The 72,089-nt window shown below is 43.8% G+C and overlaps 5 protein-coding genes and 1 pseudogene across 8 annotated transcripts in view; 5 read left to right on the top strand and 1 right to left on the bottom strand.

Annotated features, from left to right (window-relative positions):
* The first annotated feature begins 10,724 nt into the window (after window positions 1-10,724).
* On the top strand, window positions 10,725-11,838 carry LOC120650891 (putative glycine-rich cell wall structural protein 1). Its single transcript, XM_039928189.1, has one exon. It carries the CDS (start codon window positions 10,773-10,775, stop codon window positions 11,538-11,540), a length of 768 nt encoding a protein of 255 aa, XP_039784123.1. The 5' UTR covers window positions 10,725-10,772; the 3' UTR covers window positions 11,541-11,838.
* Window positions 11,839-17,713: 5,875 nt separating this feature from the next.
* On the top strand, window positions 17,714-18,812 carry LOC120648605 (putative glycine-rich cell wall structural protein 1). The gene has a single exon (XM_039925332.1). It carries the CDS (start codon window positions 17,744-17,746, stop codon window positions 18,572-18,574), a length of 831 nt encoding a protein of 276 aa, XP_039781266.1. The 5' UTR covers window positions 17,714-17,743; the 3' UTR covers window positions 18,575-18,812.
* Window positions 18,813-25,635: 6,823 nt separating this feature from the next.
* LOC120648606 (glycine-rich cell wall structural protein 2-like) lies at window positions 25,636-26,562 on the top strand. Its single transcript, XM_039925333.1, has one exon. The coding sequence runs from the start codon at window positions 25,675-25,677 to the stop codon at window positions 26,293-26,295; it is 621 nt and encodes a 206-aa protein (XP_039781267.1). The 5' UTR covers window positions 25,636-25,674; the 3' UTR covers window positions 26,296-26,562.
* A 2,638-nt stretch (window positions 26,563-29,200) lies between these two features.
* Window positions 29,201-36,226, top strand: LOC120647858 (annotated as a pseudogene).
* Window positions 36,227-57,615: 21,389 nt separating this feature from the next.
* On the top strand, window positions 57,616-58,614 carry LOC120650892 (glycine-rich cell wall structural protein 2-like). The gene has a single exon (XM_039928190.1). The coding sequence runs from the start codon at window positions 57,684-57,686 to the stop codon at window positions 58,359-58,361; it is 678 nt and encodes a 225-aa protein (XP_039784124.1). The 5' UTR covers window positions 57,616-57,683; the 3' UTR covers window positions 58,362-58,614.
* An 8,928-nt stretch (window positions 58,615-67,542) lies between these two features.
* Window positions 67,543-72,089, bottom strand: part of LOC120650893 (silicon efflux transporter LSI2-like) — an 8,680-nt gene continuing 4,133 nt past the window's right edge. The window contains exons 1-4 of one of the 4 annotated variants that reach the window (XM_039928192.1): window positions 70,608-70,766; window positions 68,651-69,989; window positions 68,307-68,496; window positions 67,543-68,230 (exon numbers count right to left, since the gene is read on the bottom strand). In XM_039928192.1, the coding sequence (XP_039784126.1) occupies window positions 67,962-68,230; window positions 68,307-68,496; window positions 68,651-69,883 (1,692 nt within the window). In that variant the 5' untranslated portion in view covers window positions 69,884-69,989; window positions 70,608-70,766 and the 3' untranslated portion in view covers window positions 67,543-67,961. Of the gene's footprint in view, window positions 68,231-68,306; window positions 68,497-68,650; window positions 69,990-70,087; window positions 70,288-70,494; window positions 70,767-72,089 lie in introns of those variants that run through there. The other 3 variants (XM_039928193.1, XM_039928194.1, XM_039928191.1) reach the window with 3 other exon arrangements.

Raw genomic sequence — 72,089 nt, forward strand, 5'->3', positions numbered from 1 at the left:
AACTCTTGCTTGTTCAAGGTGAACTTTTGGCTTGCCCAACAATGATTAAACTTGGCTCTAGTATCATAGCACTTTCTCAAATCATTAGTCAAGCAAGTAATCTCTTTCTTTAACAAATTATTTTCCATAATGAGAGATTCATTACAAGATGAGTTATCAATTTTGGTGCAAAAAGAACTAGTAGAGCTAGAGCCACAAGATTTATCATCAATTAAATCACAACTAACAACAATGCTCAATGTTGCTTTTCTTTCATGATTAAGCAAGGTATTGTGAGCTTCCTCAAGCTTCTCATGAGTTTCTTTGAGATTCTCATGAGAAGTCTTTAGCTCCTCATAGGAATCTTAAAGAGAAGTAAACTTCAACTTCAAGTCCTTCAACTTAGCCTTTTCCTTTGTCATGAATTCATCGGCATCATTAAGCATTTCAACAAGATCATCATATGAAAGTTCATCAAGTTCACCATCTTGTTGTACCTTTGCACCACCCTTTGCCATAAGACAATGTGGTGTAGAGAAGAGTGATGGAGCCTCCTTGATGGCGATCCCGGCAACTCCCTTGGATGGCTTCTCATCATCATCATCATCATCATCATCATCATCATCATCATCATCATCATCATCATCATCATCATCATCATCATCATCATCGGAGCTTGCATCGGAATCCCATTCAACAAAATAAGCTTGGCCATTCTTCTTCTTCTTGATGAACTTCTTCTTCTTCTTTTCATCATTTTTCTTGTCCTTTTTCTTATTTGGACAATTGACAATGATATGACCTACTTCACCACATTGGAAGCAAGTCTTGTCCACAAAAGGATTTTTTCTTGATGATTGACCTCTCTTGCCAAAATTCTTCTTGTTCATCATTCTATTGAATCTCTTAACAAAGAGAGCCATCTCCTCATCCGATTCTTCTTCTTGGCACCCACTTTCTTCTTCATTTTTGCTATCTTGAGCTTTGAATGCCACACTTTTCTTTTTCACATCAATTTCTCCACCATGAGCTTCATCTTGTGATTTCTTAAACATGTCATGGGTGAGAATTTCTCCGAATATTTGTGTGGGAGTTGCGGTCTTCACATTTGACCTCACAAGTAAGGTCACAATTGTGTCATATCTTTCCGGAAGACATCTAAGAAACTTGTGGTTGAAATCCCCATCTGGTACCTCAAATCCAAGTCCCTTGAGGTCATTCAGAATGTCATTTAGCCGGTTGAACATCTCGGCTATACTCTCATCCTTTTTCATGGTGAATTCACTAAAATTCCCTTTAAGCAAATATAACTTGGCCTCTTTCACAGTTGATGTGCCCTCATGAATTTCCATGAGCTTCTTCCATATGTCATTTGCATTTGTGAGGCTCTTGACTCTATTAAATTCATTCACATCAAGAGCACTAAAGAGCACATTAACCCCTTGATCATTTAGTGTCTCATTTTCCTCATCTAGGGGTATCAAACTCTTTGGGTCCAAAATGACATATCCATCACTTACTACTCTCCATAGCTTTCTACTCATGGCTTTGAGATGAGCCGACATCCTAGTCTTCCAATAATTATAATTATTCCCATCAAAGAACGGTGGCTTCCCAACATGAATCTCATGATCACTAGTCATTGTTCTACTCCAAGATGGTTAAATCCGTAATTAATGGAGTACTTAGCTCTAATACCACTTGTAGGATCAAGAACACCGACTAGAGGGGGGGTGAATAGGCGGTTTAAAATCTAAAACCAATAACACTAGAGAAATTTAATTAGTAACAAAGGAAAGCCCTATGTCATGCTACTACTATCTTTAGATGGGTTTGCAACCTAGGGTGACAAGCAACAAATCAAGCTCTAGTAAAGTAAATTTGCTCAAAGTATAAACAAGAAATAAAGTGAGCAAGAGATGTAACCAAGCTTGACACAAGAATTTATCCCGTGGTGTCTATGACTTGCCGGTCACCCCTAATCCACGTTGAGGTGGATTCCAAGAATCAACCGCTCCTCTATCAAGAACCTCTTGATCTTGAGCCGGCTTGAATCAAGGAACCGCTCCACACCTCGATTCCACTAGAGTTGCTCTTCACCACTCCGGTGAGGTGAGCACAAGACCTCTCACAACCGAAAACGGGGCTCCTCAACAATCTCCTTGGAGGTGCTCCACGAAATCCACTTCTCCAAGCCGTCTAGGGAGCGGCAACTCCCAAGAGTAACAAGTTGGTGACGCTTGCTTGAAGTTTCCCTAATGCCACAAAGCTCAAACTCTTGATGCAATGCACTAGGAAGCCCTCACACTCTCAAGAATGCAATCTCTAAGCAAGTGTGTGTGAGAGAGGGATGCCTTAGCTCTATGAAGTCAAGAATGCAGTCCAAATGGCCAAGAGAAACACCAAAAGGCCGGGCAATGGGTATATATAGACATCCCTCCAAAAACTAGCCGTTACACTCTTTTCTGCGAAGTCGCGGACTGTCCGCATTTCAAAAACCGGACCGTCCGCCGTTATAAACTAGTGAGTCAGAGTGCATTTAATGCGTGTCAGAACTAGCCGTTAAGCCCTGGCGGACCGTCCGCGCCCCAGGGGCGGACCGTCCGCAGTTATGTGTTCCACACCACCAGAGACCAACAACGTCTCTGGAACAACTTTGAAGTTAGCCTGCGGACTGTCCGCGGCTCATGAGCGGACCGTCCGCAGTTCACTTTTCAGCCCAAACCAGGAAAACAACCTCTCTGGTACAAATCTGAGATTAGCCGACGGACCGTCCGCGCACCATGGGCGGACTGTCCGCCGTTCAACTTTGAAGCCCACCAGAGAGACACCCTCTATGGTACAAAACTGAGATGTAGTGGCGGACCGTCCGCCCACCTGGGCCGGACTATCCCGCCAGCCCACCAGAGCCTATGCAAGCTCTCTGGAACGGTCGCGGACTATCCGCCCCTCGGGTGCGGACTGTCTGCCGTTACTCAGTCAGCTCTCAAACTTAGTCTATTTCAAATCTTTTCAAAACGCCGTTAGCCCTCATGCATGCAACTAGACATTTTGAGCAAAATGGCACTAAAGACCCGTCAAGCATGAGTACACAACCCCTCTTGATAGTATGGCTATCTATCCAACAAATCCGGTCACTTTTCATCCACTAAACGCCTTGTGACCGGTAAAATACAAAAGCCCTATTTTATACCTTTGCCTTGAGCCCGAGCTTTGCTCATCATCTCCAAAACTCCATATGTTCACAACCAAATCTCTTTCATCCGTGGATCAACCTATACTCATTATCTCAAATGAAATCGTTAATCCACAGACCGTTGTCATTAATTACCAAAACTCGAATTAGGGGCCTAGATGCTTTCAGTAGAGAGTAGCATAGATAAACCTTAGTCATAACTAGCATGTGTAGGACGTGTTAGGTTTATCTTATGCAAATAGATTGAGCTCTAGGTTAGAAAGCGATTAGCGACCCTATTCACCCCCTCACCCTCTAGGGTCGGACACCCCGGTGATCGTTACACCCTATTCTTTATAGCGCGGGCGACGGGGGCCCACCGGCCAGAACGTGCTGGGCGCCCCCGATCAGGGCGCGGTGAGGGAGTCCGACTAGGCCTTTGGGTCGAGTCGCGAGATCAATCCCAACATTCTCCCCCTTGATCTCTTCTTGTTTCTTATTCTTGTTCGTCATCTGAATCATCGCATCACAGATCAGTGTATAGGGCATGCCTCATCATGACAATTATTACTGTCAGATTAACAGCCACAATCACCTTTCTGGTCCGAAATGAAATTCTTTTCTTTGGGCCACTCTTCGTCCAGGAATCATAGGTTTTCCCTTAAACCCATGCCGGCTAAGTGTTCTCTGAACACACTGGGTGGTAGGCTTTTTGTAAGCGGATCCGCTAACATCTTGTCTGTTCTAATATGTTTTAAACAAATTGTTTCATCCTGGACTTGCTCCTTAACAACATAAAACTTTATGTCGATGTGTTTGGCAGCACCACTCGACTTGTTGTTATGAGCATAAAATACTACTGGTTCATTATCGCAGTATAACTTCAGTGGTTTTTCTATGTTGTCGACCACTCTTAAACCGGGTACAAATTTTTTGAGCCATGTGACCTGCCCGGAGGCCTCATAACATACTACAAATTCTGCGTATATCGTGGAAGATGCTATAACTAACTGTTTAGAGCTCTTCCACGATATTGCTCCTTTTGCAAAAGTGAAGATGTATCCAGACATGGATTTTCTATCATCTACATCTCCTGCAAAGTCTGAATCTGAATATCCTTCTATTTCTAGAGATTCTGATTTTCTGTACGTTAGCATGAGGCCAGTAGTGCCCCTCACATAGCGTAAAGCTTTCTTTACCATCTTCCAGTGCTCTATGCCTGGATTACTTTGGTATCTACCAAGTACCCCGGTAGCAAAACTTAAGTCAGGATCAGTGCACACTTATACATACTGTAAGCTTTCGACAGCTGAAGCATAAGGCACTACCTTCATTTGCTCGAGCTCATACTGATTCTTGGGACACCGATGTTTCCCGAAACTGTCGCCCTTGACTATTGGACCAGGTGTGGGCTTGCTCGCATGCATACCGTATTTCTTTAATACCTTTTCTAAGTATGATTTCTGTGACAATCCTAATACCCCTTTCTTTCTATCTCGGTGAATCTCAATTCCTAAAACGAATGAAGCTTCATCAAGATCCTTCATATCAAAATTCGAGGACAAAAATTTCTTAGTCTCCAGTAGTAGATTAACATCACTACTAGCTAGCAGAATGTCATCCACATATAGGATAAGGAAAATAAATCTCCCATTTCTCAACTTTGCATAAATACAATTGTCCTCTTCATTTTCTTTAAATCCAAACTTTCTGATTGTTTCATCAAATTTCAAGTACCACTGCCTTGAGGCTTGCTTTAAGCCATAAATTGATTTCTTTAGGTGGCACCCTAAATTTTCTTGGCCTTCCACAACAAAACCTTTCGGTTGTGCCATGTACACATCTTCATATAAGTCCCCATTTAGAAATGCCGTCTTCACATCCATCTAGTGTAATTCTAAATCATAATGAGCCACTAAGGCCATTATTATTCTGAAAGAATCTTTACATGAGACCAGAGAAAAGGTCTCATTGTAATCTATTCCTTCTCTCTGTGTGAAGTCTTTTGCCACGAGTCGTGCCTTATATCTTTCTATATTCCCTTTGGAGTCACACTACATTTTGTAGACCCACTTGCAGCCTACTGTTTTGGCTCCTTTGGGAATTTCTTCTAAGTCCCAAACTTTATTGGTACTCATTGATTTCATTTTATCCTCCATGGCTGCAAACCACTTGGATGAATTTGCGCTTTTCATGGCTTCTTCAAATGAGGTGGGATCACCCTCAATTTGTATTTCTTCGCAATTATAGACTTCATAATCATCTGAAATAGTAGATCTTCTAGTTCTTTGTGGCCTTTGTGGGGCCACTGCAACTGGTATTTCAGGTCCAGGAGGCTGCTGTTGCTCCCCCTCATCCGCGGCAACGGGTTCTGGATGAGCATGAGGAATGGAATCCTCATTCTCATTTGCTGCCATGTTTGGAGAACTAACAACAGGCGTTGGTACTGCAGTTCTCTGTACTGCTAGTGCCACAGCCAAAGGTAAGCAGAAAAAAGGTTCTTGAGTCATCGGAGTAGGGACGAATACCCGCTTCTCCTCAAGATTAATTTTTCTGGCTACGATGCTCCCCCTGATCATCTGATCTTCTAGAAAGGCAGCATGTCTTGTTTCTACAAATTTTGTGTGTTTGTCAGGGTAGTAGAAACGATACCCTTTTGATTTTTCTAGATAGCCAATAAAATGGCAACTGACTATCTTGGGATCTAGTTTCCCAATATTTGGATTAAACACTTTGGCCTCAGCCAGACAGCCCCACACTCGAAAATGACTAAGTGAGGGTTCTCTTCCTGTCCATAATTCATACGGTGTTTTCGGCACCGATTTACTTGGCACGCGATTAAGTATGTAGATGGCGGTTTTTAGCGCCTCCATCCACAAGTTAATCGGTAGCGTGGTGTAGCTCATCATGCTTCTTACCATATCCATAAGGGTACGGTTTCTTTTTTCTGCTACTCCGTTTTGCTGAGGCTCGTCCGGTGTGGAATCCTGGGCAACTATGCCATTTTCCTGTAGGAACCTTGCAAAAGGTCCAGGAACTTGGCCATACGGGGTATGCCGACCGTAGTATTCTCCCCCACGATCGGATCTGATAATCTTGATCTTTAAATCATGCTGATTTTCTACTTCTGCTTTAAATATCTTAAATTTCTCCAACGCTTCTGATCATTCTTTGATTGGATAAATATAGCCATAGCGCGAATAATCATCTGTAAATGTTATGAATGAATCATAGCCATCTACAGTAGTGACAGAGAACGGTCCACAAATATCTGTGTAGATTATTTCTAAAATTCCCTCACTTCGTTTGGCGCCTTTCTTTATGTTCTTGACGTATTTTCCTTTAATGCAATTGATACATTGTTCTAAATCTGAAAATTCTAATGGTGGAAGAATTGATGCTTTTACTAAGCGCTCTATTCTCCCTCTCGAAATATGGCCTAATCGACAGTGCCATAATTTCGATGAGATTGCATCAATTCTTTTACGTTTCTTAGTGCCATTCCCGTATGAGGAGGAATTCTCATTCTTAGAACTTACAACATTAACATTCTCAGATAATGAAAGTAAGTACAACTTGTCTTATCGGAAGGCAAGACCAACACATTCTTTATTAAAGTGTATCTCACACTTGCCATCTCCAAAATGACAAGTAATCAAATCATCATCCAACTTAGACACACTAATTAAGTTTCTTTGTAACGAAGGTACATAAAGAACATCTTTCAAATGAAGTACAAAGCCATTATGTAATTCTAAATGAAAATCTGTTATGGCTTCAACTTTAGCTTCTTCTCCGTTCGCCACTTTAATTCTTCTTCCTCCTCTTGGCAGGGTCTGGCTCATACTTGTCCCCTGTAATGAATTAGCAACATGAACAGTTGCTCCAGAATCAATCCACCAAGTGCATTTATCATAATTCAAAAATAGGGATTCATCTACAAAAGTAATGGTGTCCTCACCGGTCTTTAACAGCTCCATGAGAAATTCTGGGCATTGCCTCTTGTAGTGCCCTCTTTTCTTGCATTTGAGGCATTGGTCTTTATCAACTGGGAAGTCTGACCAATCTTTTTCGCGTGGAGGCGGTCTGGAAGGACCACTTTCATGCTGATTCTTGCTTGGCGGGAAGGGCCTCTTGTAGTTCTGGTAATTCTTTTGGGGGTTCTTTTTCTTCTGGTGCTGGACTTGGAAGACAAGTTCACCACCACCATTGGCGTTTTTCAGCCTTGCTACTTCCTGAGCACACATGGCAATCAGCTTATCAATGTCCTAGTTTTCTGGAAAGGTGTTGTAATTGATGTAAAAAGTCGCAAACTCCTTTGGAAGGGACTTGAAAACAAGCTGGACAAGGAACGGTTCTGGCAAAGGCATGTCCATTGTCGCTAGCTTGTTAGCCATATGGCTCATTTCTAGGATATGAGCTCTGATACCAATGTTAGATTCTGAATCACAAGGGTTCTACACTGGATCGTGTTCTAAGCACAGATTGAGTACGGGTACATGTTCTAGAGAGAAATACAAGTATTTCTAGCCCTAGGTCTAGTACAAAAGGAAGAGGGAGTAGGGAGAGTGCAGACCATCGGTCGGAGGGGGCGCAGAGGAGCTCGTCCCGGCGGGCGCCATCGCGTCGATGGAGTCGAGGATGGAGGCAAGGAAGTCCTGGTCGGCGAGATGCGGATCCGGCTGCGGCGGTAGACAGCGTAGATCCCGGCATCCTTCAGGTCTCCACCGGCACTGGCCGATGACGGGGTTGGCGGAGGAGGACGTCGTGGTTGCGGCAGCGGAGCTTCCCGTCGGCCTCGCGCTAACCCTAGATCGGTAGGGACTGTGGGAGAGGGTTGTGGCGGCGGTGAACTTGGGGTACCATGCCCCGGGCCCTCTCCCTATTCTTTATAGTGCGGGTGACGGGGGCCCACCAGCCAGACGGGCTGGGCGCCCCCGATCAGGGCGCGGTGAGGGAGTCCGACTCGGCCTTTGGGCCGAGTCGCGAGATCAATCCCAACATAATTCAGCAAGTGTTCTTGTTCGTTCTCATATGCCAGAGATGTCATCTGACCATATATTTTCTATAAAGTTACTTCCATGATCTTTCTAAATATTAATGGGATAACTAAATTGGTGCTTAACGCATCAACAAATAAACAGAAAATACTAAACAACCGTGGCACTTTGGATAATGTTTCTTAGATAGATTTAATTTTTATTCAATGCAAGTATCGACATAGAGAGGTAATCTGTCAACGTGTGACGATTGACGAACATGCATATCAGCATATGCCCTACAAGCACTTAAGGGAACTGATTAGCTGGATCACGTCTGCACTTACACGACGGAAGTGAATAGTTATTGGAAAGGACGGTAGTGGTTCATGGCTCTAGTACCTCCTTCACAATCCAACTTAGCCTTTAATTATCCTTAGCTTGCATCAAAAATATATAAAATATGAGTGTCGTCTTTATTTTTATCCCGATGCTAAAAATATTATCTAGACTAAACTTTTATGCCCTTTACCACCCCTATGCACACTTGATTTAAACAATATATGAACTCCAGCCAATATTTCTGATCGATTAACTCAAAATTTTATTTGGGCCATGTATGTATGTACAGCTTGCTCCCCCACCTCATCCAGGTTACCTGCATGATACATGTTTCAACATTTTCTAACAACTAATTCAGCAGTAAGGGAATCCTGACTCAACATTTTGGATAGACTGGTTCAACTTTTTACGGGGATCACACGTGTATGTTTTGTCGATTTTTTTTGAGAGTGGGTGGGTGGGTGGGGGGGGTGTCACAACATTTTGGATAGGTTGGTTCAACTTTTTACGGAGATCACACATGTATAGTACAGATCTCTCAAACGTTGAAAACTTATGAGCATTTTTTTTCCAGAAGATGCATAGGATTGCTACTGCTAGAAGATGCTCAAAGGGCCCGGCGAGAATCCCATTATGGCCCATGCTATCTAGTTGGGCTGACTTGCTTAATTCTCGGCCCAGTTCTTGTTGGGTCACTGCAGGTGGCGGTCGTGTGGCCCGGGCAACGCAGCGAGCTCTCCTCCATTCCTCTGGCAGCGATCGACTCGGATGATCCCTCCCGGGGCTCCCGCCTCCCGTCGCTCCTCAGCCTTCGCCTCCATCTCCGGCCGTGTCCGGCGAGCATTCCCGCGCCGTGTCGCATCGATCTTGTTGAACCAGAGTCAATACCGCGTCTCAGAAAAATACACAGGCACGGCGAACGGAAACTGGGGCTGCGCCAGGCCGGACAACTGGATCCATGATTACGCATTGCTCAATGCACATCGAGCCAAGTTATCTAGCATCATGCATGGAGGAGCTCGTCGATCATGCATGCATGGGTCACCTCGCCTGATCAATTGCTCTCCCTCGAATCGATGTTCCATTACACTAATAATAACCTAATAAGCCAAGCAACTTGCATCGCGTCGCATGCATCGGCGAAGGAATCCCGTCAATCAAGATGGCTCTAGGATCTGTCGCTTGCTTCCTGTTCATGTTTACTGTATGATTGATCTTCTGGGACCCTGTACGTCGGAGAATCGACTGCGAAATCCTAGGTCAACGATATGCTGCTGCTGCTCTGCTGCTGTAATTTTATCATCAGCACTGTATGTCGTTTGCGTGGCCATCATCGTAACTACTAGCTCAAGTTCACTGCAGTGCCGAAAGGAAACGCCTATACAGTGCCTACAGCAGCAGGCTCTGTTGCTTGCGTTGAATCCGAGGTCGCCGCAGGGTGGCAGCAGCACGAGCATCGAGCCGTGGAAAAAGTCCAAGTCAACACTGTGCCCGCTTCACCCCTTAAACAAATGAACTCTACTAGCTTAGCCAGGTAGTACTGGATCTTACTGTGCCTGATCAAACTGCACCGACGATTCAGCTCATCATCCCAGCCAATATGCGATGCTCTTCACTGAAGTTATGGTCAAGGCCGCCGGCGTAGAACCAGCATGATAGATGTGATTCTTTTTTTTCCTTGGATCGAAAATGGTGACGAGTTGTAGGAGTAACGGATGCGACGTTACTTATGATTAATGTGTAACTTGAAGCAATGCAAACGATTGATGTTGAAAGGTTTCAGGGTCCTCTTGTCCTTTTTACTTGTAATAGTATACTGTCACATCGTCCGCGTGCTTCCTGAACTCTGAAGTCGAACAGAGATCGATGGCGTATAGTTTCATCAAGGTGACAAAACAATACGACTATGTCGATGGGAATCTCTAGCTCTTTTACTAGGCTCTGAATTTTGACAGAAACCGAAGCAGCAGCTAGCAAATTATATTAACTCCAGAGACTTCTACAGTGTCGTGGTATCAATTAATTGCCGCCAGAATTAAATTAACATTTCAAGAGAGATGGCATCATGAGAAAAAGATGCTAATGGTCTCTTGATCGATGCGGTCAACATTGCCGCCCCAGATTACAGAACTTCCTGATCGAATCTCACTCACATGGCCACCCATTCTCCCGACCCAACGCGGAAACCCTGAAAGATCGCGTCCATGCACGGCCTCCACAGCTATAAATACCCATGCAACCCCCGGGGCTCAGCATCCACCTCGGCTCGATCGCTCACCCCACCGAGCTCACCGGCAATGGCGACCAGCACCAAGCTCGTGGCTCTTGGCTTCGCCGTCCTCCTGAGCATCGGCTTCTCCGATGCCGCGAGGGTGGTTAAGTTCGGCAGCTACGCCTCTGCCGGCGGAGGCGGTGGCGGTGGCGGAGGCGGTGTCGGGTCGGGCAGCGGTGGATGGGGCGGTGGCTCTGGCGGTGGCGGCGGTGGCGGTGCATCTCAGAGTAGCGGCACCTGGTGGGATCGTTTCACCTCCAGCGTAGCTGGCGGTGGTGGTGGAGGACAGGGCGGCGGCGGCGGCACCAACGGTGGAGCCGGCTCCGGCGGCGGTTCCGGCTATGGTTCCGGCAGCAGTTCGACTGCAGCGGCAGGCCCTAGCAGCGGTAACTACGCCAGCGCTAATGGCAACGGAGGCGGCGGCGGCATGGGCGGTGGTGCCGACGGCGCCTACGGTTCTGGTGCCGGCGGTGGTGCTGGCAAGGGCCAGGGCGAGAGCGGCGTTGCGTTGGGACCATCTGCTGTCTACAACGGTGGCGCTGCCGATGCTATCGGCGGCGGTTCCGGCCAAGGTGGTGGCAACGGCGGTGGCGCGGCCGGAGCTCCAAGCTACGGAACCGGAGGTGGTATTGGTGGAGGCAGGGGAGAGGCCGGCAGTGACGGCTCCTGGGGCTCAGGTTTCGCTCAGGGCATGGGTGCCGGCACCGGCGGCGGTGGCGGCGGCGGTTCCCCGGGAGGATCTGGCGGTGGCGGTGGCGTCGGTTCCGGATCCGGCAGCGCAGGAATCCACTAGGATTTCCATAGCTTCTCGGAGCAAACTGCAGAAGATGGAGCCCAGCATTAGTGTCAGTCCATTTTGGTATCCTCCGTGCAATTGAGTTTTGTTTGAGAGTTTGTGGTCTTTTTTTCCTTGTTTGTTTAAGGCATTAGTCAGGAATAATGGGCTTCTTGATTGTAGTTCGAGTAGGTAGTCCAGCATGCAACTGAGATGTAATGGCTATCTACTACCTTATATGCATGGTCATCTTTTGTTTTTCCCTTTGTTGTAAACCTTTTTTCATCGATTATCAATGCATGTTACTACTTTTTTTTTCGTTTTTTCCAAACCAAAATCTACTGGGGCTGTGTTTAGATCCCTCGAAATTGGGTAGAAAAGGTCACGTCACATACTGTAGTATTTTTCGTTTGTTTGTGATAAATATTGTCCTACTATGATCTAACTAGGCTCAAAAGATTCGTCTCGCAACGTACATCAAAACTATGCAATTAGTTTTTTTATTTACCTATATTTAATACCTTATGTATAGATCATTTGCTATATTTAATGTTTCGATGTGATTTCGATGTGATGAAAAATTTATAAAATTTGGGAATCTAAACACACCCTGGAACACCGGTCTCTGCTTGCAGTCTTTTCTTTGCCCTGTTGAGTGATGACTACTTGTAGCATTAGAGCAGGTTTAATAAGGTTTGGCTATAAGCCAAGATACGTCAACTATAGACAAGTTTACAGTCCAACTGATACAATAACTTAGCTGTTCGACTGTTCCTATGCACTGTATTTTATTATCTTAGGCCCACTCGTCATACACCGCAGTTTTTTTTAACTTTACACCTCCCTCCACTCAGATGGCACCGCACATAGTCCGAGGAATTGGAATTCGTGTTCCGCTCGGCGATGGAATAGGCGCCTAGCTGAGTTCTCTCTCTCCGCCAGCTCATACCCACATCTGACGTGTCCGGCGATACGCCCATTATTGGGCTTGCTATTATATTGTGCAGTGGCTGCAATCCGATCATTGGGATTTCTTCTGAGCAAGCGTTGGGTTCAGCTGGGGACTTGAAAGAGACTTAACTCTGAAACAGTATAGAGCAGCTTCCACAGTGACATTTTAGGTCTAATGAACAAAAAGGAAAGACAATAATGGGTGTGTTTAGATCCTACAATCTTTCCAAACTTTTCAAACTTTCCATCACATCCCCTATCACATCGAAACATTAAATATAGCAAATGACTCATGTATGGAGTACTAAATGTAGTTAAATAAAAAAAACTAATTGCATAGTTTTGATGTACGTTGCGAGACGAATCTTTTAACCCTAGTTAGGTCATGGTAGGACAATATTTACCACAAACAAACGAAAAATGTTACAATGTGCTACAGTGACCGATGTGCAGGCCCGGTCCTGTGATTTTGGTGGCCCGGGGCGAAATTATAAATAGGGCTCTTATATGGACCATAAATAAGAGTATTAATAGCAAAAATATTTAAACTGGTAAATACATAAAAAAATATATTCTAAATATTATCTTAAATTGGCTTCTGCCTATTTTTTCTAACAAACCGTTAGTTGAAAACTACTCCACCAACTATAGAAGTAACTGATCAACTCAATGGAATCTTATATCTTATATAAAAACTAATGTTTAATCAATTACCTACCATGAACTTTTGATCACGATTAGTCAAATGTTCAAAGTATTTACTAGCTGATAGGCGCTAAGCATATATATACTGTCAATAAGGCAGTTGCTGTTTGGTCCTCTATCTTAATGCTGACTCCAATTCTGAGAGAAGGAATCAGGAAGGGTGATAATGTCGTTGCTTGATTGATACAACGGACTTTGCGGCTTTGGCCATCAGGATTCAGGACTCAACAAGTTCGCATGACCGCGTGTTCACAGGTCGTAGCGAGCAGGAGGGTGGTTAGCAAGTGAATTGTTTGGTTTAGGGACTCGGCTTTGCTACTGGTCTGCTGCTCGGCGCTCGTCCTTTAGGCCTGACCGCCTGACCCAAGTACAGTGGCAAGTATACTAGCTAGTACTATTAGCCTTCGTATGCATGGGAGGGGCCCCTTCCGTTTGGGGGCCTGGGGCGGCCGCACAGCTCGACCCCCCTCAGGGCCGGGCCTGTCGATGTGCCTTTTTCTCCCATCTTTTCCCCATCTAAACACAGACCAAAACACGCTGGCAGCCCGGACCAAAGCCCAAAGCACGCAGAAGATGAGCGTACCATTTTGGCCCGTTACGTCAGGCTGCTGTCCCAAATTCTTCGGGACAGCAGAGGTTTCTGAGTTCTGACTGAGCTTGCATGACTGACGCCACAACTCATTCTTACACCTCCCACCCAAGCATACAGTAAGTCATCTTCCTGCGAGCACTAAAACATGACTAGAGACTTTCAGGGACAACTTCAACTCATGCTTGGGTGTAGGTGTTCATCACTGTAGCTTCGAGACACTGCTGGCATGCTTCTTTCATATGACATGGTTCCTCCTCTTTTGAGCCCAGCATTAATGTGACTCAATTTAGGTACCCTACGTGCAATTGAGTTTTCTTTGAGATTTGTATTTTCTACGTACAAAAGATGACGATGCCTAGTCAGGATCAGGAATGAGTTGGGTTTCGTGATTGTAGTTCGAGTAGCTAGCCAAAAGCGTGTAACTGAAATGTAATGGCTATATATCTACGACTAGGCATCGTCATCTTTTATTGTCCCCTTTTGTAGTTTGTGTAATCCGTTTCGCATTTATCGATCGTCAGTGGAGCTTGCTGCTACTTTTTCTTTCCAAACAAAAATATGCTGGTACAGTGGTTGCCTGCCATCGGAGTATTTCTGTGTCCCAGCGCTTGTGTCAGCTGGAGACTTGAAGTTTAATTGCATAGTGTAACGGCATCTTACTATAATTTGATATTTCTTTTTGAAGTCTTCATATGAAGCACATAGTATCTTAGGTGGATACTTTATAAAAAATGAGAAATTCTCTAAAAACAAAACAGAATATATGGCCATCAATCAATATATCATTAAAAATTACACACCTATGCCATTATGAATAATTTTCCTAAAATAATTGTCTATATCTATATTTTAGTTAAAAATCTAAATTACTCCCCTCAACTATATTACCAAAGTCTGGATAACCCCATAAACTATCGTTTGGTTCATTTCACCCCTCAAACTATGCATTTTGGTTCAAATTACTCCCTAATAAAATTTATCTTTTTTATTTCTCTATGCATAAGTGGAGTTTTAAGTTGAAATTTTACAAGATAACAGTACACAACATAAGCATGTTAGAAAAATATACCATATTTTTTATCAATATTTTGATAGGTTAGAATATTTAATAATAAATTAATAATTAGAGTTCAAAATTATATTAAAACTAATGGTAAAAAATTAGACCTGTTTTTTCTAAATATTCATTATGATGCCCATTACTACCCTACACAATTTGAAATTAAAATTCAACTTGTGTATGGAGTAAAAAAAGACAAATTGTATTATAAGGTGAAATGAACTAAATGGCATAGTGTAGGGGGTAAATTGAACCAAGTTATGGTTTAGGAAGTTATCCAGACTTTGGTTATAGTTGAGGGGAGCAAATTGAACTTTATCTGCTATTACACAAAAAATTAGGCCCCTCTTAATTCAGTTCAAAAATTTTAGTCTATAAATTAGTACCGGCCACACCTACCCTAACAATCTGTCTTAATCTTTTCTCCTTATTTAAATCAAAGAGTCTATCCCAAAGGGCTAATCAGATATATTTGTACATCTGTCAATGTATAAACAGAGCTATCGTCCATTCTAGAAAATAAAATTATATGCTTATATGATGAGCACCTTACCGTGGTGTTGACCTAGATGACTGGCACTAAGATAGAGCTGGTCTTACCAGCGTATTAGTCATGACTGTGATGTATATAAGTTAAAAGTATATTCACTCGCAAAATAGTTAAAATATATTCAAATTCTATATATTATGGTGTATAAATAAAAAATCTATTTACCTAACCCCTTCGTTCCAAAATACAAGTTATTTTCATTTTATTCTAAGTTAAACCTCTATATTTGATCAAGTTTATAGATAAATTCATAAATACCTACAATATCAAACTAGGTTTACTAGATACACTAAATTTATCTCATTCTATATTTCATAAGGCTAGTCAAAAAATTAGATACATTTTCTATGGGATAAAGATAAAAACAAACTATAAGTTAAAACAGAGGGAGGGTTAACTAGGGACAAGTAACTATAAATTACTTGTCTGTGCAGTTGTACGAGTTGATCGACTAGTAATATTAATGTTCATCAAGGGAAAAAAAGTCCTAAAAAATGACTTATAAGTATATATGCGAATGCATAAGTTTGCGTTTCAGTTTTTTTTTAATTATAGTTTATGGTAGCCTAGAGCCCTCTTAGTTTCTTAATACCATAATTCCCTGCTTTTATGCAATAATATAAGAGGTTTTGAAAACTTGTGTTTGCTTCTCCTACTTAAACAAAAGAACAATGCCGACATATCAAACATAATGCGAACTGAAAACAAAAACTTGTTCGGGTCTCCACTCCACCTGTCTATTGTAGTAACCCTGGTTTTCGTTCCTTACCAGCAGTCGGTGCTGGTGTTGGTGTGCCCAATTTCTGTGCAATAGTTGTAATAGGTTTGCTGCTATTCAACAATATGACATTCGAAAACAAAATTTAAAATTTGCACGTTTCCTAAAGTTTCTTAATCCCGGATTAAAAATTTCCGCACCAGTCAAAATCTTGGTTTTTCGGGTCTCCTCTGACACGCCCACTTGGCCCATCTATCTAGAGATGTGGGGCTCCCGGCACAAGTTGGGGGCAACCACCAGCGCAGCCGGCCCAGTATGCGTGGGCTTTCACACGGAAACTCGAGCAGCAGACTTGGGCTCTGAATTTCCTTTGCCAACTCGATCGAGCGCACACAGCAGCGAGACGCTGGCAAATGGAATGACGCTCACCATCAGCGAGCTCGCTTTACCCGTGCGCTGCCGCCGCGGGGCCGCCGACCTGAGCTGAGCATACCAGCAAACCCGCGTGGTGACTGGTGTGGCCGCGGCCCGTGTTTGACGACGACGAGTAGCGAATGAGCAGAGCGTCGCAGTCTGAAAATTCCGGCATGAATTGAATAAATCTTTCGCCGCCGTTCGCCGTGCTGATCCATCTCGAGCTCCGTGCAATCCGTTTGCTACAGCATTTCTGGCGGTAGCCCATTCGTGTGGTACCAGCTGTCTCGCTTATCCTGAAAGTCTCCGGTCCCGGCCCTTCATTTGGCCGTCTGGACAGTGGAAGATGCCCGCAGTCAACGACAGCGAAACTGAAACCGACGGATTTTGTTGGCCTGATTGATGAATTACAAACGTCGCAAACGCAGAATGCCTAACAGCTGCTTATTATTGGGTACGGTACGTGCGTGCGTGCTAGTACTAGTAGTACACAAGTACGTTGATACCTTCAATTTGTCAACCATGGACTACGGAAAGAATTCAAAACTGGTTAGCTTCAGTCAAATTCTGGCTGCACGGCACACACAAGAGAATTTCTCCACATCTAATAACTAAGTAAATCATGTTCATATGCTTGCTAGAATGCAGCTCTGCAAGAGCTCATCATGTAACTATATACGTAATTAAACTACTACTTCATTATTCTTCTTCGTCACGACAATATATATAAGATGCACGGTAAGTGCTGATTGAGTGTACACTAGCTAGCTGGAAGAATAACTGTTCCTGCAAAAAGTTAATTTTCGCCTGTTACGGAGTAGCAGCAGCTACTACACATGCGAGTTGCATGCACCTAGCTAGTGGCAACTGGCAACGCTCGCTTTCCCCAGCCGCCGGCGTCCCATGCATCACGGTCAAAGCGTAGACGTGGTATTCATACTTGCCGCGTTGTCAAACTCGATTCACACGTAATACAGTCAAGCCTACTGAGAAAAAAACAAGTGCTCTATATGATCATCACAAACTTAAAGCCATGCACTCATGCCGTAACCAACCTGTTGTTTTCATTCCAAGACAAAACCACTGGTTGTCGTCTGTACTAACTAGCTAGTGGGCAAGTGAGACGCCTTGGGCTATAGCTGGGACAGGCCTCCAGCTCTATAAATAGCCAAGCAACATTCACTTCCTAATCATCTCACCCTTCAAGTTCACAAAGCTTGGTAGCTCACAAATGGCTAGAACCAAGTTCGTGGCACTTGGCTTCATTGTCCTCCTCGGCATTGGACTATCCAATGCTGCAAGGGTTTCTCGATATGTGAGTGCTGGGGGTGGAGGTGGTGGTGGAGGAGGAGGTGGTGGGTCTGGGAATGGTTCGGGATCGGGATATGGCTCAGGCTCTGGGTATGGCCAGGCAAGTGGCTCTTCCGGTGGAGCATATGCTAGTGGAGGCGGTGGGGGTGGAGGTGGTGGAGGGGGGCAAAACGGAGGATCTGGCTACGGTTCAGGCTCTGGCTCTGGGTATAGTCAGGCTGGTGGGTATGGGTCTAATGGTGGAGCCTATGCTCAGGGAGGTGGTCAAGGTGGTGGAGGAGGGGGTGGACAAAATGGTGGGTCTGGTTATGGTTCTGGTTCTGGCTCAGGGTATGGTCAAGCAGGTGGGTATGGGCCTTATGGCGGAGGGTACGCCCAGGGTGGTGGTCAAGGTGGAGGTGGTGGCGGTGGACAAAATGGCGGGTCTGGAAGTGGATCCGGTTCTGGTTCTGGATATGGTCAAGCCAACGGATATGGCCCGTATGGTGGTGGGTATGCTCAAGCAGGTGGTCAAGGTGGTGGTAGTGGTGGTGGAGGCGGTGGACATTACGGTGGTTCAGGACAAGGTTCCGGTTCAGGTTCAGGTTATGGCCAAGCTGGTGGATATGGACCTTATGGTGGTGGATATGCTCAGGCTGGTGGTCAAGGAGGTGGCGGTGGTGGTGGGCAAAGTGGTCCAGGTGGCAGTGGATATGGGAATGGCTCTGGAAGTGGTTCTGGATCGGCTGGCAGTGGCACTGGATACCCATAAAACTTCAAAGTTCTTACAGAAGTGCAATTCTGTTGCCAACATACTTACCAGCTTGTATTATGGTTCATGTTTAGACATGTTGTATACTCATATATAAGGAATAATTGGCCGTCCCATGGCTTCTGTAGTAAGAGTAGTACATGACGTTGTATTACCATACCAATTTATATGTCATGTAAGTGTTAATCTGTTTGTGTTTTCCTCATTGTCTCTATACATCAACATTTTTAATTCTATATATGTGTGTGTGTGTGTGTGTGTGTGTGTGTGTGTGTGTGTGTGTGTGTGTTTTCTATTACATGCTACCTTGATGTATAATCCCACATCACACGGTGGTACACAACTGCACAAGAATGATGGATAAGACATGCGTCTAATGAGCAAGAGAAATTTCAATGAGTAGGGAGTGCGAGTGGAAATCTCAAACTCTGGAAGTGGTATGTTTGTTGGATGCACTGAAACACACTAATTTTATCAAAGAAAGCAAATGATGGAAGTATATGTAGCCAGACTAAGCAAGAAATTAACTAAACTAATGGTAATGCGTACAGTTGTAAACAGGTTAGATAAACTTGTCACTATGATCTAGTTGCATGAACTTGCATACAATCCCACTACTCAAACGATGATGTCCTCATCATATGTACATAGCGGCTCCAAGCTCATTTCGGCTTTCCCTCGCTCTCTCCCATTGTCACTACTCGGCTGGGGAACTTAACCACTTCCATAGCACGCACTATATCTATGTATCCATAAGACCGAGCTAACCACTATGGCTGCCATTGATCTTATTAAGAAACAATATTATGCAATCAATGTAAATGATAAAGAGTGCATCGATATGTACAGACCACACAAAAGTAATCGTAAACCATAATCATACTTGTGAAGGTGCTCAAATTTCTGAGTAATTATTGTTTCTGTGCCGTGGTTCGTCCACTATAAGACACATGTGATGATTTTATTAACCTTTTATAGTAATTACTCTTTTAGTGGTCAATGATTTGCCATCCAAATTTCTTGGAGGCTAATATTAGGGTAAGTATGTGTATGTGAGTCTTTAATTACATCTACATTATATTGTTTAGTTGTTAGCTGTACATGCCCATCTATAGTGAGAAACCTAAGTGAATGAGTATAGGTAACTACTTCTATGTACTGTGTTTAGAAAAATTACTATTATTATTATGGGAGGAGATGACGAGGGAGAGAAAGAGATAAGGGTGAGAAAGAGATAAGTGTGTGTGTGTGTGAGAGAGAGAGAGAGAGAGGGGGGGGAGCTGGGGATTAGAATGATGAGAGGTCGGAGCCGGCCCTATTTTGTCCTGGTTGGATACTTCAACCGGGACTAAATAATACCCTTTAGTCCCAGGTGGAATAACCAGCTGGGACTAGATGTCTTAGTCCGGTATGGTTACTCCATCCAGGACTAAAGGGTACTATTTATTAGTCTTTGTTGGAGTGTCCAACTGGGACAAAAGGCCTCTTTTTCCTCCCTACTGGCCCTAGAATTTAGACTCGGGACTAAAGATTTTATTGATCTCGGATCCAACCATAGCCGGGACAAATGTGTAGGATTAAAGGTCTGTTCTGTAGTAGTATCTGAGCCTACGCGATTTCCAAACCTATATATGACTGCTGTCTTTACTTCTTTGTGAAGTACTACTTAATTAATTTTTCTCGAAATACAATGTTTAATGAACTTTTTCCATAAATAACTCTAATTTCGACTATAATTGAGTCAGGGATTTCAATTTGCTGATATTCAAATTTAAAATCTTGGATGTTTTTCAGAATTTTCCAAATTCTTGAGTCAGTTTTTTATGGCGTCATGTCGTTTTTCAGTCAACATATATATCTATACTAGCAAAATGCCCTTGCCTTGCTACAGTTTTAATACTTACTATGTTATTGTTTGAATCCTAGAATTTTTTTATTTCTTACTACTTACATGTTTTATTGCACGTAATGAATTTCTATATGTTCTTCATATTTTCTTTTATCCATGTACTCATTAGATCTCCACCATTCGTATTTAGCAAGAAAATTCATAAAGCGTATAAAAAATAGTTACAACCATATTCTATCACGCATCCTCATATGGATATAAAGACCATCTTCAGCGGTCCTCACTTCCCACGTCATTATGAAAAAAATATACTCTAAATATATATAGTAAATATACTCGTAGGTTGCATAAGGAAATAAGATAAACCTCGCACACTTCTACTCCACACCAATAGCGATTGTTTCTGGCACATCCTTTGAGTTAAAATCTAGGTAGTATCAATCCAATTAGTTCTATATAAACTTGACTACCAGTAGAGCTGGATCAAAAACTTGTGGCTCGTCTGCTCGTAGATGATTTATTTAGCTTGGCACATCTAGGCTCGTTACATTTTTTATAAAGAGTTGAGCTGAAGTTTCAACTCGTTTGTTACAATGAGCTAGCTCGAGTTGCTTGTGAGCTCAACGAGCCTGTGATGCAGCCAACAGCAGGCCAAGGGTATAATCTCTACAAGAGAGTGTCCAGATAGGATATAATCAAGATTATAGATAGTCAGTCCATTAATCTTCCTATAGCAAATTAATCTTTCCAAATCTCATCACTTCCACGGGACCACGAGCTTCTTGCGAGTCCGCTAGCCCCACCGGCGGCGGGATTCACACCGCGTGTCCCAACAGGCACCGGCCGCGCTCGTCCCCAGATGGCTCCGGCGTCGCGTGCTGTGGCCGCCCCTATCCCGCATTCTCCATCCTCCTCGCACCGGCGCGCGAGCTTCGACGGCCGCAGCCGTCCTCCGCGCGCTTCGAGCTCCTCACGCCGGCGTGCGAGTTCCGGCGGCCGTGGCCCTCTATCCTCCCCCGGCAGGTGCCGGCGGCCGCACACTCTTCCTCCTGCCGCGGGCGCCGACTGTCACATCCCTTTCCTCGTCCCAGCATTGGGCGCCAACGATCGCGCCCCATCCTTGCTGCAGTTGGCAACAATAGTCGCGCCCCGTCCGGCGTCCTCCTCACCGCCGCGACCGAGACCCGCCACGCATTCTATGCTTCAGCAAGGCGATGAAGATGAAGGCCCCGTTTGGCACGGCTCACGCCGGCTCCGGCTTCAGCACTGTAGCGCTACTGTAGCGCGGAGCCGGGTGAGCCACCCAAACCCAGCTCTGCAGCTTTCATGAGCAGTACCGCATGTCAGTGAGAGAGACGAAGAGGAAAGAGTGAAGCCGCTCCATTGAACAGTGTTGCTGCAGTGTTTTTTGCAGTGAAAGCCGGAGCCACTTGAAGCCGTGTCAAACGGGGCCGAAGTGGCGAAGGAAAGCGGACGGTGATAGGCGCCACGGGGTGGGAGGCGGACGCCTATGGGAGGTGGTGTGCTCATCCACAACATCGACTTCGACTCGGGTCAGCACCGTGCGAGTCGGAAAGGTCGGAGGCAACGCTTGGGTCAATCACCGATGACACAGACCAAAAGTCAAAGTACCGCGGAAATAATTCGCCTTTTATAAATAGAGGCATAGATGATCCTCTGCCAGACAGCCACAGTGCCCCCAAGCACCCGTGGTCCGTCTCCGTGGCCGTGGGGAGGCGGTACACGCAGACGAAGTGAGTGGTCCACCTTGAACTCCGTGCAGATCCCATGCATCGTATGCATGTGTAGCTGTCTCGCTGTCTCGCTTATCCTGAAAGTCTCCCTTCATTTGGCCGTTTGCGGACACACAGAAACGGATAGTGCAGTGGGCGCTCACGAGCTCAAGCTGCCGCCACGCTACGATATTGTCAACGCGGCCGCAACAGCTGATTTCAATTTGGGACGCGTCTGCATGCTACAGTAGTGGTCAACGATGGAAGGAACGGAAGGCAGAGTGCCCTCAATTTCAAAACTGGCTTCAGTCAAATACTGGCTGCCGCACAAGAGAATTCTCTACCTCTTGGTACTCAATATACTTAGAGAGATGTTACGGTGCTTGAACGGAACTACTGGTTCTTCCCACTACAATTTATCTGGAGCGTTGATTTTAATATAACAACACATGCTTCATGGAAGTAGCTAGAACTGGTCTTCCTCCTAGAATGACAAGAGGAGGAGCAACAATGAAAGTACTATACATATTAATTATCAATGGCCTAATATGATCACCCTAATGACCATTTCAACGTATAGGCAATTTTTTTCTCTAGTTAACTTGGCAGTTTTCACAAATTGAAAGAGATGATACACATTTTTGGCTAATTACTTCAATAATAAACGGATTGTCAAAGCAATGAAGACTAGGTGGCAGTGTCACTGTGCAATGACACTTCTTTTCATCGATCGCAGCACACGCTGATGATCGATTCCTGCAAGTATTTGGCAGTCAATGGAACCAACAGTGCAACATGGTGAAGGCACTATACTTTGGCAGCAACTTAATTATTATGGCTGTGATAAAGCTGTACACATAAATACAAATACAAATGGCATGCATCACGCGCTGTTGCGAGGCTTCCAAGCAGAATCATCTTACGAATCACGAAAGGTTCCCTTCAAATTAGAAGATCGCGCTACCACGTGAATAGAAGCATCAAACTTGTGGCCGACACCTGCTGGTTTTTTTTTTGGGATTCTAAGTTTACCACTGAGTCCTATCATCCAGCAGTATACTTTTTCACTGCAATCGCATTGTAACTAAAATGGTTCTTACATACACGAATTATAACCAACGGAGAAAAACTGTACACAATCTGAAAATAGCATGCTAAAAAGTCGAGCTTTTGAGTTGTGTTTGGTTGAAATGTGACTTTTAAAAAAATTGCCATGAGTTGTGGGCTATAGACAAAATTGTTGTGAGGTGTGGGCTATGAGAAAGCCAAAAGCTGTTTGGTTGGGCAGCTGTTGCTTTTAAGAAAACTGTCAACTGGACTTCACATGTCATCCACAGCCCTGCTCAGCACTCTCCCTCTCTCAATGAAAAGCGGACCCCACTTGTCATCATCGTCTTCTTCCTTCCACGTCGGTCTTCCTTGATCTTGTGCGGTGGCAGAGCTCGTGCTCCCTGGATCTCGCGTGGCGGTAGCGACAGGGCTCGTACTCCCTTGATAAGATAAGGAAGGAGCAGTGAGGTCTCCAGAGGCACAGTCAGTCACCAAGCACCCATGCATCCCATTTCTCTTCTCAATTTACAGTATTTTGATTGACCTTAACATCTTTGCATGCTGCCTGCTGGTCCGCCGTTGTACGATGGCAGGGGTGGGTCCAGAATTTGGAAGGTGGGTACTCAAAATTTCAAGTAGTGCAAAAAATAAAAATTAGATAGCCCAAAGTACATATTATATTAGTAGCATGTAATTGAGTATCGATAACACAAATTACTTATAATTTGACATATAGATAATATACATACTAAACGATCAACATATTAAAGTGGGAATTATCAAAGTGAGAAAGAGGTCTAGACTGATTAGTGGGCCGACTTTTGGGCTATTTGGTCCATTTCGAGAAAGGAGGTGGGTTGGATGTTATTTTTTTATTTTTTCAATACACGTACATCTATATAATTATATATATACTTGATGTTATTTTTTAAAAATGGGTTTGAATACTAGGTGAGCTTGCCCTGTACGATTGGGTCTCCGGCGGGAGGCATGTTCGACCAGGGGCGGCACGGCATTAGCCTCACCGGTGGAGGTGTGGGGAGCTTGTCGGAGGAGGGACGGGGCAGCATGGGGATCTGTCCATGGCATGCCAGCGTAGGTGCGACGGGGCGGGATAAGGCGGCGTGGGGAGGACGAGCGAGTGGCCGGTCGGAGAGGGAGCAGCCGCGCGAACAGGAAGGAGCGATCTCGCGTGCCTATTCGATGCGGGGAGGGAAAAAATTGAACCGGTATGCACATAACACTTGGCAATGCGGATAATTTTGGGAAAGAGTTGCACTCCACACTCCATAGCCACTAAAAGAAGGTATTGGGGTGCTGCGTGAGTTGTATAGGCTTCAAAGCAGCTTTTGACTGTGGCTTTTGTCCGCCAAAAACTAAAAGCCAACCAAAGCCTTTTGGAACCAAACAGACCTGAAGCTTTTCCCCAAACTTTTATCCAAATTTTGCTAATCATCCAAGTAAATTATGTTGTCATTGCCTAGTAGAGTTTCTACAGGTAGGGTGCGTAAATCCAGCACACAACCTAAAATTTTCTTTAGATATACTAGCTTATCAACCCGTACTCCCACACAGACCTATTAGAATTAATATAAAAATAAAACATATAACTAATAATTATAATTTTATATCTCACGCCCTCTTCCATCTATGAATTATTCTAACACATACTCTAGAAAATGCATTTATCATTATCTAGTTGCAATAGATTTAATTTTGCATTACACCTCCATATGTATTTGATATATATTTAATTGAACAATTTATTTATGAATTGGCATTCTTATCTCTTCCATCATACATATAAATACATATGGTGATACATATCATGGTAGAATTTTATTTAAATAATAATATAAATAATATATTAATAATGATACAAATAGTAATTTAGAATTTTATATTGGTGCACTTTAATATTGTTTTTATAATAATATAATTTAGATTCGTATTTAGAGTTACTTTAACTTTTAATAATGACATAATTGGATATTTATATGCAAATTTAGAGGGTTATTTGGAGTACCTACCTAGAATTCTAGGTGGCTTGACATGAGGTTTCAAAAAGAGCCTCCAATTAGTAACCAGAACGCGGTCGTGAACTTCAATCATGTGTCTCCTTCATGATCACTTTGCAGATTAAGGTGTGCAGACTGACATCCTTTGAAACACAAGCAATGAAGTTGAAAACAGATACTTGTTCAACTATAAGGAATTAATTGACGAGCTAAGTCCCAGGAGCGAAAATCTTCCTCCAGAATCTCTCATTTATTGCACGTGATCAACATCAAGTGTACTATAGCTGAATAACTAATTATGCAAATAAGTGTGCAAATCATTCGTACAAATCCAAGCAGGGCTTCTATTAAGGTCCAGTACTATAAGTACCCACACCCAACCTCCCGCTCTGGCATTCATCTCACTTTCCACCAGTCCATATAGCTAGCTACCTAGCCTAGGCCGTCGCCATGGCAACCAGTAAGCTCTTGGCAATCGGCCTCATTGTCCTACTAGGCATTGGGTTAACAAATGCTATTAGGGTTGTAAACCACGCCACTGCTGATGGCCAAGCCGGTGGAGGTGGTGGAGCTAGCGGGTCCGGAACCAGCTACGGCACTGGCTCCGGCTACGGCTTCGGCGATGCCGAGGCCTACGACGGCAGCGCCCAATCTCCGACCAGCAACCACGCGTATGGCAGTGGATCTGGTGAAGGCGGCGGCCTTTGGCAAGGCCAGGACCAGTACGCGTCTGGCTATGGAGCTGGGGGTGCATCTGGTGTAGGCCACAGTGACTCGGGCAGCCGGAACACCGGTGGGGATGCAAATGCGAACGGAGCTGGTGGCGGCGGCGGCTCTGGTGGAAGCTACGGCAATGGTAGCGGATCTGGTGGTGGCAATGGAATCGGCCAAGGTGAAGGTCATAACTCTGGGCCCTATGGCTCGAGCTATGCTAATGGCGGTGGATCCGGAAATGGAAGCGGAGGTGGTCATGATGGTGGGTTCGGCAGCGGTTCTGGTGGCGGATCGGGGAACAGCGGCGGTTCTACAACAGGTTACAACGATGGTAGCAGCAATGGGTCAACGCCTTAAAATTCATGTGGTTGAATGATCTCATCCTAGGGCGGTCCAAATTTGTTCGCCGTGTAGTGTCGAGCTCAATGTTTCTTTCAGTAAGTCATGTGGTGGCATTTGTTAGCCGTCACTGATTAGTTCATTTGCAGTAATAATAATAATGTAAAAGATCTTCTTGCAATTGATGTGTAACGCATGTATTCGTTGCCATCTGCGAGATGGTCAAGCTAAATGTTGCTTTGATAAAGAAGTATTTTAAATATATAAGTTTATGTTGAGCATGCTCAGTCAATTGTTTTGCAACCAGTTTGCGAGGCACAGCTCTACATAGAGCATGTAGGACAAAATGAAATTTTTTAAAACAAACTAATAATAATAAAAATGCTTAGTCAAATACATACCTGCTTCAATAATTTGCTGGCTCTAAAATTTTTTGAAACAAAGAAGAAAATTGTCTTTTCGTGATCGATATCAAATAGACCCTTACGGTCATTTAGGACTTAGCCAAGATTGTCTTTTATAGAATTAAAGAAAAAAGAGATATTGTACACCTATGTCTGTGATCTAATATTATTCTAATATATTCAGTGATGAAAACGGGTTAGTTTATTTTGAATTTATTTGTGAATAGAAAATCCACCTTTTGGTAGAGGTGTAAACGAAAGGCAACATGGTCATTTTATTCTCCTTCTCCATTTGAATAAATCTGAAATGACAAACATGTGTGATCAGAGGGAGTATTAGTGATCTTTATCCTTTTCGTCACCTAGAGATATCGTGAAGATGTGTGTGTGTGTGTCTATATATATATATATCACATTTGTTATGTCATTTAAAAGCTGGAAAAGGGTGCAAAGCTAGCAAGCTGGTGGGAGCGGATCTTAAATAGAGGGAAATGAAACATTCGCTCCTCAAATAAAATTAAGGTTGTTTTAGCGTTGCTTTACGTCAAACTTCTGTAACTTTAATCAAGTATATAGAGAAACTACAACACCAAAATATTAATTTCATCAAATCCGTTATGAAATATGTCTAAGTTGATTTATTTGGCATAATATATATAGATGTCAATATATTTTCTATAAACTTGATTAGAGTTAGAGAGATTTAACTTGCAACAAAGATTTCATATACGAAATGTGCCATGGATCGAATCACATGTCTACATATAATTGATCATGCGAGACGGAGGTCCACACATACATGGAAAATATGGTAACAAAAACTGCTAATTCCAGTCTCATAAGTTGGTATTCAACATAGCTAGGGCTTGCCGTCGGTGGGAGCTAGATATTGGAAGAGAATTATCGTAGCGACATGGCGTTGGTGCGGATCTCGTCGCCCTGGAAAGAGTGACACAAACCATGCGTGCAAGCGTGCTCGAGATTTAATTTTCTTCGAGATGTGCTCTTCAATCGACTAAATAAAAGTGAACGCGAACCTTGCCTATGTAGGTCCATACTGAGTTAGTCAAACGAGAGAAGTAACCGACAGTGTGACTTCGATGCATTGCAGCTTGCTTGCTAGCTAGATCTAGATTTAGTCGGATCCAAACGATGGTATACTATTTCACGTTGCTGCTGACTTACGATTAATGGAGTAATGTTGATTTTTTTAGACATGGATGATATATTACCGACTTAAGACGTAGTACACCTCTTTTTGATCATGCATAATCTTTTAGAAATACAAAAATAATGTAACCAAGACATCAGAAACTTTAATATGATAAAAAGCAATTAAAAGAAAACAAAAAAAAATCAAAAGCTCTAGTTTGCAGTTTGAGTAACCCTCCTTTTGTGGCTTGTTTTAATGCTGGCTCCAAATGAACCAACTTCGTCAAAACGTACTACAGTGAATGTGGAATCGGCTACTGTTAATATCATCACGTCCATTATAATTCTCATAAGCAGTAAGGATATGTAGGATACGATTAGCCGCTTATTAAGACTTGAATTGTTGGACATGTGAATTACCCGCATGAAGTGTACCACCATGTAATTAGAGTCCTCCAATAACATTAATTATTCAGATGTGATAGATGCTCAGGCGAGGCAAGCAACGATGGTCTACTTTAATCGAGCATATCTACCTGGGAGAGACAAAGGTGGATCATGCTAATGAGAACTTCTAATGATCAGTTTGTGTGTACCACGTGAAGATGCATCAAACTGGGTTGCGCCGACAACAACGTAGTAACTTTATGAACTCTATGGTTCCGGCAAAAAAAAAAAAAAGCTCTATGCATGGTAGTGACTGCCAGGATGCATGGTTTAACTATGTTGTGCCCAAGGCTACAGAATCATGTTTACGGGCGGGGCACATGCCAAATTAATGCTCCAATTGCTTCAGCTCATGATGTTGCCACCCGGATACGCATCATACTATCAATTACATTGATTAGCATTAATCAAAGTATAATCAGACCTAGCTAGCTAGGCCCTGTTTGGTTTGGAAAGATTTGTAGCGCTAGTGAATAGTAACAAACTTTGACCATTAATTATGATGTCAAACAAAGTCAGTTTATAAAACCAACTTCAGAACCCATGCGCTAGTGACCCTGAAGAATCTAATGAGGCCTTTGACCGTGCGATTAGAGGATGGTTACTGTAGCATCACTACAGCTAATTATCGATTAATTACCGTCATTAGATTCGTCGCGAAAAGTTACACCCATCTCTAAAAAGATTTTACAAATAGACTTCATTTAGTACTTCATGCATGCAAGATCATTTTTTCGGAATGTGTGCGTGCTAGAATTCTAGCATTGCCAAACAAGGCCCTAGTACACAGATACGACTCGCAACATATGCATGTGATCGAGAAGTTCCAGCAGCAAGAAGCTTCACTATAAAAAATAATTCAACAGCAATTCACGCCACACCGACGTCCTATTAACATAATGAAGTACTGTGATAATGCTTTGGGCTGAACCACTATAAATCCCACCGCTGTCAAGTACCCCCCCATTCAGCTCATCTTCCACACTGTACTAAATCAAGCCAAAATGGCAAGCAGTAAGCTCTTTGCTATCGGCTTTCTCGTCCTCTTGGGTATTGGTTTATCCAAAGCAAGGGAGTTTAGCTGGGAGCACCCAGCAACCAGTGCCAACAGTCAGGGAGGGGGAGGAGGGGCAGGGGGAGGGTCCCCAAATGGTTACGGTTCTGGTTCTGGTTCCGGTTCCGGTTCTTCCGGGGCTAGTAATGCTCCAGGAGGGGTCTATGGGACTGGTGACTCGATGGCTAGTGGCGAAGGAGGTGGGGGCGGGGCTGGTTACAATGGAGGCCATGGAGCTGGTTCTGGATCTGCTTCAGGCAACGGCAACACCGTTGGCTTCTATGGTGGTGGGTTTTCAGGTTCTGCAGGTAGTGGCGGTGGCGGTGGCGAAGGAGGCGGCCCTCTGAATGGCAATGGCTCCGGTTCCGGGTCTGGATTTGGCACAGGGTCAGGTAATGTTCATGGCCCGTACGGTGGAAGCTCAGTGCGAAGTGGGGGAGGTGGCGGTGGCTCAGCTAGTGGTAGTGATGGTGGGTACGCCAACGGCAACGGAGGTGCATCTGGGTCTAGCTCCGGCCAGGGCGGTCAACCCTAAGCAAAAATTACGCAACTCCATAAATTAAACCCGTCATGGGGCTCATATCGTAGTTCACTCAGATGAGATGTCGCAACATGTGTTGATCCCAATAAAACTCCAATGAACCTTCAGGTTTAATTGTTGGTTATGCCCTGATTAACTGTGTTTGTAAGCCCTCGATCAATAATAATTGGAATTCTTATTTCTTGTATTATAGTTACAACTTTGATTGTTCTTTTATTTGAGAGCAAAATTTGATTGTTCATTCACCTGACATTAACATTGTACAATATCAGAGCGAGCTAGCACCAGTGTTGCTCATAGAAAGCTATGTTCGCATTTGCTTTCCTTCAAGCCAACCATTGTTCAGCTCAGTACCCTAGCGTTGGAATAGTTGGACCGGGCTTGTTGTTACTTGTTCGTGCCCCTCTATAATGGGTGTAAGGAACTTGGTCCAATTAGGCCATATATAGTTTGTGATTTTGATGATTGTATGACAACGTAATCAATGGAACTAATAAGTTTGAGATCAATTTGTAGGATTTCTAAGTTATATGGATGAAGTCCAAACCATATCCAAAATGTCCAATTCGTTGTCAAGGTGTCCAAATAACAGCCGAGACGAATTGGACGAGCATCAGCAGAAATTAAGTGACTGGCGAAACCGATGATATTAAAAATGAACGGGCAGTGCATTGGACTTTGCATTGCTAAGGCAAGTAAAGAACCAGCTAAAGCATCGGTTAAATCGATGCTACGAAAAAAAACGCGTCGGTGCATTCGACCGTGCAAGTGAAGGCCAAATGAAGAAGAGCCAGTGCGACCAGTTAAACCGACGCTGGGAATCAGAAACATTGGTGCAACGGTACAATCATTGTCCAGAGAGCATGTTTGATAAAAATGATTTATAAGAATAAGGTGTATGTGAATCTAGGGAAAATTACCGCACATACGTAATATTGAATAACTGGATTACTGAATACAAGCATCTGCTGAATATTTTCAACATGCAATATTTTCAACAACTAGTGATCCGCATCAAATCCAGAATTCATCCAATGTATAAAAAAGATCTGAATAGCTGGATCTCCGGGATACTGAATCCATCCAACGAAAAGTCCCAAAATCACCAAAAATATATGATAAAAATGCTGGATGTACAAAAAAGTAAATACTGAATAGCTGGATCTCCTTATTACCGAATCCAAGCATGTACATGGTGTGTTACTGAAAAATAATTCACCAAAAAATGCCGAATTGGGTTTGGGCCCATCTTCCTCTTCCTTCTCTTTTTCTTTTCCGTCTCTTGTTCTCTCACTGACATCTTTGGGCCGTATGGCGGCATATCTTCCTCTCTTTTATAGCTTGGTCCCACACGTCAGTGGCGGTTGGATCTGCTGCGGCTCCCTCCAGATCCGGTGTGGCTCAAGCATGTGTGTGTGCTCTGTGAGTGCATGTGAAAATGCCCTCAAGGCATTCGACGAAACGCCCCAACCGGCTCACCACGCCGCGAACGCGACGTTGCGGTGTGGACATGGCCACTGGATGCGACAGCGGCGGCGGCTCGAAGTAGGGCACATCGAGGCGAGACGAGGTTGATGGCGGCGGCGAAGCAAGGGTTTGGCCTTGCAGCCAGAATAGGGCCAAGGGCAATGGGTCCAGGTGACAGCGGGTTGGGCTTGGCTCGCCAGTGAGGCAGGGGTCCGGTGACGGCGAGCAGGACCAAAGGGCACGGCTCGACGGCGGCACAGCAAAGCACCGCAGTCAAGGACACGCGTGCATAGGCGAGCAAGGCGGCTAGGGTATGGCCTCTCGGCCAGGTCGGCATGACCGACCGGAGCATGGTCATGAGCTCGCGGGTCATTGGGAAGCTAGGGCCACGGCACGGCCGGTGGCATTAGACAAATGGTGATGGCGGGCAACGCCAGCGGCACGAGCGGGAGTGGTGTTCCCGGTGCCGGTGTGGTTTTTCACGGTGGCGAGGCTCACTGTGGCGCGCTAGAAGGGCGACGCTTTGACTTGGCCAGGCGCAGACTGACGCGCGCACGCGTGCTCCTAGTACGAGTGGTGCTCACGGCGTGGCGTTGCCGAGCGATCTCGGCTAGGCGGCGTAGTGGTTCTCACAGCGTTGGCTGAAAGGCGACGGCGGTTCGCAAGTTGTGACGCGGAGCGGCGTCGGGTCACCGGCAGCAGGAGGGTAACAAGGTGGGGTGGCAGCAACCTATCAGTGGGCTGAGTGAAGAAAGTGGGTGACGCCGTGACGAGTCGTTGCCGAGGCCGAGGCGGATCGAGGCCAAGGTCGCGCAACTACGCCAAACTTGATGATCGGGACGTAGGCGTGACGAAGCTCCGGCGACGGCGTCATCTTCTCCTCTCTCTCTCTCTCTCTCTCTCTCCATCCCCTTATCCTCTGCTCTGGCATCCCTATTCTCGATTAGTGGCGGTAGCGGAAAGGGGAAGGGTTCCCCGGGCTCTAGGGTTTCGGTAGGTGCTAGACTAGGGCTTAGGGGACACAGACGTTGAGGATTGACGCCGGGGCTCAAGGCGTGCGTGGGGGCTACGTGGCTCACATCCAGCGGCTCGGCACTAGGGCTTAGCGCGCGCGTTCAAGCATGGGAATGCGGCTCGCGGTGGGCTTTGCGGTGAGGCTGTTGCCTTGCTCTGTTGCGATATGGGGGCGGCGAGGTGATGCAGTGGTTGACGCAGGTAGGGAGTGGCGAAGTGGTTGGAGGTGGAAGAAAGCCGATAGATGGGGCCCACCTTTCAGCAGCTGGAGACGGCGAACGGGTGGAGCAGTGATGTGGGCTGGTGGGCTGGTGAGGCCAGCGTGAAGAGTAAAGCATGAAATGAAATGCATACCATACAACTCAAAAATCTGAGCATAAAAAGAAATGCATAGGTAGTTTCTGAGTTTGAAAAGTAGAATAATTCAAAAATCTGAGCTTCAAAGGAAAACGTAAACTAGCAAGTACATTGAATGTAACTAGCTTTTGCTTTTCATGACTACAATTGGTCTTGTTTTCAAAAAAGAAAAAAAGAAAATGATCTGAATAGTTTTGAAGAAGCATTTACGAAGAACTATGTGCCTCCCAAGATTCTGGGTATGAAAAAAAAGCAAATATGATTAAGGGCATATACACACATGAATTTAAAAAATAAGAATATAGCAAAATATCTCATATATTTGATTTTAAGGGTGAACAAAATTCCAATCTCGAAGATTACACTGCAATGTTATGAGGAAAAGGAGTTTATTAATTAAAAAATTGTAAAGAAAGAAAATATAAAATATTAATTTACAAGATCAAATGACTCACATTCATCTTTCTGAAGATAGAAATTATTTCAGCCCTTCCTTTGTTATGCTTGTTAAAAACTAGCTGAAACAACATTTTTTGTTTGCCTAAACCCTAACTAAACAAAAATTAAATGTTTGGAATAAAGTGAATAAATAAATATTTATTTTGTTCGCCTAAAAAATGATTGGCATAAAATTGAATAAATAATGTTTTACTAAGACAAAAAGTTGGGAAAAAACATTTTTGGAACAAACTGAAGAAATAAATCTTTGTTTTGTTCCCCTAAAGCAAATTATTGGCGAAAAAGGAAAATAATAATATTTTACTAAAAAAAAGTTTAAGAGAGTAGGAAGTGTTTAAATTAAATAAGAAATAAATGTTTGGAAAACATTGAAGAAAGTAAATATTTGTTGTCCTAAAACAAAGTTCTTATGTTTCCTATAAAACAATGTAGTGGTATAAAATTGAGTTGATCTGAAACAAAAAAAGAATAATAGTTTAAGAGAGTTAGAAATGTTTCAAGTAAACAAAAATCAATTTTTGTTTATTTTTAACTAAGAAAAAATTAAATGTTTGGAATAAAGTGTATAAACAAATATTTTTTTGAAAAGAATTATTGGCATGAAACTGAAAATAATAATGTTTTACTAAAACAAAAATTGATGTTTTGAATAAAGTGAAAAAATTAAATATTTGTTTTGTTCCCCTTAAACAAATTATTGCCATAAAAAAGTATAATAATAATAATGTTTTACTAAAACATAAAGTTTAAGAGAGTAGGAACATGTTTAAAGTAAACAAGCAATAAATGTTTGGAACAATAAATGTTTAAAATAAACCGCCGGCCACGTCGCCGATGCCACCGTTGACCACCTCGCCGCGCACTCGCCGACAAATTGTTTCATTGGAACAAATGGAATAAATTGTTGCATCGAAACAAATATAAAAAAAATTCAGTTGGAACCAATAGCACCTTTGGAACAAATTGTTTCATTGGAACAAATGAAACAAATTGTTGCATCGGAACAAATATTAGAATTTATTCCATGAAAAGAAAGAATATATGAAGAATAGAAATGGAAGAGATAAAAAGGAAAGGTGGAAACGATGAAAGAAATGAGAATTAAGAAGAAATAACAAATAAAATAGAAGTAAGAAATAGAAAAATAGAATGAAGAAATAAAAAGTAAATGAATAGGGGTTGCCGAGTGTCTATCTCTCACCATAGCCAGACAGATAGCATCGGTAGTAAAAGACCCAACCAACAAGCCACACGGGAGGGCCCATACCAATAAATTACAACAATAAATAGAATCAGCCCATTTAATGCGGCAACCTGCTTCGGCGACCGTAGCCATCGCAGCCACGCGCATGACTGCGATTATTTGCGGGGTCACGGGCGGGGTGTCCAGGCCGTTTCAATACATATTCGTATGATTTGGAACTTCAGGCTCTAGGTCATCGCCCGGTTTACCATTACCAGTTGCGAGTGCCCATTGTTCCGCTAGTAGGGTTTGCTGTGAACCTAAGCAATTATTTGACCGACTTCACCAGCAAGTTAGTTCACTTGACAAATAATATACATGTTTGAGTCATTCACCATATATATAAAGTTACAAATATGCAAAACTTTATGAGCTTTCCACCTTAATAAGTATGATACATACACGAGAATCTTCCTTTGAAAAAAGGTCTTGAAACCATACGCAAAGTAAAAGAAAACAAGCGGTAAAAAAGGAAGGTATGATTAAAGACCAAGCAAGCAGCTAGTCTCTTTCCAAGTTGAACCCGTTGTTGAAAAACAAATCGGTCCACGAAGCCCATGAAGGGATCTTCAAGCATCATCACTAAAGTAATGCATGGTCAAAAGATCAAGGTTTTAAGATATTTCAACCATGCATGGCCTCCGATCCAGCACTACAGATAACCACCGAACCTCCCATTAGCATTTCATCTCATATTTCCCTCTTCCCTCCATACACCTGCTAGCTAGCTTAGCTCGCCATGGCTGCCAGTAAGCTCTTAGCTGTTGCTCTTGTTGTCCTGTTAATAAGCATTGGATCAACCAATGCTATTAGGGTGGTAAACCATGCCACGACTGATGGCCAAGGCAGTGGTGGGGGCGGCGGTAGCGGAACCGGAAACACCTATGGCTCAGGCTCTGGATCTGGCTATGGCTCCGGCAATTCCTATGATAGCACTTCTCAGGATCCTAGCAACAGCTTCTCCTCTGCTAGTGGATCTGGTGAGGGTTCTGGTGGTGGCGGTTGGCAAGGTTATGATCAAGACGCCTCAGGTTACGGAGTCGGGGGTGCATCTAGCTCAGGCCATGGTGACACAGGTGAAGTTTACAGTAATGGGGTTCCATATGCAAATGGACGTGGGGGACGGCGGTGGCTCCGGAGGAAGTTTCGGCAATGGCCAAGGGTATGGTGATGGGTCAGGGAATGGGCAAGGTTCTGCCTACAGCAATGGACCATACGGTTCAAGCAACGCAGATAGTGGTGGAAGCGGAGGTGGAAGGGGTGGTGGTAATGATGGTGGATTTGGCCGTGGTTTTGGCAAGGGGTCGGGAAAAAGCATTGGAGCTACTTGGGGTGCCTTCTACAATGATGACATTGTCAGGGAACCACCACCACAAGCGGTTGGCCAACCACCAGAGGCCATTGGTGACAGCTTCAGCGAACCACTGCAGGCGGTCAGTGAATCACCACAGGCGGTTAGCGAACCCCCACAGGCCATTGGTGATAGTGTTAGCGAACCACCACAGGCCGTCAGCGAACCACCAGTGGCTTATTAAAATGTCTTTTATTTTGGAGCAATGTCAGCCTCTGGGTGACATGTTTGTAGTTGTTCCGTATTGTTTGAGCTTATATATTTTTCTACAAATAAATCATGCCATCTGTTAGTTACAACTTACGTCTAGGTTGTTGCTAATAAAATGTGGGTATGATGCATGCTGACCGATGTCGCAAAGCATGTTTTAGTTGTAATTCCTTAATCCATGGATATGAATGCTTTGCTTTGATCAAGAAGTAATGGAATCTGATTTGCTTGGATATTAAAAGCGCAATCATCTATTTTTATTGTGTTCATGGTTCTCCTTGTTCTGATCTTTGTAACTTTGTTGAAGGCTCATTGTCGTATATGCAGCCTCAGGAGGAACGCCTAAAATTTTGTTTCAAAAGGAGTGAGAAATAACCAAGAATTAATCTAATTGAGAATATATCATTTTTTGTTGAATTTCATGAACATCTAAGCTAATTTTTTGTTCAACCAAATAATTTCATCTGGTTAGAAAAAAATAAAAAATTGTACACATATGTTAAGGTAATAATCTCTCTTAAGATTTTGTGATGCATACTAAACATGACTTTTAAATATGGGAACATATTAGGTGCAAACTAACATCTGCGTGCAAACTTGAAAACTTCAATTTGAGCCATCAGATCAACATTCAAGGGGAAGGCCGCAGGAGAGTGAGAGGGGGGATTTGCAAAAGTATGATTACCCAACCAAGGGCGGGTCCAGATTGTAAACTTACCCAATCTCTCATGCCCCTTGGATGTTGATCTGATGATCCAGATTGAAGTTTCCATAGTTTGCACGGTGAGATTGGTTTGCACCTAATACGTTCCCTTTAAATATTGTCTTATTGTTGTGATGTCCCTTTAAGTAATTCAAGAGTTGTTTGGATTCAAGTGCTAATAGCCTAAAATGCTAAACTTTAAAACTAGTCTATCCAAACAGAAGCGCTACTAATAGAGTGGGCTAAACTTTAGCCCAGACTCAAAAATTATAGAAGAATGTATGAATGCCAATATGTGTGCTCATTCAACTTTAGTCCATCCAATCAGACCCTCAACCACAAAATCATCGTTAGTGAGTTTACCGTTCATACGAACTAGATGCGGCTATGTTGTGTCCCCTTTTACAATAGCAACCTCCTCCTCCCTACAAGAGACGGCCCACTAAAAGTTGTACTAGTTGGTACGTTAGAAACTTTCTCAACAAGGCGTCTGTCTCCTCGGCAGATAAGGCCTTGAAGAGGTTTTCTGTCTCTGCTAGAGCAAAGATCGGGGATGTATCGCGGATGCATGATGAGGACGCAAAGTTGAACAGCGCGAGCAGCTCGCTGTTTGTCTTCCAGGCGATGCTGATCGGATTGCCTATCTTGTAGACTAAAAAAGTAAGAATGATGCATCATGTGTCCATATCCATGGCACTGTACTTTTTTTTTTTGACAAAGGGCATGCCACTCTGCACTGTACTACTGCTAGTGCTATTGTAAACTCTAGCATGTGAGCATCTCTGTTATGGGCCTTATGTCGGGAGGCGTCGTCCGCTTTTTTTTAGATAAAGGAAATATCTTCGGCCTCTGCAGCTGCACATAGCCAAATTTGTACAAAATTCTCAGCACACAAGCTAATAAAATAGAGCGAAGAGTATACAAACAACTTGAAGAAATTAAAAGGCAAAGTCTATTATTGCTTCTCCATCCATTCATAGCAAAGATATACAAGGCGACGACCTCCAATGCCTTGCTCGCCAAACAGATAGTCTTCTTTGTATCCTCACGCTGTAGCGGGGACGAAAATCGCAGTCAATACGCTCCCCTGAAGACAGCCTACATAAATGAGATAAATATTTTTTTTCTCAAAAAATAAATCGTTACGTGTATACACCATATCGCTCACATAAGAACTGCAGACCCCAACAAAAATTAAACTTCTTTATTTCTTGCTTATGCCTGTTAACCAATTTCTAAGCATATATGTTATTAATTTTGGTGGGGTTAACTCAGTGGCTACATGAACAACTCTCCAAATGGTCTTAGCATGTTGACAATTAAAGAAGAGGTGTTGAATTATTTCACTAAGATCACAGAAGCAACATTTTTTTATTCACAGACCAGTTTCTCTTAGCTAAGTTGTCCTTAGTTAACATAACACCTCATTGAAGGTACCAAAGGAAAATCTTTATTTTTAAAGAAATCTTCAGCTTTCATAAAAATTTATTAATGAAGGGTGTATCTTGATTTATAAGGTTAGACCGTACTATAAAATTGTCATGTCTATGCAAGTCTCGGGTAAAAATATCCCTCCTCCCATCTGAAAGCTAGTAAGTGGATATTTTAGCTACAAGGTTATTCCATATAGTCATTTTATGTCCAACTAAAGCTCTTCTAAAAAGAGATATTCAATGGCACTTGATTCATAACATTTGCCACGGTAACTTAGGATAATAGACTATATTATATCGGCGTCGTCCGCTCTGGCTGGCGGCCCGGTTTGCTGTACACGGCCCGGCCTTGGCAATTTTTTGTTCTGATGCACGTAGAAAGCTGTGCTGGGCCCAATACCTGGCGCCCACAAAGCTGCCCCGAGCCCACCCAGCACCAGCAAGCGGGGCGCCGCTAGTGCTAGGCTCCCGACAAATCCGCCACCGCAATTCAGTCGCTGTCACCGCGAGGGAAAAGGGACGCGGTGCCGTGCCGTGCCCATGGCATGCAGACCTCCCGTACGTACGTGACCAGACCAGACAGGCGCCGCGACACCACCACGACGACGACGACGTCCGCCCGCGGCGCGCGCTGTTGCTCGCCAGCTACTACCTGATTGCTTGCCCTTGACGACGTGACTCCCACCACCACCGCCCCCCGACCCGGGACACCTAACGCCGCGCACTCAGGCCGCGCGCCGTGCGCGCGCGTCCCCGGCTGCCACCACACTAAACCACATGCACGGCGGCCGCTCCCACGTCACCTCGATCGGCTGCTGGGCTACTCGGCACCACACGCCGACGACCGATCTAACGCGACATCGGCTGGCACGCACACCCTTTTTACTTTTTTTTAGCTACCTCTCTCGTCGCGGCGCGCGCGCGCTCTGGCGGCGTGTGCGTCCAAGAGCTAGGCGCCCGAAACGTTAGGCGCGCGCCCGCAGACATGTCGCTGTTGCCCACCAGCATGTCGTCGCCTAGGCCGGCCGGCCGGGGTGCGTACGTCGTGGTGAGTGGGCTTAGCGTGGTGTGTTTGTGGTTGGTTGGGCTTCAGCTTTCCCGCGCGCGTGGACCTACAGGATCCATCGTCGTGCGTGCTGTTGACACTTTTCTGGTCAACACATCGGAGCGCCAGCACGCGCGGATCGCAACGATCAATCACCAGCGGTCTTCAGACGGCGACCGGTCAGACCGGCCGGTCAGACCGGCCGCTCCAACCGGTCAGACCGGCCGCTCCAACCGGTCAGGCCAGTTGAAGGTAGAAATGCGCGAAGACCTAGAAACTCGAGCTCGGGAGGGACCCGTCGGAGCTTGAAGATCTAGGGTTGCCTTGAGGTCGGCAGGCCACTCAAGATGCGCTAGAACGCCGTAGAGACGAGCAAAGAACAGCAAAGGGGTTGGAAAAGATTAGGGTTTGAGATATTGAGTAAAGAGAATAGTTTTTGATTCAATTGTGGTTAGAAAACCCTCAATCGGCCGCAGCCTTTATATTTTATAGGCCGGGGAGAACGCACCCCTTCCAAATCGGGTTATAATAAGACTCTTAACACGAAATCCTAACCCTACTCGGATTATAGGCCCAGACCGGTCTGACCGGTCTGCCCAACCGGTGAGACCGGTCGGCCTCGGTTATTGCCAATTTTGGCCTCCAACATATGCCTCCCTGCCTTTTTGGTGAGCTAGGCAAGCCAAAAAGCAAATACCTAAATATGCTCTAAGAATATAGAATTACAAATCCAGCACTGGTCTAAAAATAATGATAAGGGCGATATCCAAATACCGGCTATCTTCATCTTCAAGCGATTTGTCAAATACTTGGGTAGTATTTCTTCAAATATCTTTCATTTAGTGCTCTGGGTAGACGTTCTCCTTGCAGCGTCTCCACCATATAAGAATTTCCGAAGATAACCTTCACAATCTTGTATGGACCTTCCCAACATGGCGACCACTTGCCAAACTTATTGCTCTTTGTCCCAAAAGGCAGAATTGTCTTCCAAACCAGCTCACCAACTTGAAAAGATTTAGCTTTTACCTTTTTGTTGTAAACTCTAGCCACCCGAAGCTTATCCTTTTCAATTTCCTTCAAAATTTGTAACCGCTTGTCGCTTACTTCATCAATATTATCCATCATCAAGTCATGATAATCAACAGGGGAAAGGTCATTTTGTTTAGCGAATCTATAAGCGTCCAGATTTACCTCAATGGGTAAAACGGCCTCTTAACCATAAACAAGCTCAAAAGTAGTAACTTTAGTAGCACCATGTTTAAATATACGATGAGCCCATAATGCTTCGGATAAAACCTCATGCCACCTCTTAGGATTCTCTTCTATCTTTTTCTTGATGAGCCTTATCAAAATTTTGTTACTAGACTCAACCTGACCATTGCCCTGAACATAATATAGAGATGAATTGAGTATCTTAATTTTGTAAGATTCGACAAATTCTCGTACCTCCTTTGAAATAAATGACGAAATTTGATCCGTTGTCAAAGTTTGAGGAATGTCGAATCTATGAATAATATGCTCCGTAATGAATTCAATTACATATCTATGTTTCATATTCTTCAAAGGTACCGCTTCGGTCCATTTAGTAAAATAATCCGTCGCCACCAACACGAAGCGATGCCCCTTTGAAGAAGGAGGGTTAATTTGATCAATGAAATCCAAACCCCATCATCTGAATGGCCAAGGCTTAATAATAGGATGCAATAACACAGCAGGCACCAACTGAATATCACCAAACCGCTGACATTCTTAACATTCTTTATAATACCTAAGACAATCCGAAATCATACTTGGCCAAATAAAATCCGGCTCTCCTAAGCAACCACTTCATTTTAGGAGCCGATTGATGTGTACCACAGATGCCTTCATACACTTCTCCCATAGCAACACGGTCCTGATCGGTACCCAAACACTTGAGAACAACATCATCGGCGGTTCGACGATAAAGCTCATCATCAACCAAAATATATTTAAATGACAAATGCCGAATATTTCTTTCTGCACCACGTCCAGGGTCCTTTAAATATGATATGATAGGCACCCTCCAATCTTTCACTTCGGCCTCAACCTTTGGAGTAGCCTCTTCGGCCGAATTGTTGTTCATGCCGCCCTCAGCGGTCAGACCGGTCTCTACACTGGTCAGACCGGTCGGAGCGGTCAGACCGGTCTCAGCGACCAGTCGGACCGGTTCGTCCAAAACTAGTGACTCGGCTTTAAATCGCATCGGCTTTCTAATGTTCAAATATTTCTTCGTCATATTATAGCCTGATGCTTGTTGAGCCAGAGCATTAGCCTTTTCATTATCTTCTCTTGGAATATGTCGAATTACAAATTCATCAAAGCAAGAGATAATATCAAGGCATTTATCAAGATATGCATTTAAAGCTCCATTGTAGTATTGGCATACCTTGGATACTTGCTGCACCACTAGAAGTAAATCACCAAAGGCTTCAACATGCCTCACGCCCATGGATTGCAAAAACTCCAAGCCAAATAGAAGTGCTTCATATTCAGCTTGATTGTTTGTGCAAAATTCTTCCGATCGGTTTGATAACTCAAAAACAACACCACTTGGAGAGATGAGAACATTACCAATGCTAACTCCTCTCCCATCATCACAAACCGATCCATCAAAGTATAATTTTCAAGGTGTACAAGTAATATAGCCGACATCCAAATCATGCTCATCATTAACCCGATGTTCAACAATAAAATCCGCTATAATTTGACCTTTTACGGATTTCAAAGACTCATAGGCCAAATCATATTCTACAAGTGCATAAGCCCATTTGCCGATTCTTCCACTCAAAATCGGCTTTTGTAACATATACTAAATAACATCGGCTTGACAAGTTGCTATGCATATACTAGATAACAAATAATGCCTCAAGTTGGTACAAGCATAGTACAAAGATAAGCACAACTTTTCAATAAATGTATACCATGTTTCCGCGTCAACAAACCGTCGGCTCAAATAAGTAATAATATACTCCTTCTCTTCGGTCTCTTGAGTCAAAACAGCACCAATAATTTTATCTTTTGCAGCCTTAAGCACCGGCGGCGAAGATAAATAATTCTTAATCTTCTCAAATGACTCTTACTGTTCTGCCCCCAAGTAAATTCGGCTTCTCTTTTAACCGAAAAATAGGAGTAAAAGAATCAATCTTCCCGGACAAATTAAATATAAATGTCCTCAAGTAATTCACCTTGCCCAAGAATTTCTGTAAATCCTTCTTACAAATTGGAGCCTCAATATGCTTCATGGCTTCAACTCGCTTTGGATCAGTTTCTATGCCTCTCTCATGAATAATAAAATCCAAGAACTTTCCAGCCGATACTCCAAAAGCACATTTGAGTGAATTCATCTTCAAACCATATCGACGCATCCTTTCAAGAGCCAACCTTAAATCAACCAAATGACTTCCCAAACCGGCCGATTTAATCACAATATCATCAATATAAACTTCCAACATAACACCAAGCAAATCATGGAAAATCAAATTCATAGCTCTTTGATAAGTAGCACCGGCATTTTTCAAACCAAAAGTCATGACAACCCACTCAAATAAACTGATAAATCCAGGACATCTAAAGGCCGTTTTAGACATGTCCTCTTCGGCCATAAATATTTTATTGTAACCAGCATTACCATCAAGAAGACTAATAACACGATGTCCGGAAGCTTCATTAATCAATATATCGGCAATAGGCATAGGATATTCATCTTTAGGAGTAGCTTTATTAAGATTTCTGAAATCAATACACACTCTAATCTTGCCCGAATCTTTCTTCTCAACGGGCACAATATTAGAGATCCACTCCGCATACCGACAGGACCGAATAAATCCAGCTTTTAACAAGCGATTAATTTTTTTTAATTTGGTCATTCATAGCAGGATTAAATCGCCTAGCAGGTTGTTATAAGGTCTAAAACCAACCTTAATTGGCAGCCGATGCTCAACCAAATCACGACTCAAGCTAGGCATTTCAGAATAACTCCATGCAAATCAATCCACATACTCTTTCAATAACTTTATTAAGTCGGCTTTATATTCAGCCGATAGATTTGCATTTACAAAAGTTGGCCTAGGAACACTACCATATCTAATATCTACATTTTCTAAAGGATCAGCCGACGTAAACCCCTGGCCTAACTTATCCATGTCTTCAATGTCTTCAATGGCCTCGCACATATCATTCATCCGCGACCGATAGTGCTCAATCCTCTCCACCAACCAGTCTGTGTCAGACCGGTCTGACTAGTTAGACTGACCGGTCGGCTCTGTGTGCCGATCTGATGACCGGTCGGTCTGACCGGTCTTGCTTGAGTTGCTTGCTGCACTCATTTTATCTACAATAATGTAGCCGATTCTCCATCAGCTTTAGAGTAGTAGGCACGAACCCGTCCTTGGTGCAACTGATCTACTCGAAATCAGACAAATCCAATCCTGATAAGCACTTGATGTCATCATGCACCCCAAGAGTGTTGGAATCGGTGGTTGCAATGAAGGACGAAATGTCGCCATGGACCAACTCAATCTCATTGCCGATCCATTGAATAAGAATTTGATGCAAGGTAGAAGACACACATTGATTGGCATGAATCCAATCACGTCCAAGTATCAAGCTGAAATTACCTTGCACCTCAAAGACGAAGAAGGCTGTTGCTAGCGTCTTGCTCCCCCACAGTCAACTCCATGGAAGCCACCCCTTTAGCACCAATAGGATTGCCTCCACCCACGCCGCTGACCGTCATGTTCGTCTTGATCAGCTCTTCATCCGTCCCTCCGAGTTTCTTGTATAATGAATAGGGCATCAAATTCACAATTGCCCCTCCATCAACAAGCATGCGAGAAATCGGCCTCCCATTAATGTGTCCCCTCATATAAAGGGCTTTCAAGTGATTGTCCGATATCTTTGGCTTCTGGAATACGGCCTCGCATGGCCCGAAATCCAGAATAGCTGCTTCCTCCTCCTCCGAAACAGCATAGTACTCTTCGGAGAAATGCACAATATTTATCTCTATGTTGCTGTGCACTAGAGAAGCCTCATAATCCACAAGTTCCTCATCACCCAAAGCTACAGGAACTACTGGAACTTCATCGCGTGAAGCCGAAGTAGTTGCTTCGGCTTTCTGCTCAACAACAGGCTCGACCGGTCTGACCGGTTGCACCTAGCGGTCAGACCGTTCCTTTGCACCGGTCAGACTGGTCACCTGAGGCGGTTCGACCGGTCCTATTGACCGCACAGTGGGCTTATCCCGCAATTCTTTGCCCTGAGGAATCATTGGCCGATATTTATTAAAGTGCTCAACTCTGAGCTTCTCGGCCTCTTGCTCCTTCTACTCCTAGCGCCTCAAGTGCTGCAACCTCCTCTTTTGTGAGTGGCTTAAATCCGGCGGGCACCACCTAGGTTGACGATACTTGCTTGCCGAGCTGCTGCTACTGGCCTCATGATCATTGGCCAACACACACTTCTGGGGATCAGTTTGGGCTGACTTGCCAAACACCATCGGCTTCTTTCCAACATCTTTGACCACCACGTTTACATCACCGATTTTCACGACATCATCGGCAGTGGTTTTCCCAGAATCCACTTGCATAGGCTGCACATCCTCCTCCTTCTTTGAGACATGGTATTCTTGCCTTGGAGGATAAGACTGGACCAGTCTCTGCTGAGACCGGTCTGACCAGTGCAGCATGCTGCTGCTGACCAGATTGGCCCGGGCCCAATCGGTCATGCACCGACATTCTGGAGCCTTCCCCCAGATAATGTGGAGGATAAGGCATGGGGAAGCACTGCATCCAGACTCCTTCGTGTTCCCACACCGGATTTGTAGCATTTGATGCCGGATGCATCCATGGCATGGTAGCATATGCCTTCTGTGGTGGGAACACAGTGACGACATCACCTCTGCGTTTGTTTGGCCCTTCCCTTATTGGAGAACCACCTCGACCTGGGGGTGACCAAGACCTCTTTTTTAGTGGCCGATCTTGTTGAACGGCCTTTGTGTACTTATTCAGAAGCTGGCCAAAGGTTGGTTTCTGAGCAACAATCCTTCCATGGACCTTTGGCACATTCTGCTTCCAAGTACCCTCTTCCGGGCGCTTGGGCTTGAAAGTCCTTGGTCGACCCTGGGGCTGACCGGTCGGTGAAATCGGTCTGACCGGTCGGTCCTGGACAGCAGGCCGACTTGCAGCAGCAGAAAAACTTTCTTGCCCCCCGGGCACATGAGTTTTGACAGTAATTTTTTATTAGCTCCTTGCCATCAGGAGCCTTTTTCAGAACCACTTCCCTGGATAGAATCTTGTCATTGACATTCTTCGGCCTTGTTTCACCAATCACCACATTCTTGCCTTCCACCCCCTTCGGCTTGTTCCGGTCGAAGCAGCACCTTTGCATTGCTCAGATCAATGGTATGTGTGTTGGTGTGAACAGGGAACGGTGTCTTATCAACTTTCATCTCAGGAAATATCAATCGTCCTTCATTCATAGCCGATTGAACCTGGCGACGGAATACATTGCAATCATTAGTCGCTTGAGAATGAGAATTATGAAATTTACAATAAGCTCGCCGTTTTAACTCCTCAAGCGGCGGTATAACATGAGTAATCTTAATACGTCCTAAACGCAACAATTCATCAAATATACGATCGCATTTAGAAACATCAAACGTAAATTTCATCTCTTCCTTCCGATTCTTTTGAACCGGCTTAAGTGATGCACACGAAGAAGGTTTGGCCGCCGATGGCCAAACAAATTCAGTAGTGTAAACCTCTTTATCATCATCGCTCGACGAATCAGAATCATACACAACAACATGGGTATTTGAACGATGAGGCTTATATGCATCTTTAGAATTTTTAAACTTAGTCTCTTGGCTCATAGCTCGAAGTTGCAAACCATTAATAGAATAATAAACAAGACCTTCGAGTTTCTCCTTAAGATGTGAACGTAAACCACCAAGAACAATTTCAGCTAAATTCTTTTCAGGAATATTCAAATTGAAACATCATTTTTTAATATCTTTAAATCTTTTAAAGTAGTCTGAGACTGATTCATCTCGGTCTTGCCTAACCGATGTCAAATCTGTTATCTTTGCTTCATTATCCCCATTATAAAAATGATCATGAAATTTTTGTTTTAATTCGTTCCAAGATTGGACCGAATTTGGAGGCAATGAAGCAAACCAAGAAAAAGCTATTCCAGTCAAAGATAACGAAGACAATCGAACTCGTAAAGAGTTACTGGAACTAGCCTCACCAAGCTGAGCCACATATTGACTTACATATTCCCAAGTTGACCGATTATCATCTCCACTGAACTTAATAAAATCAGGAACCCTCCACCCCAAAGGGTAAGGGACTAAATCAAAAGCATTGGGGTACGGTCGCTGATATAAGCGGCTTTTACTAGGGGCTAACCCTAATTGACTTAGCTCGCTTCTAAAAAGTTGGCTCAGATCTTCTTTTATTTTAATTAGATCGGCCTTATAACTTTCAGCATTCGATGTTTGAGCACCAGAACCTAGACGATTCACTGCTGGGGCAGTATCACTCGTCGTCCATACCACATTGTGAGGACTATTTCTAGTTAAATCATCCCAAACATCTTGTGGCATAGCAGATGGGAAAGGTGGCTCGCCATATGATTTGGTAGTATATGGCGGAACAAAGTCCTCCAATTCATTAGTTCGGCCAGTAGCAGCCGAACTTGGAATTGGCGCGAACGCGGGAGTGGACGCCGAGGCCAGCACCATGGCGCCGGTCTGACCGCACCTGCCGCCGAGGCAGCGGTCTGACCGGTCGATGCAACCGGTCCAACCGGTTCAGCCGTGGTTGGCCGAACGGTGCCTGGCGGTGGTGTCTGCCCAGCGAAATAATTCGGTGGCATACCATACTGTACATTAGCATTAGAAGCAGGAGCTGCCGAACTTTGAGCAATATCCTTTGTGGAATAAGAAGTATCTACGGATTTGCCCTTTTCTATCTTCTCATGCATCTCAAATATGAGATTCTGCGTGAGAGTTTGCAACTTCTCAAATTTATCCATAAATTCCCTCAGGAAGTGAACAAGAGGGTCTTTATGAGTACTTACATCGATGGGAGGAGAAGTCGATGTTGTAGTGGAAGGAGCAGGCGGTGTAGCAGATTGAATCCCCGGCATGACAAACTTTTCCTTCTCGATCACACCTTGTCGGGTTTTCCCGTAGCATGCAAGCATCTTCGCCCTGATCTCCTCGTTCTGCCGCTTCAAATCAGCTTCGAACTTCTGGCGCTCCTTGGCAGATAGATCTTCATAACTAACGTTGATGGCATTCGTCGGATCTACTATAGAAGCATCTCCTATTTCACCTTTCATTGTAACCGATGTAAATTGTTTTTTCTTCCCCAACAGAGTCGCCAAAAAGTATGTTGATGCTTTTCTGGTCAACACACCGGAGCGCTAGCATGTGCGGATGGCAACGATCAATCACCAACGGGCTTCAGACGGCGACCGGTCAGACCGGCCACTCCAACCGGTCAGACCGGTTGAAGGCAGAAACGCGCGAAGATCTAGAACCTCGAGCTCGGGAGGGACCCCGTCGGAGCTTGAAGATCTAGGGTTGCCTTGAGGTCGGCAGGCCACTCAAGATGCCCTTGAACGTCGTAGAGACGAGCAAAGAACAGCAAAGGGGTTGGAAAAGATTAGGGTTTGAGATATTGAGTAAAGAGAATAGTTTTTGATTCGTTTGTGGTTGGAAAACCCTCAATCGGCCGCAGCCTTTATATTTATAGGCCGGGGAGGACGCACCCCTTTCAAAACAGGTTACAATAGGACTCTTAACACAAAACTCAAACCCTACTCGGATTACATGTCCAGACCGGTCAGACCGGTCGGCCTCGGTTATTGCCAGTTTTAGCCTCCAACACGTCCCTTCTTGATGTCTCTCTCTACTAATTCTTTCTGATGATCCAATAAAGCAGTGATTGGTTTTAATTTTGGCCTACATAAAGGTGTTTTTAGCAACAACTACTGACAGCACAAACTGTTGGATTGTACTCCCTCCATATAGGATTTAGATGTCGTTTTGGACAAGATTTGAGTCAAACATTGAAAATATAAATCATGAATAGGTTTTAAGTTATTGAGTTTGAAAAAGTAAAAATTATATGAATAGATTTGTCTTAAAAAACACTTTCATAAAAATATACATATATCACTTTTCAACAAATATTTTTATAATTATAAGCAATCAAATTTATACTTTGAAGAATCTGTTGCTGTCACAAACGTCATCTATTTCCTATATGAAGGGAGTATACATTCTGCATCACATTAATTATCCCTACGTTCTCAATCACAGCACTCATCTCACCAAAAGCGAGTAGCCTTTCCCCCCATTTTCTCCCCTACTCTTATCGCCGTTCTCAAACGTATGTTGGCCGCAGCGAGTGGCGGTCCTTGGCGGCGAACGGCCGGAGTCCATGTCCATCTGAGTGCTCGCGGCGTCAGTCGTTTCAGTATGGGCACCGGCTTGCAAGGATATATGATCGAGCAACAGACGATCTGCTGCCGTGCTTATCTGAATTTCCTGCGCGTGCTGCTTCTCCAGATCGACCGGTCGATTCAGAATGAGAAATTCCTGGCTTCCTGCACCGAGTCTCGGAGCAGTGTTTCTACTTTCTACACACACGTCACGGGATCTGAGAGGAAAGAGAAACAACCAAGTGGATGTACTCCTTCCTAACAGCGCGGGCTGCGCGGCAGTTTTCAATTGCTCCAGGTCTTGCTACATGCCTAAAGGCAAAGGTCAAGGGGTTTGTTTGAATCCAGAGCTAAATTTTAGACTATGTCACGTCAAAGATAATCTTAGCATTTAGAAATATTAAATAAAGTCTAATTACAAAACTAGTTGCAGAACTCTGGGGTTAAACTGCGAGACGAATCTAATGAGGTATGCTAATCCATAATCAGTCGATGGTTACTGTAACATTATTGTAGTAAATTATGAATTAATTAAGCTCATTAGATTCGTCTCGCGAATTAGCACTCATCTGTCAAAAAAATTTTACAAACAAATTTTATTTGATACTCCTAAATAGTAAGATTCCTTTTGATGTGACAGGGCTTAAAAAAAGTCTAGGAAAAAAACAGCCCCAAAAGCAGAGAACAAAAAGTCCATGCATCCCCCTCGCAGTTTAGTAATTCCTCTGTTTTAAATTATAATTTCTTTGATTTTTTTTTTACTTTAAAATTGACCACTCATTTCACTCAAAAAATTTATACAAACATAGTCAAAAAATTTAAGTCATTCTTTCTACTGACAAAGCAAGGCACAACAAAATAAACGATATTTTATACAAATTTTTGAATAAATTGAGTGATTAAACTTGGAGCTAAAAGTTAAACAAATTACAATTTGAAACCGAGGGAGTCGTACTTATCAGAGACAAGCCGGATGGCACTGAGCCAGGCAGCACTTTGACTCCGTGTGAGTTGTGCCATATCTCGATTATATATAATGACACCGATACCTGTTGCAATCATGGCCAACTGAATCCGCAAAAAAGGTTCAGCAATGGTAATCCTCGCGTGCGCTACTTTTCACCAACTCTCTCGCTTGATCTCTTCTTCATGGCCTGAAAGATGCCCAATGCAAGGATTAACCTAGTATAATTATTACCTTTTTTTTCACTGCCACGAGGTAGTGTAAAATCACGTAGGTACACTTCATACACACACATTTCGTGAAGATCGAAACAACCATGAGATATACACGAGGTGGAAACTTTTTTGCGTCGGAAACAAGATAGGAACTGTCGAACTGAACGTGGGCGTTAATTCGATCTTGTTTCTCTGCTGTGCCATCCTTTATTTATTAGGCATGTGCTGCGATCACCTTATAGCATAGATATTGGACTGCACTTCTCCAAAGTCGACCTATGGTTGTGAGTTGCGGTAATCTATACAAAAAGCCTCAAGAAACATTCAGAAACTTATATAAGTTTTTATCCGTTTAGCATTTACAAGCAGAATATGTTGTTTCTTTACAACTTTCAGTGAGTGTTTTCAGTCGCGTAACCTTTCACTTTTGTATAATTTAACCCCAACAAGAAGCGGCTCCTTATAATCATGCAAAAATCATTGGATACTAGTTGTGATAATTCATAACATGAGCTTAGCGATACTTATGAACTCATTGAGAAACGATCTAGAATTATACAAAGACATGACTGACATGTTGAAAAGGCAATTCCGGTCATACCTCCTCAATCACCATTATTTTGACATCATCTGATAAATATATTTATTCGTTCTCGATCCTGCACAAGGTTAGGAAAAAGTTCATTATTGAAAAGCATAAAGGCAATTTCATCGACAAACTAAAATTGAAGACAAACTTTCCGGTACATACTGGATACTGCTTTGCATGTTTCATTTATTCTATTATATATTCATATGGATACCTGATAACTTCTTTTCTCTTAAAGTGTTGGATGCAATACTATATTTGCCAGAATATCCATGATCTAATAGGTCCTTACAAGCTGTATACTGCATGGCAGATGAAGTAAGTAATGTCAATGATTCAACTCATCTTATAAATTATCATAATTAATATTTTTACTTTTCCATAGATTGATAGGATGTGAGATCAGCTCATACCAGACGAAAGGATTTTAACGAATCAAGAAGCCTTGTGCGGATTTATTTATAAGCAAGTTGTCAGCAAAGAGGTCAAATTCTACTACGATAGAATCACAAACATAGATAACAGGAGTAAATATGATGATATTATAGAAAATTTTGTTGCACTTTGTATGTAATTATGTATACGTATATATCTATGTATGTGTATGTAAATATGTGACCTATAACATACATACATACATACATACATACATACATACATATATACATACATACATACATACATACATACATACATACATACATACATACATACATACATACATACATACACATATATAAAAAATAGTTTTCCTAGTATTTTCCATATATATAGGAATTCCTAAAAAACATATGTATGTGAATTCCTAAAAATATATAAGATATTAAGGATAAAATATTATATAAATGAATACCTATATACTCCCTTCATCCCAAAATAAATGCAATTATAGAGTTCAAAATTTGTCACACAAAGAATATTAATTTTGACCCACCTACCACAAAAGACAAAGCAATTTTTGAAATATTCTTGTAAAAGACAATTAACACAGCATCCACTCATCACAAAAGACAATGGGTATTTTGGTAATTTTACATATAGCATTGGTTTGCGTGCTTAGTTCTAAAATTGCATTTATTTTGGGACGGAGGGAGTATTGTTATGGAGTTCATACTCAGCTTGAATTCCAATACGAAAGTATAAGTGAAATAAAGAAATGATTGGAAAGGAAAATAAGAGAAATAGAAAAAAGACCTTTGGTCCCAGTTGGCAGACCTGATCATTTCTCAGGCCGGATCGAAAGAAACCCGATACTTTTTTCTTCAGTCTGTACTCGGTCTGAGCCCGACTATCCGGCTGGATTTTTGGCCCGAGCCCAACCCGACACATGGTTGGGTCGGGTCGGGTCATGTCAAACCCAATAAAATTTGGGTTGGGTCGGGTTTCGGGTCAAAAAAATCGGTCCGCTTTTTGTTGGGTCGGAAATTTTGGCTCGAGCCCGGCCCACACATTAATTGAGTTGGTTCGGATCGTATTTTTTTTTGGGGCGGATCAGGTCGGATTTATCGTGTTGGGTAGCTCGTGATCAGGAATACCGGTTAGTAGGGCAGTGTAACGACCCGGTCCGGGAAAACGGCTAAGATCTACTTTACACATTGAGTAAACCACATCTGCTAATTAATCCTCTTGCGCTTTCGTCCTTGCTTCGCGCAAAAAGGATCGATCCGGAATTAATATGCTTCCCGGGGCTCGGTATTTAAATTGGTCTGGCTCTCAATCGGTTTTCAGTATGGACCATTCCCGCGGGTGAACAGTGGTGCGACGCTACAGTAACCCGACGTGCTACAGTGCCACCATTAGCCCGGCCCCGATTCGGCTGCAGTACCCGAGCTACAGTACCCCCGTCTGCTACAGTACCGGCCCGACACTGTTCCCTTGGGCTGTTACAGGCAGGCATCTCCTTTCCAGTTGGTAACACCAATCAGGACAAATGTGTCTGACCCGGGACTAACACTACTGCAAAAAACAATTAGAGGGCGGATAAAAACATACTTTCAGGGACGAGGGCAGTGCCCGCCCCTAGTTATCGCAGCTCAAAAAAAATTTAGAGATGGTAATGTGCTTGACCCTACACTACAAATGCATTTGTAGAGGCGGAGGAGGGTGACACTATAACCCGCCTATAAAAACATTAAAAAAACTCTTGGAAATAGCAAAAAAAAGAAAAAATATTCCAACCAACCAACCACCACCACAAACCCCTCTACTACTGAGGTATGATTTTTTTTACATAATATGCACACTTGTGCAAACTGGGATCTGAACCGCTTACCTCAAGCCTCACGGCGTACTCACATCTCCATCACACTACACAATCACTTATGACTCTATGAAATATGTTATTCTTTTATACTAACTTTGAAATCGATTTGTATGGGCGGGTGATGCCATCACCCTCCCCTAGAAATTCATTTCCAGGGTTGGGTGACGCCATCACCGACCTCTAATAATATTGTTCTATTTTATTCTGAAAAATCATTTAAATTTTTAATATATGAGAGAATAAATCAAAGAAAAATGAAACTTCTGTACTATGTTTATTGTGAACTATAGATAAAAAAATATGACAAATATATTTTAGTGTACATAAAGGATAAGATTGTGAAAACTTCAAAATATAATTTGAGTTGTGTGGGATACTATATAGTCATAGCCATATGCAGGGCACAACTAGTAAATGATCTTGTGATCCTAAATGGTTTTAAATGAATAATTTGTAAAACATATAAAAATTTAGATCTTACCGCTACAACTTTGTTATTAATTTGAAAATAACAAAACTTAAATAACCTGTAGATATAGGACATATTCTTATAATAATTTGAAAACAACAAAACTTGTAGATATAGGACATATTCTTATAATAATTTTTTGGACTATTAAATAACCTTAAATGAAAATTTTATTAACAAAAAAAAATTAGATCTCGTCAAACTATGCAATGTTTGTATAAAGTTTGTCTTCATCCGAGATCATATGAAAAAGTTATAATTTTTTTTGTGTGAGACAATTTGTAGGGGCAGGTGATGGTATGACCCACCTCAAAGAATCGAAGCGGGTGACGCCATCACCCAACCTTAGAAATGCATTTTTAGGGGCGGGTGACACCATCACCCGCTCCTAGAAATATATTTTTAGGACTGGTCAACTACTACGGTAGCTCTGCTCCCTTTGTAAGGAGTGGGTTACCTTTTTGACCTATCCCTGTAAAAAATAAGACGTTCCTACAAATTATTTTTGTAGTAGTTTAAAGGCTCTGGCGTTTAGTCCCGGATAGGCGGTCCTGTTGGAAACTAGGACAACAAAGATTTCCCAATTAGGACAAATTAAGTTTGAAGTTGTCGAGAGGTGGAAGAAAGCTCCTGACAATTATTCTAGGCCCGCCACTGTATAATGTATACATACAGGGCAGGGTTCTTTGTTCTCAATAATCACAACACTCATCTCACCAAAAGCAAGTAGCCTTTCCCCTATTTTCTTACCTACTCTTCTTGTCACCGTTCTCAAACGTATGTTGGCCGCCGCGGGTGGCGGTCCTTGGCGGCGAACGGCCGGAGTCCATGTCTATCTGAGATGCATGCGCACCTCTTCTTCTTGGGTGACTGCATCTGCATGCTGGACTTGAGGGGAAGGAGAAACAAGCAAGTGTATATATGTGCTCCTTCCTGACAGCGCGACACGTTTTCATGCTCCAAGGTCTTGCCACATGCCTAAAGGCAAAGGGCAAAGCAAGGCAGAGAACCAAACGTCCATGCATCCCCCACGCAGTGTAGTGGTACGTATCAGAGACTAGCCGGATGGCACTGAGCCAGGCAGCACTTTGACTCCCTGTGAGTGGTGCCATATCTCGATGACACCGATACCTGTTGCAATCATGGCCAACTGAACCCGCAAAAATGTTCAGCAATGGTAATCCTCGCGTGCGTGACTTTTCACCAACTCTCTCGATCGCTCGATCTCTTCTTCATGTCGTGAAAGATGTGCATGCCCACTGCAAGGATCAACATAAGAGTATAATTAATTACCCCTTTTTTCACTGCTACAAAATCACGTAGGCACACTACACACACACATGCGTGCATCAACAATCATGAGATACACCCAAGGAGCAAACACTGCTAGAAAATCTAACATTTGTACCGATCAGCAACCCCCGTTTAGTACAAGGCGGCTGACCGGTATCGCCTGGTCGGTACTAAATGGCATGCCATTTAGTACCGGCCAAAACGCCCGGTACTAAAGTGACTGTTTAGTACCGGTCGGTGTTATCGACCGGTACTAAACGGTTTTGCACGCAAAAATTAAAGAAAAAAAGGGATGAGCAGTTATGAAGCCCCGCACACGTGCATTTTTCACAAGTCACGCGAATTTTTCACGCGTAAATGCGCGTGCGCGGTCGCGAGGATTTAAACCTATGACCTCCGGCCTCGTGCGTTGCTTCCTTACCATCTCACCTATGCATCACATGTGACTGGGTGAGAGATGCTTTCCTTTTATGAACCAACCCGTGGAGGACCATTTAGTACCGGCCGGTGGCTTGGCCCGGTACTAAATTGGCTCTGAGGGCTTTCAAATTTGGACCCGGTACTAAAATGGCATCGAGACAAGTTTAGTACCGGACCAAATTATGACTCGTACAAACAGCCAGGGACGAATGAGGCATTTTCTGGTAGTGAAACTTTGTGCGCCAGAAACAAGATAGGAACTGAACGTGGGTATTAATTCAATCTTCTTTCTCTGCTCTGCCATCCTTTGTTTAGTAGGTATATGCAAACATATGTTCATCTATACTGATGAGTTTCTTTTTTTTTGAAACGGAAATACTGATGAGTTTCGCTAAAAAAAATCAAAGGCTTCGATCAACTTATAGATATTGTACTGCATGTGTTCTCCAAAGTCACGATATGTTGGTAGTCATGGGTGGACCCAGAGCCCGGCCACCCTGGGCTCCGCCAGCGGAAGTCCACATGCATGTGCAACACTACCGGAAACAGCTAATATGTTGTGTGCCCCACATTTGCCGTGTGCACCTTTTTGGGCACACGGCGAACCCTCTATTTACCGTGTGCAACACATGACAAAGGATTTGCCGTGAGCATTTCGGACTTTGTCATGTGTCTTTGGCACATGACAAACCGCCCGTGTCTCGTAGTGCAAGCTCGGTTAAGACGGGCAAACAAAAAAAAAGAAAAAAAATCTGATTTACACTCTCGAACTATCAAAAAAGTCCGATTTTTAACCTTCAACTACAAAACAAGGTAACAAAGGCCATCCAACTATTGAAACCGAACAAATTTGGCCCCTTAGATGGTTTTGAAGGTGGTTTTTCATTTTATAAAAATTAAAAATATTTAAATTTAAACTAAAAAATTCATAATTAATTCACTTTAAATTATAAAAAATGTGAAATGGGTATCAAAAATTTTCTAAAAATATAACCTATCTATTGCCATGATACTTTTTAGTTATTAATATTGATTTGTTTTATTTTTACAATATTTGTTTGCTTGTAGTTATGTCTATTATTTTTAATAATCATTATTCGAATTGAGCAATAATAGATAGGTTTAGAAAATTTTGATACTAGTTTCAAATTTTTCTGATTTAAAATGAATTAATTTTGATTTTTTAGATCTGATTAGAATTTCTTTATTTTTTTGAAAATACAAAACCACCTTGAAAACCATCCCAAGGGCCAAATTTGTCCGGTTTTGATAGTTGGATGGTCTACGTTATTTGGTTTTGTAGTTGAAGGTTAAAAATTAGACTTCTGCGATAGTTCGAGGGTGTAATTCAGACTTTTTCAGAAAAAAATAGCGTGAGCAGAGTTAAGGACAAAGGCACAAAGCAAGCACGTTGTGGAGTGCAGACTATCAGTTCCCCTATTCCTTGCACCGTTGTACAACTTTCGGCAGACACTGCTGGATAGGCTTGCGGGTGGCATTAGACTTGCCGTTGGTCCGGGTATGTTGTGATATTGGTGCGGGCTCTATGAAATTTCTGCGTCCGCCACTGTTGTTGTTGGTAGTTGGCACAGCACATGCACTCACCGACGAGTCCGGTCTCTCGAGAAGAACGCCACTGACTTGTGCAGATAGCGTCCAATTTGTTGGTCTCGATGGACGGCCTTCAGTTCATGTTCCCGCGGCAACAAGGGATGGTAGCTGGGCGAGCTAGCACACCGTACCAATACCATTCCCCCCTAGTCGGCACAAACGAACAAGTCATGTATCCTCAAAGTAATAGCTTTGGCTAAGACTGCAATTTGTCTTAGCCTTCGAAAATCAAAAAGTTACTTTGAAGAGAGACGACTCTTGCAAAAAGTCTATTATATGTAGCGCTAGCTAGCACTGATGTGAGCTTGGCTTTCCGGCCCTATGCCTTCTGGCAGTGCCGCCAGCTGCGTGACAGTGATTGATCCACGGCAACCGTGATCAGAGATGTTGTAGAACGACTTTGATAAACTTTGCGTATCTCAGCCTTCACCGTGTATGAACTGGTATCCAACGAAGATTGTGTGTTCATCTTGCAACGTACTACAAGCCCAAATTAAATATAACGGATATATTTTCGAATTTCCATTAACATGCATGGAGTGACAGTCTGACAGAGCCAAAAATTCTTGTAGCTGCTATAATGGTGAAAACCTAGAGATTCATGATGACTGGACTCCAACTAGATATAGGCGATGATGAAATCGCCGTGGGACCGCCGAACACGAGTAGCACAACGTGTGTATCAATTTCAATTATCAACCAAATCACTGAATAGTTACATGGATCACACGCAGCAAAGTGCACCCATATGTTTGTTAACTAATACTCCTCGCCTAATTAGCTCGAGCTGCCGCGGATTGGATCCACATGGCGCAGCAAAAAATAATCCAAGTCTCTCTCAAGAAAATGACCTCAGATGACCATGAAGTATGGACAGAATGCAATACCGAACCGAATAACTCTATCTCACAAAAAGGCAAAGAAAAAGAGAAAGAGCTCGACGATCCATCAGCAGGTAACATCACCGCCCCGCTCGCTCTCAAGCGTCAACAAAGTGGCAAGCACTAGTGCTCTTCTCTTCTGGTCCTCGTTTCACACGCATCCTGCGCGTCCAGAGCCTCCAACCAAACTCTACGTGCGCGCCTTCGGCTGTTTTAGACCATGCAGCGGGCGACACGCTGAGCTGCCGGCCGGGCCACGCGCGGCTGCACCCTATAAATATCCCGGCCGGGCTTCACTTCGCTCACCACACAACCAACCACACTAGCACTGAGCTAGCTAGCTACCAGCCAAGATGGCGGCCAAGCGTCTGGCGCTTGCCATCCTCGTCCTCCTTAGCGTAGGCATGGTGGCCGCTGCTGCTGGCACCCGCAAGCTGGGCTATGGCCCCGGAGGAGGAGGAGGCGGTGGCGGTAGCGGTGGAGGCGGAGGGGGTGGCTATGGGGGATCAGGCTATGGGTCCGGGTCAGGGTACGGTGAGGGCGGTGGAAGTGGGGGTGCTGCTGGTGGGTACGGACATGGCGGTGGCGGCGGAGGCGGTGGCGGTGAGGGCGGCGGTGCTGGCGGCTCTGGGTATGGGTCTGGCCAAGGCTCTGGCTATGGGTCCGGCAGTGGTGGTGCTGGTGGGTATGGAAGTGGTGGAGGCGGCGGAGGTGGCGGCGGCCAAGGTGGTGGTTCCGGCTATGGCCATGGAGGTGGCGAGGGTTATGGCTCCGGCTCCGGCTATGGAGGTGGTGCTAGTGGTGGCGGCGGCGGCGGCGGACACGGTGGCGGCGGCGGTGGTGGCCAAGGTGGGTCGGGTCATGGCTCCGGCTCCGGGTACGGATCAGGTGAAGGGTATGGGCAGGGTGGAGCTCATGGAGGAGGCTATGGCAGTGGCGGCGGTGGTGGCGGCGGCGGCGGCCAAGGTGGTGGCTCTGGCTATGGCTCCGGCTCCGGCTCCGGGTATGGTTCTGGTGGTGGACACAACTAAGCTCAGCTTCAGAGCCAACTACAGAGTAGCTCAGCTTGGGAGCCAACTACAGAGTATATAGCTATAAATGTGTCATCAGTGATGCGTTTGTCTCACTGTTTAAAGAAAACTTCTTATTTGAGTGTGTGTAACACTAAAAACTTGTTTGACAGTATATACATGTAATGATGTACCTAGCTTGCCGCTTTATCTAATTGGCAAGGGCTAAGGAATAAATAAACCAATCTTTTGGCTTGGAATTATACTATGAAAACTTCTTATGTCTCTATATGATTCTTGGGTTCAGTGGTTCAGAGCTTAGTGCCCTGTGTGATGTGGACGTATAATAGATGTGTTGTTGAAGCATAAGTGATTTACGTGCATGCATGTCAACCTTACAATAATATTCGGATGATGTATGTACTGAAGAAGATAAGAGGAACTTCTGCTGGCCTCCAGGTGTACAATGACCTTTTCCTCAGAAGCCCAGCATTCCGATCAGGGCAAACGTTTGCTATCCTAATAATGCAGTCATGTCATGATGCGCTACATGGAGAGAAACCATCAGGATGAAGATCAGTTCCATCTCTTGCATCTAGTAGCCATCTACAAGCCTGGTGAATGGTGATCAGGATTCAGGAGATTAGTTTTCGTATATACAAATATAAATTTTCTTAATGGTAGTAACAGCTTTGGCGTTCTTAATTTGTTTAAGGAAACGTTTCTGTTAGTTGAGTCCAAGTGGTGGCCTGGTGGGCTCATGTACGCTCATCCTGGTGATCCATATACTCATGAACTCTCGATGAAGCTATTTGTCTCTTGATTCATGGTCTCAAAACTGAAATATATGCCTCAGGGCATCCGCTGGAATCTCGCAGGACACAGTCAATTCAGGCAGGTTTTGACAAAGCCCCAACTGGTCTGCTTTTAGGATTATGTAGAGAAATTCCTCGTCCACAGTTTTAACTCCATTTCTACAAGCCATTCGTGATGAAACTGATTGGTAGTTGGATAAATTAACAGTGCCTGACGCATACATATGTCTGCAAATAACACATCGCACTACTGTACACCACCAGTTCATCTCTGCCCTGAACTACTCTACACCACTACTTGTTCATCTCTGCCCTGAAGTGTACTTACAAAAAAAAACACTTTTATCTCCACAAACAACCTTGCATTATGGACGTCACAGAGCTTATCTTCTGAGCTATGCCACTTTATCTGACATCAAACTTGTGGCTTTGGTATGCTATTTGAGTACTGCTCTGTGCTCTAGTACTCTGGACTCTCTCGAAGTCTTCCGGTGTTTCAATTCAGCTGCAAGATAATGCTCTCCGCTTGTTCTGCTCCCAATGTGTTCACACAACAGAAGAGATTTGATTTGCAATGGGAAGATTACTATCGAATTCGTAGTTCATTACTGTTTCACTGGATATCTACCAATTCGTGCTAGTTCGATAGAAATTCAATTTTGTTCCCCATGATTCATGGATCACACTACAGCTGAAATATGTGAAGGTGCATGTCACTGCAAGCTTCGGCTTTTGCAGATGCAAAGATAACTACTGCAATGAGTGCACAATGATATACAGCCAATGTGAACATGTATTGTTGTAAAGCTTCTTCATCGATGCATCAATTATTCGGCTGCCGAAAGAAGAAGTATAAAGCAAATCAACCCAACGCAGGCAACATCACACACCGCCGGCCGCTAACATCAAGAAAGGCGCCCGGCACGGCAGCAACCACTAGCACTAAACTCACTGCTGGTCCTCATTTCACACCCAACGAGTCCAAACTCTATCCTACGTACGTGCACTGTGGCCTGGAGCTTCTGGACCAGTCTGTTTGGCTAGCCATACGCAGGCATAAGATCGAAGCACCCTATATATAAAGGGCTTCTCCAGTGGCCAAATCATGAGCTGATGTGGCACCGGCTGAATCAATTCATCTGACGGGGAGAGCCGATTTTTACGATGTGAGAGAAGATTCATCAATTCATCTGCTGGGGAGAGCCGATTTTTACAATGTGAGAGAAGATTCATCGATTCATCTGTTGGGGAGAGCCGATTTTTACGATGTGAGAGAAGATTGGACTCCTCCTTGGGAGTTGACTTCTCCAAAATAGAAAAAGGAATAATTAAAGCTATCTGCGGTGTGCTGTACATAGGAAGTAGGAAAGTTCCTCCAACTCCTCCAAACTTTCCAAACTTTTCATCACATCGAAATTACATCAAAACATTAAATATAGCAAATGACTCATGCATGAAGTACTAAATGTAGGTAAATAAAAAAAAACTAATTGCATAGTTTTGATGTACGTTACGAGACGAATCTTTTGAGCCTAGTTAGCCTATGATAAAATAATATTTACCACATACAAACGAAAAGTGCTATAGTACTTTTCGCAAACATTTTTCGCATCTTTTTGCAAGTAAACACAGCCAATGAGGGAAAAGGACTGTGAGCCCTTCGATCAGAATTGCATTAAATGAAATAGGATGAATCAGTTCATACGAATCGACCACTGCTAATGCCTATGTACTGACCACTGCCCACTCTCGTATAACTAGTCAGCAGTAAAGATGGGTACCAAGCATTTGGGTATTTTTTTAGATAAAGGAAACATTTCCGACCTCTGCACCTGTACACAGCCAATTTTTTATAAAATTCTCAGCACACAAGCTGATAAAATAGAGTTAAGAGTACACAAACAGCTGATAAAATAGAGTTAAGAGTACACAAATGACTTGAAGAAATTAAAAACAAAGTCTATTATTGCTTCTCCATCCGTTCTTGGCAAAGATATCCAAGGCGACGACCTCCAATGCCTTGCTCGCCAAATAGATAGTCTTTTTTTATCCTCACGCTATAGCAGGGACCAAAATCGCAGCCAGTACGTTCCCCTGAAGACAGCTTGCATAAATGAGGTAAATTTTTTTCTCAAAAGTTAAATCATTACGTGTACACCATATCGCCCACATAAGAGCTGCAGCCCCAACAAAAATCAAACTTCTTTCTTGCTTGCTTATGCCTGTTAACCAATTTCTAAGCATATGCGTTATTGATTTTGGTGGAGTTAACTTAGTAGCTACATGAACAACTCTCCAAATGGTCTTAGCATGTTGACAATCAAAGAAGAGATGTTGAATTGTTTCATTAAAATTACAGAAGCAACATTTTTTACTCCTAGACCAGTTTCTCTTAGCTAAGTTGTCCTTGGTTAAAATAACACCTCGTTGAAGGTACCAAAGGAAAAATTTTATTTTTAAAGGAATCTTCAGCTTCTATAAAAATTTATTAACAAAGGGTGTATCCTGATTTACAAGGTACTGATACATAGACTGTACTGTAAAATTGCCATGTCTATGCAAGTCCCAAGTAAAAATGTCCCTCCCATCTGAAAGCTGTTAAGCAGATATTTTAGCTACAAGGTTATTCCAAGCAGTCCTTCTATTTCCAACTAAAGCTCTTCTGAAATAGATATTCAATGGCACTTGATTCATAACATTTGCCACTGTAATGTGAGGATAATAGACTATATTATATAGGTTGGGAAATTGCTCTTTCAGTGGTTTAGATCCAACCCAAATATCCTCCCAAAATCTGGTTTGTGAACCATCTTTTATCTTAAATATTCCGCAACCCAGGAAAACTTCTCCTTAGAGCATTTGGGATATGTGAGCCCTATATTAATGATGAAAGACTAACTACTATACTAGTTGGCTAAGAAATAGGCCGTAAGACAACAGCTGGCTGTATTATTGGTCTTGCTCTTAGTGTAGAAAAGACAAGTGCTCGAAATCTCTTGGGTTATTGACTTATGGTCTTGACGTCTTGGCTCTGTTTGGTTTGTACTATGCTAGAATATGTATCAACTTTGACCGCTAATTAGAGATATTAAATTAAGTCAGTTTTCAAAACCAACTTCAGAACCCCTGCGCTAGGAACCCTGAAGAATTTAATGAGATCTTTGACTGCGTGATTAGAGGATATTTGCTGTAGCATTATTATAGTCAATCATCGATTATTTATCGTCATTAGATTCATCACAAAAAGTTACACTCATCCCTAAAATTTTTTTGCAAATAGACTTCATTTAATACTCCATGCATGCGAGATTTTCTTTTCAGGAATTGTGTGCTAGATCAACCAAACAAAGTTGTTGGGGAAGGTGCCGAGGTGGGGGGTAGCAGTGAGGTGGCGGTGTTGGTGGCAGGCCCGTACCTAAGGTTACGAGGATCTGGTGCGAAATACAAAATAGAGCTCTATATTTAAATAATAAAATAAATAAACGGTATTTAGACTCTATCGTCATGTAACGGTATATAAGGTTTTATACTAAAATTAAATATATCTCGCCAAAAATTTTCTTATCTTCTATCAAAAAGCATCATTCGTCTAGTGGTTTTCAATATGAAATCTTCAACTATATCTTCAGATTTAATTATCTTCAGATTTAATCTTCTTCAAAATATCATTTTCAAGTGCAATTGTCGTCAGTCCAAAATATCATTAGTAAATAGACGAAAGTCTAAATTTGGGAATAAGGATAAAAATGAAGTATTATAGTTCATAGTAACCAATAAAGGGTGATGATTTGCTTTTCTTGCTTGTGATCTCGAACCTGAGCTTGGTAGGCCGTCTGCCAGTCTCCCATCAACAAATTAGTCTATAGTTCTACGTTTAAGATGAGCTAACCACTGATTTGGGCCCCTCAGATTTGAAAGTCCGGGTGCAATCGCGTTGTTTGCACCACACGATCGATCTCCATTGTGTATATGGACGTCTGCATATGGAATCATATAGCTTATGATTGGTACATCGAAGGCACTCTGGAGGGGCGGATCCAGCGGTGGGTCTGAAGAGACTCAAGCCCTCCTACCGCTGGAAATTTCATGGACCCCCTAAGCCTCTCCTATAAATCACTACTAATTTCTAGAGGCGGGTCATGCCATGGCCCACCCCTACAAATTCTTGTCTAGAAAATCAAAAAGGTTAAAAAAATTGAAAACAACAAAATAAAAATGAGAAAAAATTATTCTAGCCAACCAGCCACCACCACTAACCTGTAGTGTCAAGCTACGATTTTTTGATGAAAGAAACACACTTGCATCACTCGGAATTCGAACCGCCAACCTCCAGCCTCGTGCGTACCTTTCTTACCACTACACTACACAAGCAATTGTGACTCTGTGAGGTATGCTATTCTTTTATATTAACTCAAAAATTGATTTGTAGGGGCGGGTGATAGCAAATCATTTGTAGGGGCGGGTGATGCCGCCACCCGCTCCTAAAAATAGTTTTCTATTTTATCCGAAAATTTATTTAATTGTTTACACATAGCAAATCAAATTAAAAAAATTTGAAACTTTTACACTATGGTTATTGTGAACTATAGAAATAAAAAATATATGCCAAGTATATTTTAGTGTATATAAAAGTTAAGATTGTGAAAACCTCAAAGTATGACTTGAGTTATATGAGAGACTATATAGTTATAGCTATTAGAGTATTTATACTAATTTTTTGGACCATTATATGATCTCAAATGAAAAAGTTATCAACTACAAAGTTTTAGGTCTCGTCATTCTCTATAATTTTGATATAAAGTTTGACTTCATTCGAGATCATATGAAAAAGTTATGATTTTTTTTGTATGAAACCATTTGTAGGGGCGGGCTATACCATCACCGGCCCCTAAAAATACATTTGTAGGAACGGGTGAGGCCATGACCCGTCCCTCCAAATGCCACCATTTTTAGGGGCCGTTCATGGCGTCACCCGCCCCTAAAAATAGTCTTTTTTAGGGGCTGGTGACGCCATGAACCGCCCCTGAAAATGACGCTCATTTTTAGGGGTGGGTGGGGGGTGACCCGCCTCTAAAAATGCTTTTCTTGGAGCTGGTCGGATGTTACATTAATCTCGCTCTATTTATAGCAATGGTTGACATTTTAGTCTACCCCTAAAAAAATTAGGACATTTCTACAAATCATTTTTGTAGTAGTGAATTTAAGAAAGGAGGGGGGAAGGGGAAGTTGAATGAGGAAGAGGAGGAGAGCCACTCCTCAACTCAATTCTGCCCCACCATTCCTCAGGATATGTACATGTATATATGTCCATCGTGTGTTGCCGAACACCAGACATCAAGCAACGGCCAGCATTGGTCGGGAAATTGCGTAAATATTAGGAGTCGCTCGGGTGACTGGGAGTCAAACCATCACACAAGGCCTAATAACTTTATTTTGTCCCTGAACAAATTTTTTTTATTTCCAAACAATTTTTTTGTATTGCTGGAACAATTAAAAAATTATTTTGAAATAAAAATTTTTTGTTCTGGAACAAATTTAACTGGATTATACATGTGGACATATTTATTGGATTGATTTAGACCTAAAACAAAAAAAATCTGGAGTGGAAGGGGGCATGGGCAACGTGACTGCTCCCAGTCACGCGCGCTGCCCCTAGCAGCCCCCCGGAAAACTGGGCTAGCAGCCTAGCACACCCATTGAAGTTCGGAGATGCGGCCCGGCCGCGGATCTGGGGTCGGGTGTGCCAAGCCAGCCGGCGGCAACCTACCTAGCTGTTGGATCGATCGGCTAATAACTACACACCATCGCTCGAAGAGGTGCGCTCTCCCGCGTGGGCCAAAATTAATTGTTGAGCTTAGTAAACTAAATTAATATTAGCATCCTCCAACCATCATCTGATTGGCCATCAGTCCAGGAATATAGCTCTCATACATGTATACTACACACAAAAGAGGAAAGCGATTATGTGCATGCATGCATGAGAGGATAACCACCATAATGTCACTGCATGCATGCAAATCCAAAATAAAAAAAAACTATCACTATTAAACCGAGCATCAAAATTAAATTTGGATTGCACTATTATTTTTTGATGACAAGATCTTTAAAACAAGAGCACACTTGCCTATGTTCACATGATATTTATTTAAAAAATATTTTTTAGTACTAAAAAATTAGTTTCAACTAATGGGAACAAATATTTTAACAACACGAACAAAAAAATATTTTTACAAACAAAAAATTAATCATAACAAACAAATAATAATGTATAATGAACAAAACATTAAACATCACGAACATTTGATTGTATATACTAAATAGTAGAAAATAAATATCACGAACAAATGAAATAACATGTCCGAATAATTTAATCTCTAAAGCGAACAAATAAAGTATACAACTGGAATAATTATATTATGAACAAGGAATAAAAGATTAATAGATAGTTTGAAAAATAAGAAGTAGCAGAAGAATATAACATGATTAATAAGTTAGTTAAACAAAATTTAAAATACAACTAAAAATTAATAATACTGTAAGGAAGAGAAAATAAGAAATAATGAAAAGAGCATCGCGAGCATCAAAAGGAGGTAAATTGAAAAACAATAAACTGAAATACATAAAATAGATTAGAAGGATTAATGAAAAATAGGAATGGATAAGAGAAGAAAAGAAAAATAAAAGATAAAAATAAAGATTTCTTAAGATCAAATACGTACTTGTTAAGATCCATTTATAAGAATAAATATGAAGTGTGAAAAAGTAAATTGCAAACTGGATAAATAATATCTATACAAAAATTAGAAGAAAACAATAGGATGAAAATAAAGGAAAGCAATAAAGAGTTTACGCATGCAGCTAGAAGAAGAAGAAGAAAGAACGGAATAAGAGAATGGAGCTGAATCAAAAAAAAAAAGAAACAGAAAGAGAAAGAGAGAAACAAAGGAAAAAGTATAATGGGCCGAACCTAACAGTCCCGCACGTGTTGCTGTTTAGGTCCAAGAAACTCTCCAGCTCTCCAGCAATAATAAAACATCTAGCCAAATATGTTGGGCTGTAAAATTTCTCAATGGGCCGGTTTGGGCTGAACTGCAGCGCGTGGGCGATAAAAGGGCCTTTTGTCGCGCGCGCGATGTATAGTTTCTCCGGCGGATCTAGGGACGGGTGAGCCAAGCCAGCCGGCGGCAACCTACCTAGCTGTTGGATCGATCTGCTAATAACTAATCAGAAATTCGTTTGATCCGATGGAAGCGCTTCTGCAATTGGGGGAGATGCTTCAACCTTCAGAAATCGCACGATTCAGAGACTCCTTGCACGGACGAACGCGCCGAGGCCGCACGTCCGCGACCCGTCAGTCAATCCCCACGCGAAAGCTGGAGAGGAGCGCATGGGCCTTTGAGGTAGATGGGCCGACAGGACAGAATGCGGCTAACGGCCTGTATCAGTTTGAGTCGTCTCCTCTTCTTCCCCTTCCTTTTGCCTCCTTTAATCGCCGAGGCTTTTTATTTCTTGAAACATGCCCAATCAAACCAGATTTGAGTGTTCGAAGTCGGACCTGTGCTTGGTAGTAAGACTGTGAGGTGTGTCCAAAATTAGCAGATTTGCTCAATTCGATGCACATGCGTGCGCCTAAATCAATGAACTCTATCATACTACACTTTAGATAGTTTATTTCATGCAATTGTGTACACAAGAAGTGTTATAAAAAGTATGTTTGCAAATTAGCTTCACATAGTAATAAGAATTTTTGAAATTTCACAAGTTTCTCTATAAAATAATAAAATAACCATGCTTGTATAATTTTATCCTTTCATTTATAGTTTTTTTTAAGAAAGCATGGGATAAAATTAGCTCGGATCGGACTTACTTTTTTGTCATTTATGGATGAAAGGTTTCGTGAAAAATAATTGTATATGTGGAAAGTATGTACTGGTGACTAGTGTCACTGAGTGTTATTAGAGCGAATGTCGCAAGAACCCCTTATTTTAAAACTGGAAAAGAGTGAATAAAGATGAAAACAGATGTGCTTGCTTGTGGAGTTGTGGGCTGCATTAGCCGCATGCAGAAAAGCGCTAATCATGCATGTGCCCACTAGTGCTTTTCCACTTCTCGTATTTTCCTATCAGAGCCACGTCACTTCTACTTCTCATTTATGGTGAAGCGTAACATAGCAACAAGCCACCATGGAGTGCCGTCGTTGATTAATCTGGTAGTCGTATGGTTATTTGCATACGTTTTAAGCTGTTAAAGTAGCCCGCCTAGCTCAGTCGGTGGAGCCTGTGGTCGTGGATTCGAGCCCCACGGTGTGCGTTTATTTTTAATCATTTCTGCTTGAGCTAGATATTAACAATTTTGCTACTAATACAATGTGCTACATATCGCAAAGCTTGGCATAAACCTTATTTTTTCATTTTCATCAGCAGAAGTTTCCAAACACACAGTACATAAGGCGCCTGACAACACCAAAACTTGAAGAGCTTAACTTACGGTACCATTCCCCCAGCCATCCTGCCTGCACTAGACCGAAAGTTTTCGCCTCAGAACAGGTGTGCCGACCACTTCGTCGTGCTCGTGCCATCATCTCCTACAACCTTTGCCCATTATTTGCCTTAGCAGATGGGCGATCCGCCGCCTTCGCGCTCCGCTTGCGCGAACGTTTACACAAGCATAACACAGTTACAACTTACAACAACACAAACCTATCAGTACAACACCTCCTTTTCTCAGTTACTACATTCCCATCTGCAATGCTGTTTCCTTCCTTTTTTCAGGTACTCAGTTCACTTCTTTACTCCAAATGTCGATTTCAGTAGCTGGCGACGATGAGCAGGCCGATCGCGGTGACGATGATGGTCGACGGCACGCCGAAGCGGAGGTGGCTCCAGAAGGTGAGGTTGTACCCGAAGAACTGCGCACGCCGCGCCTGCTCGCACACGATCAGGTTCGCGGCTGAGCCCAGCAGAGTCAGGTTGCCGGCCACCGTGCTGACCCAGGCCAGGATGAGCCAGGCCTTCTTCTCTGAAGCAGGGGAGATCGCAGCTGCTGATGCTGCCACCCTTGAGCCGAGCAGCAGAACTGAAAGAATTGTTCAGAGCTCAGCGTTTGGCGTTTGGTATTAGTAAAGACAAGCAGAGAGTGTCAAGAGTAGTACCTGTTGGAACATTTGAGGCCACATTTGAAAGAACAAGAATCACAACCGCGAGAAGCGCAGTGCCCTTGGCGCTGTCGATTCTGGAATGCGGCTCGACCAGCTCCCAGAGCGCATTGGGAATGCCGGTCCTATTGAAGCCCTCGACGGTTATGAACATCCCGCAGAAGAAGATTAGCAATGAGTATGACACCTGCAGTGCAAGTATTCAGTATCATGCTGAGAGAGAGAGAGAGAGAGAGAGAGAGAGAGAGAGAGAGAGAGAGAGAGAGAGAGAGAGAGAGAGAGAGAGAGGAAAACTGTTAGATGAAATGCTGAAAATTAAAAGTTGAGGAGGCCGTACGTACCTTCTCCAGGCAAGCCTGTGCGTCAGTGAAATCGAATGCCAGGAGTACGAGAGCAGCAGTGATGGCGGACCAGGACATGTTGAGCCCCATGAGCAGGGCGACGAGCATGCCAAGGGTCGTGAGGTACACCGCACTCTTCCACAGGAGCACCTTCCACCTCTTCTCCTTGACCTCGCCGCCGTCCTTGCCCTTGTCGCCGTCCCTGGCGTCGGCCTCGGGCGCGTCCTCGATGATGACGCTCCGCTGGTGGCTGGTGGTCCTAGTGATCTTCCTGGGGCCCACTAGGCCGTCGTCGCGCCTGTCGCCGACGGTGGACACCTCGACCATCTCCTGCGACATGCTGGAGGCGCGCATGGACCTGATGGCGACCTGGATGTCGCCCTCCGAGTTGTAGCTCCGGCTGCGCATGCTGTGCGTGTCGGCCCGGTTGAGGCTGTCGCTCCGGCGGATGGGCTCGCTGACGCAGTCGGCGTCGACGCCGTTGACGGAGGAGGCGTGCGACATCCGGGCGGGCGTGAAGCGGTGCGAGGTGACCTCGTCGTCGGCGACGACGGCCTCCGGGCCGGCAGCGGCGGCGGCGGCCCCCCTCTCCTGGTCTTTCTCCGGCACGGAGAGGTACTTCCAGAAGTAGCAGAGCAGGATGCAGGTGTTGGTGATGACGCCGACGATCATGGCCGGGAAGACCCCGAGGAGGAACTGGCCGAAGGTGATGCCGCTCTGGACGGCGATGACGAGGTTCTGCGGGTTGCCGATGGGCGTGGCGGCGGAGCCGATGTTGGAGCTGGAGGCGAGCGCCAGCAGGAAGGGCTGCGGCGGCAGGTTGTTCTGGCGCGCGAGCTTGAGGATGAACTCGGTGAGCACGACGCAGCAGGTGTCGTTGGTGAAGAGCGCGCTGGCAACGGCGGAGACGAGGCAGACGCGGAAGAGCAGGTCCTTGCTGCCCCGGCTCCGCCACGCGAGCGCGCCGCCGAGGTACCCGAACATGTCGGCGCGCTCGAGGAAGATGCTGACCACCATGGTGCCGAAGAGGAGGCCCAGGATCGGGAGGTCGATGGCGGCGTAGGCCTGCTCCGGGGTCATGACGCGGAAGAGCACCATGAGCATGGCGCCCAGGAGGGAGCCCGCGGTGCGCCCCACGGGCATGAAGGGCACCGACGGGAACACGGCCAGCACCCAGAAGATGCCGAACGCGACGCACCCCAGCACCACCTTCTCCGTGCTCGCCAGCGCCATGGCCGAAAATTAATTAAACGAGGATCGATGACGAAGCCGAGCCCTGCCTGCGCAATGCCGCTCGCGTGATCCGCGCGTGCCGGGCTTCTTCCTGGGTGTTTAGATCCTGCAAAACCGGAGCACACGGGAATGTCAGCAGCAGCTTGGTGGGCGGTGCCGGAACGCTGACCGGCGCAGGCAGGCAGAACGGCGGCGAGAACGGACTGATGGACCCCGATCGGGAACGGGACTGGCGGATATTTGACGCGATCGGGAACGGGAGGAATGAATATCCTCGGTTCGGCCACCGCGACTGGCGGCCGCGAGAGCCCAACCAATGGCAGCTAACGGTCACGTCTCTGCTAGACAGGCAGGCAGCTGGCTAGACGCGGCTGCTGCCAACAACCGGCACCTCGGCGTGCCGTGAGCCCCGTGCGGGTGCGGCGCGCGCATGCAGCAACGAGCGTTCGACTCGATCCGCCGGTCAGCGGGGGCGCATCCAAAAATAGGCGGCCACCGGCCCCGCCGTCCCCGGGCGTGTGCGCAAGTAATGCTACGGGATCCCGCGCGGCCGCCGCGCCGCTCGGTGGGGAGGGGAAGGGAACTCCGCTTGGGATTGAGCTGCCGCTCACCTCTCGCCGCCGCCGTCTGCGGGTTTACACGAGCGGGCTCTCGGCTAGCCTAGGACGGCCGGGGCGCCGCCGGGCTGCGGGCGCGGCGAGGACGCCGAGATATTATTACTTACTACGACGCGTGTGCCGTCGGCGTTGCTGGCTTGCTGCTGGCGCTGTGATCGATGGATATTATCTCCTCCAGGTCGGGGCGCGGCTCGGGGCGGGCGAGTATTTATTGCTGGCCCGGCGCTGCGGCCGCCTTGTCCGTCCCCGCGAGATAGAGACTTGGCATCATCACCTCCTCGGCTCCTCCCCAGTCTCCCGCTCCCCCAGGCTTGCGTCAACGACGGACACCGGTTGGGCTGCCTATGATGCTTCTTCCTTCGCTGTTGTGGTTGGGCCCGGCCTGGTTTGGTGTGGTGGTGTGATGAGGTCAAAACCAAAGGACACTATTTTTCTATAAACTTTTCTCCTTTTTTGCGGGGAGTGTACACCCTTTTCTGACCAAAAGTTCAGTTTCCTTCTCATCATAACCTACAAAGGATACTGGAAAGAAATTCCAAAAGTAAAAACGAAGATAGGGTGATTCAGAAAAAAAAAACCGAGGATATTCTACTGGAGATGAACTTTACTTTAGTCGGTTAACAATTTGAGCATTTTACTTTAGATATTCTACTAGAGATGAACTTTACGATTCCGAGAGTGCCAACTAAGAACATTTCATAAATCCAAACTATATATGCCTTTTGTGTCATAACCCTAGCGAGCACCATAATAACACTCTGAATTATAGTTAAATCGGAGGATTATTCATGCCACATATATGCGTGTGACCATATTTCTATCAATTCATCATGAGCCCGAGTTATTGTGATCCAACCATCACTCTTAAACTCTCAATCAACCTTCCATGATTATGGGACCATATCCAGCTACCTTTACTCTTAGGCGTGATAATTGTTACAGTAACAAGAATCCATGCATGAATGCTCTAGATTCTTTTGCTTGTGAACCCAAAAGAGGGGACTTCATTACCTAGGGGGATGTACGGTGTTTGATGAAAAGGATTTGTTTCTATTTTTTATTTATTTGAATATTTTTTTGCTTAAATCACTCTAACCTTGGTTAAAAAAATTTAGCAGTAGTACCTAGGACCTTCTACTGCAATTGAAACCATAGTCCGCAAATGAACTATGGCTACACCATAGAAAGTGTCTGAACCATGACTCATCTTTTGTTCGTAATCGGAGTATATAGTCTTTTTTCACATAACCCTACACTATGTTACTCATGGCATATGTTCCTTATTGCTAGCTATCGATTCATCATGACCAAGTTATTGTGCTCCACCTCATCACACTTCCACTAGCAGCGCATCAACCTTCCATTAACAGGACCAGCTCCAGCTATTTTATTTGTCCTGTCTTCTGTGTGTGTGTCAACTGTTAAGGAAGCATCCATGCATGGATATACCAGGTGCGCATCGCAACTATCTCGTGCTTTTGGTGGCCTCAAGTACATACACATACGGAAAAGGAGGTGGTCACGACAAGAATGCCGCAGCACTGTGTTGACTTGTGTTGAGTGGAGCGCCTATTTTCAAGTGACAAAAA

This window comes from Panicum virgatum, chromosome 9K (assembly GCF_016808335.1).
Source record: "Panicum virgatum strain AP13 chromosome 9K, P.virgatum_v5, whole genome shotgun sequence".
Lineage (NCBI taxonomy): Eukaryota > Viridiplantae > Streptophyta > Magnoliopsida > Poales > Poaceae > Panicum > Panicum virgatum.

What these genes read in the sequence shown, in the direction of transcription:
- LOC120648605 (XM_039925332.1), top strand. Translation starts at nt 17,744, where the DNA reads ATGGCTAGAACCAAGTTCGTGGCACTTGGCTTCATTGTCCTCCTCGGC.
- LOC120650891 (XM_039928189.1), top strand. Translation starts at nt 10,773, where the DNA reads ATGGCGACCAGCACCAAGCTCGTGGCTCTTGGCTTCGCCGTCCTCCTG.
- LOC120648606 (XM_039925333.1), top strand. Translation starts at nt 25,675, where the DNA reads ATGGCAACCAGTAAGCTCTTGGCAATCGGCCTCATTGTCCTACTAGGC.
- LOC120650892 (XM_039928190.1), top strand. Translation starts at nt 57,684, where the DNA reads ATGGCGGCCAAGCGTCTGGCGCTTGCCATCCTCGTCCTCCTTAGCGTA.